The following is a 60,948-nucleotide window of genomic DNA, read 5'->3' on the forward strand; positions in this document are numbered from 1 at the left end:
CTCTGTTTCCAGCCGTTGCAGCGTCTTCTTCCCCTTCCTAGTGTTCCTCATTCATGACCGTGGAACACCAGGAAGGAGATGAAGACTGCAACGGATGCTTTGTATTTCAGAGAATGGGATGTGTTGAGGATATCCTGCAGTCCGTTTAGAATAAATACACTGATGAACACAGTCAGTAGTCCTAACCTTATGGAGCCAATCAGTAGTTGAAACAATAACAAAAGAGGCTCCCCACCTCTGTTTTGGTAAAAAAAAAACTGAGGGATGGGGCTGGACAAATGTAACCACTCTCGAATTCATAGACAATGCTACGGATGGACGGACTGACCATCCATGATATCAAAATTATCATTTTAACGAACTATTGTTTAGAAACAAAGGAGTAAAAAAAACATATATTATGGGTTCTGATGGGGTAGGACAGTTGAGCTAAGCTCATGTTATATTCTTCAAGAATCAATGGGCACATACCATTCATTTAAAAGTTTTTTTTAAAATGATGTAGCAATCGCAGATTGACGCTTTAATCATTTGATGTGTGTATCACACCTCTTGCAGAATGGGAAGAAGAATGACTGTCCTTTCGTCTACAGCAGCACTTGGGCATGAAAGGGGCGGTTGGAGGACTGGGGGCGATATAGGAGAACACAGCACCTTGTCGGGCAAGAGAGCAACAGACAGGAAAGTTGGCTAAAGCTGAAGGGGACTGGCAACCAGGCAAAGACAGCACAACTGGCTCATCAGTAACTAATGCAGCATCAGAAGAAAATATAAAACAGCACCACAGGAAAGATACAGTTGATTCCAGCCAACGTGCCTCCGAATTAGCCAGCTCCAATGCCTCTGTGTTATATGTTGTTTATAAAGCTAGTTGTAGAAACATTCTAGTTTCTTTAACATTTCAAGTTTCTAAAAATAACTATTTTTCATAATAATGTATTCCATCCACTGCAGTCTAAAAAGTAAATCCAAAAACCTATTCTAACATTCCTACATTGGGTTGCTGTTACATGTGCGGTGAAATCCTTCCCCAGACAGTGAGTTTCTGGTAGTCTGACAGCTCTCTCCACTCCAGGCGCTGAGAGGCCATTTTAATCTGAACGCTGGAATCTGGCAGCCGCTCCCAAGCACCTGCGTCCGTCCAGTCAGTCTGACCCGCTTTTGTTCGGGTCCGACCCCCTAACTTTTCCCCCTTAATTAACCCAACAGAAACTAATTAAACCCGGCTCTCCTGGACCAGGCGCCAAACAAAGGGAGCGAAGGAAGGAGGGATGGGAGTGGAGCGGAGCGGAGGGAGAGAAAGAGAGGGGTGCGAGCCAAACAGACAGTCAGGAGTGGAGAAACAGTAACAGTGGTCCCCATTAAGGCCCTTGTACCCCGGGCCCTGGCCCCTGAGACAGACTGAAGGAGGGAGAGAGAGAGAGGGGGGGGAGAAAGAAAGAGAGAGCGACAGAGAGAGAGGAGCGAGAGAAAAGGAGAGGAAAGAGAGAGGGAAAGAGAGAGATAGCTATAATGTATTGTTTTCTGGGGAAAGGTGCAGGCTGTTAGATGATTGTCCCTCGACTGAAATGAGTAATAGAGGGAGAGTAAGGGAGAGTGAGGGGAGGAAAAGTGAGAGAAGGGGAGTGGAAGAGAGGGAGAGAGAGAGATTGGTTTTTTGGGAGTTTGGGAGGAGACATTTTGTTTCCATTGGGGGAGGCGAGGTGAAGCAAGAGGAGGTGGGGGAGAGGGAAAGAGAGTAAAGAAGAGGGGAGGAGAGGAGTTAATGCACTTGGCAGTGGCTGGCGTCTCTAGGCAGAGGAGGCAGGCTCTCTCTGGAGGCTTTGTGTGAAACTCATTGTTTTTTTAGTTACTGTGTTCTGAACACACAGTTGCTCAAGGAGTGGTGTGCGGAGAGGCTAATTTTGGCCAGCCCATTCAGCATGCAGCCGTGCACAATTGGCCTCTTTAGAGCAGATGATTGTTTTATTTGAAAGGGGGAGGCATACTGCATTCAATCCACCAATCTAACCTCTACACTATACGGTCAGAACATCATGCAGCTTTTACTAGAGAGGAAGAGACGGAATGAGTGAGAGAGACAGGACGACATAGTGGGAAAGATGGAGGAGTGACACATGCAAATAGATAGAGACTGTGGTTAGTTGTGGCCCTGCTCTTTTAGCCCAATCCCAGTCTGCTAAGTGATAGAGAAGGTAATTAAGGGCAGGCTGTTGAAGTAGATAGGCCTGGAAAGGAGATTTAAAGAGGGGAACTGATTGTGCATGTCTGATTCCAGCTCTTCAGAGAGTTCTCAGCCCCAAGGCTTATAGCTTTCAAAGGGTGGGTTCTCTCTGTCTCCCTCTCTCTCCCTTGCTTTCTGTTTTCTGGTCCAAATCAAACACACTTTATTCATACTCGTTACAGTACAAGCATGACACACACACACACGGCCGCATGCACGTGCACACACACACCCTGAAACGTGAGGGTTGGCGAGATAGGAAATATGACCGCGGGCCACAGAGACACTTATGGTCCTCTTTAAAGCAATGGCCTCTTGTAATGAAATCAATTTACAGGGGCAAATATAAATCAAGTGTTGTTGAGAGAAAGATAAGGGGGCGGGGGGGGGGGGCATTCTTCAGACCGCATCTCCTAGTGACACATCACAGCTTCATCATGTCAACACTTTGAAACAAGTCCATCAGCTCCACAATTTCAAATCCAATCAGTGTTTATCTTCATCAATGGTTGATGGGAGATCTCTTCAACTGTGATGAGAAATGTGTTGAGCCTCACAATGAGCAGCGAGGAGAGTTTGTGGTATCACGGCTGTCCGTTGTGCCTGGGGATACGGACATATGCGTTGGTCATCATAGTGACGTCCATCATCTATCCCCACACACTGAGAGAAACTCTGAGCCTGAGAGCGCTTAAGATAGGAGAGCGCTACAGATAGGACTTGACAAAGTTATAGGGCAACACTGCCACCTGTCTTTAAGAGAGCATTACACAACCCAGTTAGTGTGTGTGTGTGTGCGCGCGCACGCGTTAGAGTCGGGATCAACTCTATCTAATTTCCAGTCAATTCTGGAGTTGAATTGCTTTCATGTGGAGAATTCCATGTCCAATTCACCTGACAGAGGAGTTCAACTGAATGGGGTGGGACTCTGGAGAGACAGAGTGTGTGTGTGTGTATTTACATCATAATCTGGTGAACCCTTATCCAGCCTCTCCAGTGCATCTAATCTCCTCCACCTGCTCAAACACCCAAACAGTCCTGGCCCCAACAACCCCAAACACACACACACACCCCTCTGGGTGGAGTCTCGCCTCCCAGCTTCCTCCTTATCACCCTCAACGGGGAGAGCTCCACCTCCCTCTGATGCCCAGTTGGGCACTGCTACCCCCTCACCGTGCTCCAGCTGGAGTGTGTACCCCCTGCCCTGTAACCTCCAGCATCGCTGCCCCCCACCCCCTACTCTTTACTACCTACCCTCTGTGCCCCGTCTGCTGCCTAGCATTGCCAAGGGTTTCCCCAGTATAGTATTAGGGGCCAGGCAGTGTGTGCATGCATATACAATCACTTTCTGTACATGTCTCTGTGAAAATAATATTGCAAGCAGTTGTTATACTGGTTAACGTATTTGCAGAGATATCGGTTTTATTTTTAATTTTTGTACCTTTATCAAATCCATGACGTCCCATTGAGGTAAAAATACGTATTTTTCAAGGGAGACCTGGCCAACGAGACCAGTCTCTCCATTACACACACACTTTACATTACTTCATCAATAGCACTGCATAATACTTTGCGAGAAACTAGACAATCGCACCATATTTCAACGCACGTAACAGTAGCACCCTCTGCTGGCAAGAGAGTATATGGGCTCTGGAAGTAGGCCTGCCTACGTTCATGAACTTGACTTGAGTAAAATACCTCGAAATTATTAGTTATTTATCTGGTCACTATTTCATTTGTTATTTTGTTATTTATTTGGAATAGCCAGTCCACCTAATAACTTCCAAAGATTTGCAGAGGTTTGAATTGTATTTTATGACGAAAATAGTGGGCTCCAGTTATTCCAGATAATGCATTGATGTAAAATAATGTGCGATCTTCGCTGATGCTTGAGAGAGCTGTGAAAACCTCACATTGATTTTGATCAAAGATGATCTATTAAATTGACAAGATAGTTAGGTGACCGCCCTAACAACGGAAATACATGTCCTCAAAGATGGAAGGCAAGCGGGAGTAGGCGAGATCAGGTCTACCATTGTAGCCAATGAGAGGGCGGATAATCGTGTGAACAACAGGCACAAGTTGTTTTTCTCAAAGTTGCCGGAATGCCACGTGCATCCACTTATGTTAGTACATTTGTAACAGCCTAAACATAAGCATCACGTAATTCGACACTATAATAGGCCTCCATACAAAAAACACTGCTTCTCTCACCCGCCCAGACTTTGGGCAGAATCCTCTCGCTTCACCTCTTCCTCTCCGTTATGAATTGGTCCAGGCAATCGTCCGGACGTCCCAACTATGACATTACCTTCCTCTTCGATGGGGTTTAACGGCGTTTGGCATCCAATGTTAACGGTGCATCACCGCCACCATCTGGACGGGGTATTGAATAAGAAACAACAAAAACATTGTGGGAAAGGGGGGAAACGACATCATGCAAAACGAAACACTTCAACTAACAAAACCCATCCCACTTCTTCAATCACAGTCCATTACACAATACATCCCTACACAGGCTCAGGGTCCTGTGATGGTGGAATGTCCACCAACAGGATTTCTTGCATGGCCTGAAATCCGACAATGATTCCAATTTTCGTATACACTTCTTCTCCGCTTGTGATGTACAGTTTACGACCATTGCAATAAATAATACAAAGTCCACCTTTTTAACATGTAGCATTTCACTATCCCTCAGTTGATGAGAAACCTTCACTGGTCGTGGTGGCTCTACTACCATTGTTTCTTCCCCACCACTCATTCCTTCCCATTTTCTCACCGCCTCCAGACAGGAGACAAGATGGACACCCCTTACTCTCATTCTCCTTCACCCTAACAGGTCACTAACAGATCTGGCATATGATAACAGATCTGGCATATGATTCCCTTCCCTTCTGCACACACGTGACACATGACCAAATATTTTACATTTATGACACTGAAGGGGCTTGCGCACAAAAGCTCTTAAAGCGTATCTGACGAATTCTAACTTTATATGAAAATGGGAGACTTCATCAAAGAACAGTAACATGGATGAAGTTAATTTATTTTTTTCCATCCACCAAACAGGTCCGTCGAGGTGCACCAACCACTCAATCAATGTCTTCAGTTATATCCTCTGCCTTTATTTCTTGCGCCACCCAATAAATAACCCATTTGACAGGCGCCTTGCTGTGAAAATCCACACAGGAAACATTTATACTCCGATATCTTTTTAAGTCTTAAAACACTCTTCTTCTGCTCCGTAGACACACAAAAAAAACACAATTAAATCATTTTTTGTGACTCTCACCGACTCCACACTGTAATGCGGTCTGTGTGTAGCTGGTGTAGAGGAGTCAGGCGCAGGACAGCAGATATGAGTAAATAAACATACTTTACTCAAAATATACAAATGCGATACAATAAAGAGAGCCCACATTAACGGACCGTACTACATACAAACAATTACTCACAAACAGAAATGGGGGGAACAGAGGGTTAAATAATGTAATTGGGGAATTGAAACCAGGTGTGTCAGACAAAGACAAAACAAATGGAAAATGAAAAGTGGATCGTGATGGCTAGAAGGCTGGTGACGTCGACCGCCGAACGCCGCCCGAGCAAGGAGAGGGACTGACTTCGGTGGAAGTCGTAGTAACACACACTTTCTTCCAACACATTCCAGATTTTCCTCGAGACCTTAAACGGATTTCCCAAGTAGCGTTAATCCGAAATTACTAAAAATGAGTCTAGTGGTTTCCTGTTTTCCGCCACAGCTTTTGCTTCTCTTGTTTCCCTTTTTATTCGCCACTGTAACCCACGTATTCTCACTTTCTGTACTATTAGCTTCAAATCAAATCCAATTCTATTTGTCACATGCACCGAATACAACAGGTGTAGACTTTACAGTGAATTGCTTACTTACAAGCCCTTAACCAACAATGCAGTTAAAAAAAGTGTTAAAAAAATAGATAAGTAAAAATACAAATTAAAAATAATTAAAGAGCAGCAGTAAAATAACAGTAGCGAGGCTATGTACAGGCGAGACCTGTACAGAGTCAATGTGCTGGGGCACAGGTTAGTCGAGGTAAATTCAGTAATATGTACATGTAGGTAGAGTTAAAGTGACTATGTATAGATAATAACCAGATCGTAGCAGCAGTGTAAAAGAGGGGGTGGGGGGACAATGCAAATAGTCTAGGTAGCCATTTGATTAGCTGTTCAGGAGTCTTATGGCTTGGGGGTAGAAGCTGTTAAAAACCTTTAAGTCCTAGACATGGCACTCAGGTACAGCTTGCCGTGTGGTAGCAGAGAGAACAGTCTATGACAAGGGTGGCTGGAGTCTTTGACAATTTTTAGGGCCTTCTGACACCACCTAGTATAGAGGTCCTGGATAGCAGGAAGCTTTGCTCCAGTGATGTACTGGGCCATACGCACTACACTCTGTAGTGCCTTGCAGTCGGAGCCCCGAGCAGTTGCCATACCAGGCAGTGATGCAACCGGTCAAGGATGCTCTCGATGGTGCAGCTGTAGAACTTTTTGAGGATCTGAGGACACATGCCAAATCTTTTCAGACTCTCTTGCAGTTTCAAACAAAACCTCAGTGTCAACCATCTTCTACCTGAGGCAGCACTGTCTTCTGACTTTACCCCATTAAAGTTGACATTTAAAATGGTTACGGTTAGGGTTACGTTCAGGGTTTAGGGCATGAACGTCCCAGGGATCCCAGATAGCACTATCAGTCATGATTCCCATGACTGTCGTAAAGTACCACCCTCTTTCAGCTGCAATGGCATTTGCTGCGACAGTACTTTCCGGCAGCGGTGAAACCGAGGAGAAAGCAACGATAGGCATCGGAAGTAAAACAGAAATTGTTTCTGAAACCCTCGGATTTGCACAATTACCGCATAAGGGAAGTGAGCTTCGTTTATAAACCCTTTCATCTTGTAGATGAAACTTTATTTAGCGTTTTTTTTAAACGTGTATCGCCCCCTTGATGAAGTGGGATGGCTGCAGTGCCGACTGGGCCTAGCAGCGCATTGCCAGCATCCCCGGCTGAAATTATTCCCTTCCCCGGGGATGGGAGTTTCGAACCTGGGCAAGGGGAGCAGTCTGGCTGCGGTCGGGAGGGCTCTGTAGCCTCTGGGGCAAGACAGGAGCAGCAGGTCAGCGAGGACAAACGGTCAAGTAAGAAAAAACAGAAAAACATGCTATCCCATGCTAACCCGGCTGCGCTACACCTCAAAACGCAAGCCCTGCAAGAACAGAAAATTAACGGCTTGGTCTGTCCGTCGGAAAATCGACCCAAAAATCTGAGAACGGCCACGGAGTACTGTGACAACCGCAGTTTTGGAGACGACCCGAGCGACAAAAACAATAGCGACCATTGCTGCCAACATGAGGACCACAGTCCGTGTTCGAAAGGCAGCCACCCTCACTTGAACAACAGTAGTATGAACGGTATGCTGACTATCACAAGAACTGAGGCTATCCAAAGCCACCCTGTAACGGGAGACAGCCCCTGTGGTAACGTTAGGAAAGGGGAATGCGACCCCACGGAAGCCCCTCGTCCACCGAGTCAGCAGTCCCCAGACTGCGAAGGCCCCGGTGAGCCCCGGGCTGGAGTAGAGAGTGAACCCGACGCCCCAAACCAGCCGCCGGTGTCAGAATTAGCGAGGCTGGATCTGAACTGTTCGCCTTGCCGAGGAGAGGAAGAGAGCCAGGGGATTCATTATGTCCGATACGAATCCGAGTTACAGATGCCAGGAATCATGAGGTTGATCACCAAGGACTTATCTGAGCCCTATTCCATTTATACCTATAGGTACTTCATCCACAACTGGCCGCAGCTCTGCTTTCTGGTGAGTATGACATAGTAATTGATTGGATTTATACAGCACTTTTGTAGCAACTGAGGTACTCAAAGCGCTTTATGTAGTAAGGGGGAAACTAATCTCATCCACCACCAATGTGCAGCAACCACCTGGGTAATGCACTGTGACCGCTTTTGTGTGCGTATGCTCACCATACATCAGCTATCAGGTGGAGAGGTGATAAATTGCAATTAGGAATGCGGCCAGGTTGGGAATTTAAACACGACACAGGGTGTTAAGAGCCCTACTCATAAGATAAGTGCCATGGGAATTTTTATTACCACAGAGAGTCACAACACCTGTTTAACGTCCCATCAGAAAGACCGCACCCTTTGCAGGGCAATGTCCCCATCACTGCCCGGTGGGCATTGGGATCTCCTTAGACCAGAGGGAAGAGTGCCCCATGCTGGCCCTCCAACACCACTTCCAGCAGCATCTTGTCTCCCATCCAGGGACCAACCCTGCTTAGCTTCAGAGGCAAGCCAGCAGTGGTATGCAGGATGGTATGCTGCTGCCATTACATTATTTATAGCCCTCAAACTCACCTCTGGACCACTGCATTTTGTTTCATTGTTCCCTTCTAATCAGGCACTGATTTAGACCTGCAACACCAGGTGTGTGCAAATCATGATCAGGTTGAATAGAAAACCAGCAGGCTCCGGACCTCGTAGGGTAAAACACCTTCATGACTTGACTTAGGTGGGATTGGGCAACATTAGCTAAATAAACAGACCAGTAGTGTCCCATAGCACAGTTCTGATGTAGGCCTATTGTTACTGCGTCTGCTTCTATTGTGTTATTATCCTGTCGGTCTGTAATCTAATCCTACTCATTCGACATTCCTAAAGTTCCAGGTAAGTTGTAGGCTTCTCTTTAGGTGGATCCAGACAAGTGTCATATAGGCTAACTGAGAAGAGTAGCCCTTCCACCCTCTTTCCTCCTTGTTGTTTTTATCTGACAGTGAAACTTGAGTTTGTTTTTAGGTTGGACTAAAAGGGCCGGTGGGTTAGGCCTAGGGTTGGTTCGGGTGTGACTTGTGTAAACGTGCACTATATTTAATCACCTCAAGGTGTGTCACACAGCTACAGTTGAACATGATGTGGCATGTATGTACACACACACACACACACACACAAATCCCATTTGACAGCCTTGGGACTCCTTATAAATAGTGTTGGAGCCTCCGATGCTTTCTGACTGTGAAACACTGGTTTCATGTCTCTTTCAAGTCATTCACTTTTTCTAGTCTTGTTTAATGTGTTTTAATTTGGTGTTTTGAGGTGAACTCTTGGATAATTCGAAAGCATTTTAGGTCGACAAATTCAGAAATGTGTTGTTGATCTGTCTCCCTCTCCCTAGAGGAATTAGCCATTATCATCATTGTAACCATGCTCGTTTATATTCAGCATGATTTCTGTCTACTGCCGTCAGTGAACTCTAGGAAGGAGGAAAGGCCATGTGCCGTCTAATCAAACCTAGAGGTCAGGGTAGATGTGTTCTGGATGCTTATAGGCTAGAAGCATAGGTTTTGTTGGGTCAAAAGAAAGCTTTAAAAACTTTAGGTTAGACACAGCACAAACATGTTTGTTAATTTCCAGGCCATGGTGGAGCAGGAGTGCGTGGGGGGCATTGTGTGCAAGCTGGACATGCACAAGAAGATGTTTCGTCGTGGCTACATCGCCATGCTGGCTGTGGACTCCAAACACCGGAGGAAAAGCATTGGTGAGAACAGGCGCACTCTTTGTCGTTTTCACATGATGACCTATGACATCTTAACAGTCAACTTCGCAATAATACTTTTTTAAACATTTTTTATTTTTTTTATCTCAGTGCTTTATCAATTCAATTTTCTCTCTGCAAACTTCTACATGTGCATTCCCACTGAAGTAATTGTCTGTTTTTTCAGGTACTAACCTAGTGAAGAAGGCCATCTATGCCATGGTAGAGGGGGACTGTGATGAGGTAAGAAGATTGCTCCTGGCTGTCTGACGGTGATGTGCCAAGGGCCCTGTTGTCCATCTGGGTCCTTCACTCAGTTAGTGGCCCTCACTGCATTGGTACTGATGGATTAAAGGCACAAACTTGGATTCAAACCACCACAAAGTAGTCACCTGCCACTTTTTTCGTGAACAGCTGAGGGATGGGGGAGTTTATCGAAGCTTATTAGGCATTTCTAAGTTCTTCTTCAATAATCATTGACTATAGCTATGCATTCATTTTAAAGTCCAAAAATGTATTTAGAAATACTAGATGACCCATTTAACCTGATATTGTATATCCAGACCAGATGGGACGCAAGTATAGAAAAAAACATTGCTCTAGTGAATACAATGTATAGAATTTAAAAAATGACTTGTGCATCTTATAAAATTCACACAAAATGACTCATCCCATTTTTTTATGGTTAATGTTGTTTCTCTTATGACAAAAACAAACAAAGCAAAATGATCCAAACACTGCTTGTATTGCTTCAGCTCTGACCAGCTCTATTTCCTTCTCTCTCCTCTCTCTCTCAGGTGGTTCTTGAAACTGAGATCACTAACAAGTCAGCTCTGAAGCTGTATGAGAACCTGGGTTTTGTCCGAGACAAGAGGCTCTTCAGATATTATCTGAATGGTGTGGACGCGCTGAGGCTCAAACTCTGGCTCCGCTAGAGAGAGGAGGATGACAGGTGCTGCCCTCTTGCTGAACCAACTCCACAGTCTCAGTCACACACATGCACCCTTATGCACATGCACGCATATTCACATACATATGCATACACATAGGCACACGCACACTACCCCCATCAGACATACACCCCTCCTTTTTTGATCCTCGACATCTTGGATAATGGCTCTTTGGTCAAGGCTGCACTGAAAGGACAGACAGAAATCCCACCAAATGTTTTTATGAAGAGACCCCTGCCGCCTTAGCTGTATGACCCTGTGAGAGGGGGGAGGGGATGTGTAATGTGGTCTTGTGACCTTTAGCCTCTAAACTTTGACCCCACCCCCCCCCAACGGAGCAGTGTGTGAGGCATGAGGTCAAGTCAGTACCCACAAACCCCCGGAGGGCAACTCATCACGTTGAGTCATCCACCAGAATGCAGGCAAGAAGAAGTGGAGAAAAAAAAGAATAAATGGAGGGTGAAAATAAGGAAGTGGGGGGGGGCAGACTCAAGAAATATTTGTCAAGGTTTTTTTTGCGTTTCTTTTTTAATCTCATGAGTCAACAGGGGGTTGGAAAAGCTATAGTGTGTGTGTTTGTTTTGCCTAGTGGATTTGGAAAAGTGAGTGTTCAGGCTATTTCTTGGATGCACGTGTAAGGGATGTGGTTGGTGTGACTGGGTGTGAGTGTTTGTGAAGTTGTGTAGTGCTTGATGGGAATCCTGAGTTATGCGTGTTGGTGTGCGTTTCTCCCCCCGTCTGTGTTTTTGTTGCCCCCTACGGTGTGAGATGATCACGCCGATTGCTTTGCTCGCTGTTCAGTTTTCACCCCCAGACAAAGAGCTGGAGCCTGTAAAGATATGCATGCATTCATTTTTAACACAAGTGGCGGGATGAGTGTGTGTTGATTAACACTGAGCGTTGCCCAGTTCCAAACAGAACCATAGTCCTAACTCCTAGGCACGTGTAGATCTGAAAGGACTGGACTGGTGTAAGCAGTATGGTGCAAATTCCTCCTGGCCTATCAGAGGGCAAGGTGGGGCTATAACCATTTTAATCATTCCTATTCAATCATTTTAGACATATGTGAAGTGCTTAGTGGAGGAGGGGCTATTTTGAGATTGGGCCTTTTTGCAGATCAAAGCAAATTTTCACCAAATGCACTTCCAGCCACTGGAACACTGCTGAATAACCTTTAGAAGGAGAGAATTCGGTTTTAATTCAAAATAGTTATTGAGAAAGGCGTCGTTGTAGGTGTGGGAGGGGAAACTATTCCATTATTGCAGTTTGTTCATTCAGATTTCTCCTAATTTGTAGACTCTCGTTCCCAAGTACCACTCTGTCTTTCAATTTATCTTCGTCACAGTTGTCTGTCTGAATGAACCCCATCCAGAGCACTCGAGTCCTGTTTCAGCATGGCAAAGTGTCTGGCTGGAATAGTAATATTAAAAATGCTGGACCCCTGTTGGCTTCGCTGTGTGTTTTGAGTACGCTCATCTTTGGTTCACCTCTGGTAAAAGAGGGCAGAAGTATTGTTATCAGTTTTCCTATCAGCAACTTGCTTTCTGAGTTTGTTTAGATTCCTTACTATACGCTCTTACACTCGCTCACTTTCCCTTTTTGTCCGAGCCTTGTGTGCACTTCCCAGGGACCCTACTCTGATGCAGATCACTCCCCAGTAACATTTTAGATCTCCACTGTCCTGGGAATGACTAACGCACCAGGTGTTTTCTATCCACTCTAATTATGGCGAAGAAAATATGCATTTGTGGCTGCTTTAAAAAATTGAAAAAAATAAATATATATACATTGTTTTTTTTCTTCCCAGAGTAAATGAACAAAGGTCAGATGCACTTTGTTTGGCTATTGCTGCAGTGAGCATGTGTGTGTGTGAAAGAGGTACGCGTGTTTTGACAGAGTGGTATGGAATCGGTTCTGTTCAGACTCCCACTTCGCCCATTCCCATTTAAGTCCTCTACAGTATAGTGAAGACATGGATCCCGGGAGCTATAGTACTGAGCAGCAGTAAGAACTGAAGAGCTGAATCACGTCCTAGCAGAGACACTACTGTTCTGTACCGCTGAGCTGTGATTGCTGTCACAAAGGCCAAGAGGGAGCAGCTATCTAGTATCTACCCATGATGTGTTCTATGGTATACATTGACATACACAAGTCATTTTGGGCCAGGTTTACTCAGTGTTTGCATCTGCTATTTTACATCTGGTATAAAAACATGCAAACAGTTAGGAACTGTTACCTGAGGTCTTTGTCGAAATAGGCCGTTCTGCTATTCAACTGGCTACGATTGCAGAATGGGAAGTAGGAGCGGATGTAAACCGACGGACTAACCACCCACACATCAGCTTGTGTGTGTTACAAAATACGGATCAGATTATTATTATTTTTTTTTCCATTGCAGATTTATATACGAGTGTTGGTTCTCTATTGATTTGACATTTGAGAGCAACTTTTTGTGAATTGTGTTTTTTGAGGGATTGATTGACCGGGTTTTCTGTTTCTTTTTCTCTGCTCATTTATTTTGACCGATCCAGCGGTGTATATTGAACAGCGATGACGTTATTAGAGATCCAGAAGCACAGATGGGGAGCCAGGTTAACCGTTCCCGAGCGAAACTGTTTCGAACTGTTCCCATGGCACTCTGTTCCATTCACTGGGAAGACTTCCATTTGGCTCCCTGTGTAGAATCTGGACTCTTTCTGACATCACTCTGATCCTGTATTATTCTAGAGGTGTGAGGCTCTCTCCTGTCCTATTTTCAAATGAAATGGGTCTTTTTAATTTGGTCCGACCCTCGCTCCTCATTCTCATGGAACGGGTCTTTTATTTACCCCCTACTTTTTTAACATTGTTAACCCCTGGCAGTGCCAGTAGGAACCGTGAGCATTCTAGTATTCCATGATAGACCAGACCGCTCCACTTTGACCATCAACACCAGAGGTCTGTTCAGGAGGGTGCCCTTTTTTACAGAAAGCTCATATATAAATGTTTTGTCTAGAACCAATCTGATTCTCGGTCTTGTAGAATTGGGAATTGTGTCAGCTCTATTCACTACATTTCTAGCTGCAATGTTCTGAATGTTGCACCTCATTGAATGAACTCCAGTTGAAGGGCTTCCTCAGCAGTCTGTCATTGGTCATTTCTATAGTCCTTCGTATATCTATTTAATGTACATCTAATGCTCTGGTCTGTTTCTACAAAGGAGTGGTCTAAAGAAGAAACAGCCGCTTCCAGATTAGCTGATAACTTCCCATCCCTTATGGCTTTATATGAAATCAATAAATGGTTTTCACTCCAGAGAAATCAAGTTGATTTCACAAAGGCCCCTTAACTGGTCCTGGAGGACCAGCGTCCCACCGGTTGCCAAGCTACCCTTCATCCCAGAGCCCACCCACTCCTCTCCCATCTCATTGGATGAGAGTTGTCAAGTTTTTTTTGTTTATTGGATGTTCCACTCTGTTTTTATCCGCAGCAACTGGCCTGTTGATAAGATAGGCCACGTAGGACTGGAGTTGAGCTGCTCCTTTTGCTAGAATTTCCCTTTAGGCACACCTATCTAGGATCAGCTTACCCTTTCCAAATCCTAACCTTCACCATTAGGGACGGGGGATGCAAACTGACCTTAGCTCAGTGGGCATATATTCTAGGCACCCCCACACACTGTGCCCCTGCAGGACCAGCTAAAGGGGGGCAACATTTGTTGTTTTGGGGTGACCAGCCCTGGCCCCCTCTGATCTGTAAGATGTGCTAAGGGACATTTTTTTTTTTGTTTTTTTTTTTGCATTTGAGTTCTGTTCCTTCTTCCCCTGTCACCTCTTTTTATTTCTGAAAGTGTCCGATATCTTTTTATTTAAATGTGGAAAAAGAAAACAGAAATAAATTATTTGATTTTTTTAATGCTGTAAGGTGGATTGTCATGGTTGACTTTTGGTTCTCTGGTGGTTCTCTTTCTTCCGTAGCATGCAAACAGAACATTTGTATTGTTTTACAACGTTTCAATGTTTTATGTATCATGTATCATTTCATGATGAGGCATTTGTCTTCCAACTGAATTTTCTGCGTTAGTGTTTAGCAATAGAAACAAAATAAGGAGCCCTTCCCAAACAGAGCTTTATTGGTAAATACTTCACATTTGATATCTATAGAAAGAAAGACAAATGTTGACAATTTTACAGAACCCATATGATACAGTATTATTGCATATTCACAGGCTTATCTCAAGCAACCTACCAGGAGACGGTCACACAAAATGACACATTTCACAGACTTGAAATGAGTGACTACTATAAATAACAATGCAAGATTACTTAAATACATGGAATTTGATTTTTGAAAACACCTTTGTGATATTTAGTGCTTAAAGGCAGACAGTTTAGATCAACCACAGAACTAAATAAAGAGATGAATTTAGATCCCAGTGGCATCAACGCTGTAGCAGAGAGCGTAAGAGGGGCTGATAGCCAAAACTCGAGGATGCTGAGCCTTTCACCTGACTTTTTTTTACCATCATGAATCTTGTTCTTGAGGCAGCTTTAGAGAGTAGTCACTAGCTGGCACAGCCACAAAGTCCTAAAATCAGATTTTTTTTAACCTAACCTTAACCACACTGCTAACCCTAATGTCTAACCTTAAATCTAAAGCTACATTTTGTTTTCATACATTTTTACAATAGCCAATTTTGACTTTGAAGCTGGCCCATCTAGCGGAAATGGCTCCATTCCACCTCAAGGGCAAGATTCATGACAAACGTCAACCTGCTGTCCTTTCAGGTACCAGTGCAAATTAAGAACATTCTATTGCTACACTGTTTGGAAAAACAACCATACAGTACAGGACAGAAGCTGAGTGAACAATACAAGTGGTCTCCCTTTACAAATCCGTCAGCGTGTCTGTAATGACTCCAAATGACTTGGGCTTTCTGTAGAGTAATGGACGATTAAATGGGAAATGATATAGAGATGATTAATTAAGTATTAGCCTTGTATATACAGTTATGAAAAAGGTTGTTGCCATGCACTGGAGGAAAAACCTAACGTTGTCAGGAGGAGCAACAAGAGGAAAAATATCAGTATACTGTACACACACACACAGTAGATACACAGAGCTGGTTCCTGCTGCATGCTTTCAAAGTAGGATGATGACATGCCTTTGGCCTTCAACAATTGACAAGGTTGAATCCAAGAACCGCTGTCAGTGTTTTCAATACATATTTACTTAATGCAACTGATGCCGAGAGCTTATGCTTTTTCTTCTTCCAGTGTCTATGATGTGCTATGAACAATATAGTATGTGGCAATATTACTCCAGTATGTGGATCTCTATAGTCTGAAGTGGCTTCCTTCCTAAAATGTAGGAAAGGAGACAAGGAGAGGAAGCCACTTTAGACTATTGAAATGTAACCCTGCTAAGCTTTATAAACTGAGAGCCTATTGTATGCGATGTAGGTGTCCCCTCTAGCGTTTTAATTACAGAGCCAGTCATTAGGAAAAAAAAGAGGCATCAACACACTGACATCGCTTTATGCAGTGTGTGTTTGAAAGGATCTCAAACTGGGTTGTGATCAACACATTGTTGATCATACAAGAATGTCAATAGCCTGGAGTCTCTTAAAATGTTCTATAATTTTCCCTCTGTGCACCTGTAACTACGTAGGTGTGCAAACATTCTACCATGTTTTACATTTCAAAAACCCACCCGTCTGGCAGTAGTACGCAAACTTCCCCCATTGTCTCATAGCCAGGCGGCCCATAGTGATTGGCGATGTGGTAGTCATGGAAATGTGGGAGGGATCAGAACTCGTCCTCGGAGCTGTCAGCCAATAGCATGGCTTGGTCCTGCCCGTTGCTGCTTGGCTCCCTGGGTTGCTGGAGATGAAACGGACAGATGGCAAAAGCCAAAAGTCAGGACATTCATTGCATGAAGGTAAAGGTTGTATACAGCTCAATAAGTCCATAGTCTCTTCCTCTCCATCTCCTGATGTTGTGAAAGAAACTCCAATCAGTGCAGATGAAGGTGAGGAGATGAGGTAAGGAAGCCACTTTAGACTGTTAATGCCAATTTCTACCGTAAGCTGATTTGTGGATCCTTATTTAATAGTGTAGCGCTAGTGTATTCTTATTAACCTCGGTGTGTCTGACCTTCCTCCTGCGCTGGTGTTTGAAGCTGTTCCTCTTACGGTGGATCATCCTGATGCTGTAGAGGGCCCCAACGATAAGCAGGGCCCCTGCGATGCCAATGCCCACCGGGACCAACATCCCAGACACATACCCTGCCTGGAGGGAGAGGGGACATGGTTGGGGCATGGGCGAAAGAGGGGCCACACACACAGGAGAGACAGACTAGACAAAGAGTAGTGTCCTAGAGACAAACTCTTTCAGGAGATGTTTTACATGTTTTTTTAAACTAAACTAAATAGCCAAACGGCCTGAAGGACCACACTTTCTGGCCTTTATTTTATAGTGGAGGACAGTATGGTTCCATCAGGGGAATTTAGCTGAATGCGGTGCAACTCCAAGGTTGCTACGTCCACATCAGAGGAACATAGCAGGAGTGACATTTACTGTACTGTAGGTGCAACTCCATACGATATGATATGTGGCTCTGTTCATGCCAGAGGAATTGAGCAGGAATGAATGAGCACATGATTATTGCGTTTTGGTTTTCGTGTGTTGCACTTGCGTTCAGAGGCATCTATGAATCACATGATGAGGCATAGTATTGATGTCAAATGGAAGAACCAAGGACACGGATGGTTCCTGATGTTGTGAAATTCTCTCTGGTGTTTACAGAACAACTAGTGCTCTGAGATTAGGATATCAGGATTCAAGGAAGTTGTGAGATTAGGATATCAGAACCTATTTAGACAAAGCACTTGTAACTGTTGAGCAAAGGATTGCAATAAATGGGAAAATGAATGGCTTCATTATTGCTGTTATGAGTGAATGATGCATGGAATGCTAAGGCATAAATGTATGAAGCAGACTATTCTTATTTTCAGTGTACAGTATTGTACTATAGTTCTGTGCTGTACTTGTCTATAAATGTTATGTATTATGTCGTTTTGTGTGGACCCCAGGAAGAGTAGCTGCTCCTTTAGCATTAGCTAATAGTGATCCTAATTTTAAAAATACCATTAGGGGGCAGTCTTACCTTTTCTCTGATCAGTTCCACCCATCTACGCACTGAAAAGAGAGAGTGGCTTTGAAGCACATTGAATCCACACAATGGATTTGTACCCACTATTTCAATTATACTTACACAATGGATTTGTACCCACTATTTCAATTACACTTACACAATGGATTTGTACCCACTATTTCAATTACACTTCTTTCCTAATTGAAAATATTTACCTCATATTTGATCGACCACAAAGTCGATCAAAGTCAGTTTTACATGTGTATGAATGCATGTGTGTGATTTTTGAGTATCCTCTCACTCAGGCCCTGGTTGCGCTGCACCCAGACAGGGGGTGGGGGGATGAGGCTGTAGGGAGGTCGGGTGGGGGCTGGGATGGGGGTCTCATTCAGGTCCTCTTCACTGTCCTCTTCCTCTGACTCCTCCGTGTTCTCATCCTCCTCATCCTCCTCTGGCTCCTCTACAGGAAGGAAGGAAAACAACCAATGCAACTTCCTGTAAATTTGAACTTTCATCCTTACACTGTGAAAACAATGTGTACATTTGTGTATTAGTGTGTATTATGTGTGTATTATTGTGACTCCTACCTTCAGACTCCAGTTCCTCCAGACCTGATTTGGCTGCAGGCAGTTTGGTTGTCTTGGTGACCATTGTCATGGTAATCTGCTGGGAGGTGGTGCTTATAGGATTGGTTTCGGATGTTGGCGGGGTTTCCTCTAGGTTCTGTATGGTCTCACCGCCATCTAAATATAACCATCACAGCGGGATCATTATAGTAGATATAGTGAAGTCTAACATCAACACCTATCCTTTTTGTAAAAATAAAAAATTTAAAAGAGACGTGATCATGTCTCAATGTAATGAAGTTGTGAAATTATTTTTATATTCAAATACAATCTATTTTTGGGCTTAATTGTGGTCAATTTGCTGTGTAAAATTATTATTCTTTTCTGCCCATTCACTCTAACTAAAATCGTCCCGCGGCTGAATCTAGTTGCCTACCCCTGCTTTAGACACTATTCTAGAAACTTCTAGATCTGAACAGATCGGGTGACTGTAAGCAATATGGTGAAAATATGAAGCGGACGAATGGAAGAGTGTGGAAGAATGAAGAATCACCTGTGTCAGACTGGTGTACTAGCTGTTCTGCCTCTGAAGGCGGCGGGTCTATCGGTGAACCAGAGGGGCTGATGGGCTCAGAGATCTCGGCCCCGGATGTCTGCCATGGCGACGTCCAATCTGGTAGCACTGGGGACGGAACACGGGATGGCCCTGTGTCATCTGTATCCGCAGTGACCGCCTGATCGAGATCCGCCTCTGACAGCAGCATCCCCGTGGTAACCATGGCGACAGACGGCTGTGAGTTGTCAGGCGAGAGAGTGGCCGCTGCTACCCCCGCCCCTTCGGGTGTGACATCAAAGGGCTCGAAGATGAGAGGGAGGTCCTCCGAGGACATCGTGCCCTCTGTGGCCGTGTCCTGCAAGGGAGGGGCACTGGCATCCATGGCTGTTAGTAAAATACACATACACCAAAAGATGTTGGGTCAGGACTGATTGTCCATAGGCAATTCCTACTGGTGTAGTGACTGCAAGAGATCAGCTTGGAATGTGTACTGGTGATAGTAGATCAGTTTTAAGCCCACAACTCTTCCAGTTCTCAGCTACATTCTAACTGCTCTGACAAATAAAATAAAAATGCATAAATCACATATCATAACCATGGATGGAATCCACCATGATCAGTGTTATTCTTACACAGGTTATTCTTACACAGTAACTTTTGATTTACTCACCTACTTTTCTATAGAGCTGATGAAGGTTCAATCTAAATGTTTCTTTCTGCATCTCTTTCCGGCATGCACAGTGCATTCGGAATGTATTCAGACCCCATGACTTTTTCCACATTCTGTTACGTTAGCCTTGTTCTAAATTTTTTTTTTTTTATAAAAAAAAAAATCTACACACAATACCCCATAATGACAAAGCAAAAGCTGCTTAAACTAAAAACTGATACCACATTTACATAAGTATTCAGATCCTATACTCAGTACTTTGTTGAGGCAACTTTGGCAGGGATGACAGCCTCAAGTCTACTTGGGTGTGACGCTGCAAGCTTGGCACACCTGTATTTGGTGTTTCTCCCAGATCCTCTCATGCTCTGTCAGGTTGGATGGGGAGCGTCGCTGCACAGCTATTTTCAGGTCTCTAGAGATGTTAGATCGTGTTCAAGTCCGAGCTCTGGCTGGGCCACTCAAGACTTGTCCCGAAGCCACTCCTGCATTGTCTTGGTTGTTTGCTTAGGGTCGTTGTCCTGTTGGAAGGTGAGCCTTCTTCCAAGTCTGAGGTCCTGAGCGCTCTGGAGCAGGTTTTCACCAAGGATCTCTTTGTACTTTGCCTTGTTTATCTTTCCCTCGATCCGGACTAGTCTCCCAGTCCCTGCCGCTGTAAAACATCCCCATATCATGATTCTGCCACCACAATGCTTCACCATAGGGATGGTGCCAGGTTTCCTCCAGACGTAACGCTTGGCATACAGGCCAAAGAGTTCAATCTTGGTTTCATCAGACCAGAGAATCTTGTTTCTCATGGTCTGAGAGTCCTTTAGGTGCCTTTTGGCAAACTCCACACGTGTGGTCATGTGCCTTAACTAAGGAGTGTCTTCCATCTGGCCTCATCTACCATGAAGGCCTGATTGACGGCGTGCTGCAGAGATGGTTGTCCTTCTGGAACTTTTCCCATCTCCACAGAGGAATTCTGGAGCTCTGTCAGAGTGACCATCGGGTTCTTGGTTACCTCCCTGACCAAGGCCCTTCTCCTTGGCCGGGCAGCCAGCTCTAGGAAGAGTCTTGGTGGTTCTAAACTTCTTCCATTTTAGAGTGATGGATGCCATTGTGTTCTTGGGGACCTTCAATACTGCAGAAATGTTTTCGTACTCTTACCCAGATCTGTGCCTTGACACAATCCTGTCTCGGAGCTCTATGGACAATTCCTTCGACCTCATGTCTTGGTTTTTGCTCTGACATGCACTGTCAACTGTGGGACCTTATATATAGACCGGTGTGTGCCTTTCCAAATCATGTCTAATCAATTGAATTGACCACAGGTGGACTCCAATCTAGTTGTAGAAACATCTCAAGGATGATCAATGGAAATTGGATGCACCTGAGCTCAATTTCGAGTCTCATAGCAAAGGGTCTGAATACTTTTGCAAACATTTGCAAACATTTCTTAAAACCTGTTTTCGCTTTGTCATTGTGGGGTATTGTGTATAGATTTTTTTATTTTATCCATTCTAGAATAAGGCTGTAACGTAACAAAATGTGGAAAAGGGGAGGGGTCTGAAATATTTCCAAATGCACTGTACATATTGGCTCAGGCAGACTCCTCTAATCCACTAGTCTACTGCATCACACAGTAATAACCTGCCTGGCTGACCCTGCCTAGGTATTTACTGTTCCGCTCAGAGGGAAGGAGGGATGGAGAGAGAGAGAGAAAGGGATAGAGCAAGAGGGTGAGGGAGGAGCACAAAGAGGGAAGGAAGAAATATGGATGTTGTGTGAGGAAGAGAGAGAGAGATGGAGGCTGAGTGAATCCCCCAGAGACTTGTATTACAGTCCCTGTCACTGCTGTCTGCTGGCAGTCATGTGGGTTTATTTCCACAGTCAGAAATAGAAAATAATTAGACTGCTTCCCTGGGTCCCTGCCTGCTATGCTTCAAAGTGAAGCGTGGAAAACCAAGGGGACGCCTCTCCCGTGTCACTCTGATCATCAAAGGAGATCTCTGCTGCTAGACGTGTCACTTTCATTTCCCCTTCTCTTTTGAATGAAACCTCATGAAACCTGGCGAAACGCAAAGAGGCAGAAAAATACGGTTCTCTGCCACTGAACCCATGTAATGGATTTCTATGGTGTGACACAATAACAGCCAGAGCAGCACCTTACCTTGTTGTGAGGCAGAGCAAGTCTGTTTGTGTGGGAATGTGCAAAAACTCAACAGAGAATATCAAGTGCAACTGTAGAGTAGATTAACTCCAGGTGGCCCCCAGTGGCTCTTTGAAATATCCAGTATGTACTAATTGGAACATAGCATACTGCATACTCACCCTCATTTCGCTGCAGTGGTTCAGTCCAGAGGCTGTCAGGGTCATCCTGTCTGGAGGATCCTGTCAGGGCCGGTCCAAGGTCGGCCAGGGAGGGGTTTGAGAGAGAAGGCGCTGTCTCTCCATCTTGGTGCCACGGAGTGGCAGGGCCGGTGGCCTCTAGACCACTAGGGGGCAGCAATGAAGCTTCTCCTCTGGATCCCCATACTGACGGAGGGATGGAGGTCAAAGGTGAGTGTTTAAGGATGCTTTGGGGAGATAAGGAGCTTGGTCTGGTCGTCTCTGTCTCCTGGCTCAGAAGAGGAGCTCCGACGTCGGTCAAGCTCTGTCTGACTTCCCCCTCCTCTCCTCCATGGAGGTCTGGCCTCTCTTCTAGGATGAGGTCTCTCCTCTCCCCAGCTGGGTGCGTCCCTGACTGGCTGTCTGGCTCTGGGGCTCTGGCTGCTGCGGAGGCATCATGTAAAGCAGCTCTAGATGTATTCACGGCCTCTGTCATCCCGTGCTTCTCTCCTATGGAAGCTAACATTGCCCCAGTGGTGGTAATAGGTACATTCTCCATGGTTTTCTCTTCGGGCCCTACTCTCATCTCTTTGTCTGTGTAGAGTTCTGGAGCTTCTGCAGGCTGTCTGTGAGTCTCCTTCCCCTCAAACAAGCTCTCAGAGGCAGCCCCCGTCTTAGCCTCCCTCCCCTGGCTCTCAGCCCCAGCCACTCCTCGTCCATGACTGTCCCTGTTTCCTACCTGCGTCACTGGCTCTATCCCCCCTAGTTCGCTTCCGTCCACATCTGGGCCAGTGCCTCCCCCTGCTCCTACATTCTCTGATAGGTCAGTCCAGCTGCCAGTCCTGTGTTCTGCCATCCCATAGGACAGTCTGCCAGGATCAGAGGGTCCAGATTGAACACTTGTTGATATGACACTGGCAGGTGTTGCTGGTGTTAAACAGGGCTCTCCCTCCATTGGCTCTCCAGCTTGTCCATCACAGCCACTGTCCTGTGTGGAGGGTGCGTAGTCGTGGAGGGGCGGAACTGGGGTGCTGTAGACGCAGAGACAAACCCCTGCCAGAAGGAGGTGATGGAGGGTCACAGAGAAGAGCATCTCTCCCATCTCTCACCACAAAGTAAACATGGAGAAGGAGAGAGGGGTCGCAGTGGCTAGAAGGGAGGGGTCAGGCGACAGGGGCAGGTCACACCCAAATGGTGTGGAGATTCAACTTAGGAAAGAGAAGGGGTAAAAAACAAAGGGATATATTCAGCTCCTGATAAATGCAATGACTTAGAACTGCTGTGAATATGTGGCGCAGTGGCGCAGCGCTATAAGGCACTGCATCTCACTGCTAGAGGCGTCACTACAGACCCTGGTTCGATTTCAGGCTGTATCACAACCGTCCGTGATTGGGAGTCCCATAGGGTGGCACACAATTGGCTCAGCATCGTCCGGGTTTGGCCGGGGTAGGCCGTCATTGTAAATAAGAATTTGTTCTTAACTTACTTGCCTAGTTAAATGAAGGTTCAATTAAACTGGAGCATGTAGATATTGAAGCCAGATAAGGTGTTCGAATGACGACTGTGAGGCACACTGCACTTATAGGAATAGAGAATTTGTTTGAGAATTTCACCACTCATTTATTGCTGAAGCCTAACCTAAGGTAATTGAGGCTGAGAATTATATGAGCTTTTCTGTCAGCCTTTCCTTTGATGCTGCAGACTGGCAGTTTCTTAAACAGCTTTGTGGAACATTTGGACTATCTCTCTACCCCTTGCTGTTTTCTATCCCGCTCTCTGGCTATTGTGCTTCTAGTCCATTCCTTTCCACACACACACACACACACACACACACACACACACACACACACACATTCAGTACAGCCTGACACAGCAAACCCTTGCACTTTTAAAATGACTATTAATAGCAGGTTTTCTCTCCAGAACTACTCAGTCTTGTTCAGTTGGACTCTGTCGAATACAGCAGGTTAATATGTTTAGATAGATAGGCCTAACCCTCACATAACAGTTTCAGTGAGTGCATTTTCATATCAAATGTACCACACAAATACAAATAGATACTGTTTGTTTATCGCTCTGGTGCTATTTTCACAAGTATGTGGTGAATGTTCAATACTCTTAGGTTCAAAACTCCAAAGTAGTAACACTCAAAAACTGTTTACTGTGCATTCATTTTGTTAGGAGACATCATTCACCACATAACCATTGATTCAAAATATGTTTACTTTGAAATACCATGATCACCAACACACAGCATAATGATATCTTCAGTTGCTTTAACAACCAGCTAATCCAATAGCAGAAAATGCAAGATATATTTTTCAAATGTAATATGCTACAGTACTGTACAGTTAGATGAAGTAATAGTCAAATGTATTTTTGTCTTGATGAATACAATCCTGATGTAACAGTATAGCTTCCGTCCCTCTCCTCACCCCTACCTGGGCTCGAACCAGGGACCCTCTGCACACATCTACAATAGCCATTTCGCTAGCCATTTTACATCGGTTACACTGACATAGATCTGGATTGATGTCATTGCATGCCTCATCCATGACCTGAAGTAGGGTGGCAAAACTCATGGGGATGGAAATCATTCATCTTCCATCTGTATTGTAATCATGCACTGTATTTTACCGTATTGTATTGCACTTACAGTGTCTTCAGAAAGAAAATCCCAGCAGCGTTGCAGTTCTTGACACAAACAGGTGCGCCTGGCACCTACTACCATACCCCGTTCAAAGGCACTTAAGTCTTGCCCATTCACCCTCTGAATGGCACACCCACACAATCCATGTCTCTATTGTCTCACGGCTTTAAAATCTTTTTTTAACCTGTCCCCTCTCCTTCATCTACACTGATTGAAGTGGATTTAACAAGTGACATTAATAATGGTACATAGCTCTCACCTGGATTCACCTGGTCAGTCTAAGTAATGGAATTGCAGGTGTTCCTAATGTACATTTTCATTATGAAGTTCTCAAAATCTGTTGTAGACAAACCAGTTCAAAATCTATAGGTCTAGCAAATGGTTAAGTGATCATCAATTTAGAAACATGTATTTTAACAAATGAGAAGACAATCATATGAAAAGTAATGTGAGTATTGCATTTTGAAAAGCAATTACTTTATATGACCATGTGTTACAATGTTTAACATGTATTTCCAGATGAAAACCCGATCAAAATGTGCTTAGAGGTTTAAACAACTATCTTTTTCGTTACATGTTTTGAGTGTGCAAAGGGTGGCTTCTTTGAAAAATATAAAATACTAAATTTTGGTTACTACATAATTCCATATGTGTAATTTCATAGTTTTGATGTCTTCACTATTATTCTACGTTGTAGAAAATAGTATAAAAAAAAAAAGAAAAACCCTTGAATGAGTAGGGGTGTCCATACTTTTGACTGGTACCATACTTGGGAAAATTGCACCAAAGCCATTGGGGGGAAAAAAACTATAATACCATTATAATAACAGAAAGAACACGTTCAAATGTGAAGTAATGAAGAGAATAGGACACCGCACTAAAACGTTTAAATGGTATCAGGAGCATTTTTCTAGATTTTAGTTCCCATTGGGTTGCCTGGGAGACACCCTGCTTACCTCAGCCTCCCTGTATTGCTGCGTGTGTCAGACAGGTATCTCACAGACATCAACATCAAATCCTGACACACAAACACACAAACAGACACACACCTAACTCTTGCCAAACACCACCGATCCCCCTGCTGTGTTGCGCACAAAGCTGTCCATCGCTAATCAATGGTAATTAATGCACTCAACAAGAGTCAAGAGAGCAGCCTGCTGCTTGACACCCAGAATACATGTTATGAGCTAATTATGAGGATTTGAATAGACCTCCGGTAAAACAAACATCATCATCCTGATCCACGCCACTGCGGCGCAGGCACAATCAGCTTTAGCGTACACATCCCATGCCGAGATTTTAGTAGTCTTCTCGTGCATTCAAATCCGCGTATTCATACGTACGTTTGAGACTATGCAACATAGGCTACAGTAGCGAGAGTGCTTCTCATCCTATCAACTGTTCTAGCAATAATGCAGATCATTTTTATATTTCAAATAGATCAATAAATAAAAACAGGTTAGGTAAGATGAAAAGTCTAAGGACAGGTTAGGATGCACGTAGTATAATAATGCATGGTCCTTACCTGCCAGAGTCAAAGAAGGGAATGATGTTTACCTCATTGCAAAGGGCGGTATGCCCCCCCCCCCCTCCCCTCCCCAGGCTTTCCTTTAAACAAAGGGTTGTATATTACAACAGCTTCAATATCATATCAATAAACTGCCAATATCGATCCGGAAGCAAGCTGAAGGAATAGCCTAGTCTTTATTATTGTACTGATCAGCATCAACCAATGTATGCTTCGGAGTGCGTGTGCATGCGCGCGACTGTGGTGCTGAACTGGCAGTGTCTCAATCTTGATCTGTGATTGAGTGCGTGGAGAGATATGATTTATGAAGAACGTTCAGTAATATTTCACGTTTAGTGGGTTGAATAACAGGTAATTGTTTTAGTGGTGGATTTTTTTTCTCTCCAAATTCTATTTGTAGAACCTCAAATGTCGTTTTTGTTCGAGGTGGTGCTAAATGGACAGCTCTTTGGAACCTGTGTTGTGCGTCTCTTAGAACGTAATACATTCATAAATGTGATAAATGTGAAATCTGAACAATAGCCAAATGTAAGGAAATTACCTAATAAAAAATTGTGTCAGACCAACTATCTCTCTACTCAAGGCATAACTTCATGGCAAATTTAAAAAACACAGAACGTCTCTCTTTTCATCCTTTCATTTCTAGATACTTTGGGCAGTATAGGGATAGGCTATGCCGTTAATTTCAAGTTCTTTATAGACAGTTCATATTCTCAGTGCATATATGGGCTGTACAATTGCCTTTTATACATGTTTGGATGTGACTATAGACCGGTAGATTTTGTAAAATGTATTTCAAATGTTTGTTTGATTTCATTTAAAACATAAAAGTATCATCCCATAAATTAATTTAAAGAGGGCCATCTATTTTTAAGCAGGCGAGTTCCACGGACGTCATTCCTCAAACTGAGAGGATACAGCCGAACCCAACAGGAATTCATGTCATTGCACTTGCATGTCGTATATTTAGTAAATACTCCATATTGGAAACGATTAAATACATATAAACGTTAAAATGCCCTTGTTTGAAGGGTTGGGGAGTGGAGGGGAGAAAACTGCAGTAGTCATTGATTTAGGAGCAGCCTACACAAAGTGAGTATTTAGTTAGCTAGCTATGTTGTTGGCTAGCATAGCTAACTTTGGCTAGCCGACTACGTTATCTACTGTTAGCAACATTGGCCACTTGCAGTTAAAACGGCTAAGTAATGAACATCAATCCGAGGTTTCATGGATTTAAGTAAATATAGACCGAGTGTCCACTGTTTAGACCACGTTATTTAGTCAGCCTAAATGTGTTAGTAATATGCTATTGCTGAAAAAGGGCTAGCAATGATGTTTAACGTTAGCAAGCTATCTGGCGAACAGCAGCAGTCTAGTGCCTGGGGCAGGTCATATGAGAAACAGATGAGACCCTCAACTCTGCTTCTGTACTGTATATTGACACACACTAAGGCCTTTTGTCAATGAATGTGGACTCAATGAGTATTGACACTGCCTGACAAGTGCCAATGATTTCACCCACCAAACTAAATGGTTTTGTATGATGATGCAGATGTGGCTTTGCTGGAGAGACAGGGCCCAGGTTCATAATTCCCAGCGAGATCCAGAAGCCTGGACAACAACAGGTGAGTTAGTTACTGAGCGAATGACTAGTGCTATTTAACTTATTGACAGACCCTGTTAAAATGGACAGCCTCGCCTATAACCATTACTGACGGTGTGTGTCTTCTGTCACAGTCTATCAAAGTAGTTCAGTACAACATCAACACAGAGGAGCTCTACTCCAACCTCAAGGAGTTCATCCACATGCTCTACTTCAGGTGAGGCTCTTTTGACGAAGTAGTGTGTTCAATGACTGACACATTAATAGAGAGAATCTGAAAGTAACCATGAGTGACTGTGTAGTCTAGAATAAATGTCTGTGTCTACTCCCCTCCTGCCCCGCACAGGCATCTGCTGGTCAACCCTCGTGACCGGAGAGTGGTGATCATCGAGTCAATCCTCTGCCCCTCTCATTTCAGAGAAACTCTCACCAAGGTCTTCTTCAAACAGTTTGAGGTACTGTCTGAGACCTCTGATCAACAGTTGCAGTCAGAAGTTTACATACACTTAGGTTGGAGTTTTTCAACCACTCCACAAATTTCTTGTTAAGTCGGTTAGGTCATCTGCTGTGTGCATGACACAAGTAATTTTTCCAACAATTGTTTACAGACAGATTATTTCACTTATAAATCACTGTATCACAATTCCAGTGGGTCAGAAGTTTACATACACTAAGTTAACTGTGCCTTTAAACAGCTTGTAAAATCCCAGAAAATGATGTCATCGCTTTAGAAGCTTCTGATAGGCTAATTGACATAATTTGAGTCAATTGGAGGTTTACCTGTGGATGTATTTCAAGGCCTACCTTCAAACTCAGTGCCTCTTTGCTTGACATCATGGGAAAATCAAAAGAAATCAGCCAAGACTTCCATGGGAAAAATTGTAGACCTCCACAAGTCTGGTTCATCCTTGGGAGCAATTTCCAAACGTCTTAAGATACCGCTTTCATCTGTACAAACAGTAGTACACAAGTATAAACTAGAGGTCGACTGATTAGGATTTTTACAAAAAAAAATGGCCGATGAATCGCTATCGGCTTTTTTTGGTCCTCCAATAATCGGTATCAGCGTTGAAAAATCATAATCAGTCGACCTCTAGTCGAGATATGTATGTATATATATATATATATTTGTTATAATGACAATTACAACAATACTGAATGAACATATTTTAACATTAACATTTGAACATATTATTTTAACTTAATATAATACATCAATAAAATCAATTTTGTCTCAAATAAATAATGAAACATGTTCAATTTGGTTTAAATAATGCAAAAACACAGTGTTGGAGAAGAAAGCAATATGTGCTATGTAAGAAAGCTAACGTTTAAGTTCCTTGCTCAGAACATGAGAACATATGAAAGCTGATGGTTCCTTTTAACACGAGTCTTCAATATTCCCAGGTAAGAACTTTTAGGTTGTAGTTATTATAGGACTGTTTCTCTCTCTACCATTTGTATTTCATATACCTTTCACTATTGGATGTTCTAATAGCTACTTTAGTATTGCCAGCCTAATCTCGGGAGTTGATAGTCTTGAAGTCATAAACAGCACAATGCTTGAAGCACAGCGAAGAGCTGCTGGCAAATGCAGGAAAGTGCTGTTTGAATGAATGCTTACAAGCCTGTGGTGCCTACCATCGCTCAGTCAGACTGCTCCATCAAATCATAGACTTAACTATAATATAATAACACACAGAAATACGAGCCTTAGGTCATTTAATATGGTCAAATCCGGAAACTGTCATTTTGAAAACAAAACATTTATTATTTCAGTGAAATATGGAACCGTTCTGTATTTTATCTAACAGGTGGCATCCATAAGTCTAAATATTGCTGTTACATTGCACAACCTTCAATGTTATGTCATAATTATGTGAAATTCTGGCAAATTAATTATGGTCTTTGTTAGGAAGAAATGGTCTTCACACAATTCGCAATGAGCCAGGCGGCCCAAACTGCTGCATATACCCTGACTCTGCTTGCACAGAACGCAAGAGAAGTCACACAATTATCCTAGTTAAAATAAATTAATGTTAGCAGGCAATATTAACTAAATATGCAGGTTTAAAAATATATACTTGTGTATTGATTTTAAGAAAGGCATTGATGTTTATGGTTAGGTACACATTGGTGCAACGACAGTGCTTTTTTCACGAATGCGCTTGTTAAATCATCCGTTTGGCGGAGTAGGCTGTGATTCAATGATAAATTAACAGGCACCACATCGATTATATGCAACGCAGAACAAGCTAGATAAACTATTAATATCATCAACCATGTGTAGTTAACTAGTGATTATGTTAAGATTGATTGCTTTTTTATAAGATAAGTTTAATGCTAGCTAGCACCTTACCTTGGTTCCTTGCTGCACTCGTGTAACATGTAGTCAGCCTGCCACGCAGTCTCCTCGTGGAGTGCAATGTAATCGGCCATAATCAGTGTCCAAAAATGCCGATTACCGATTGTTATGAAAACTTGAAATCGGCCCTAATTAATCAGCCATTCCGATTAATTGGTCGACCTCTAGTATAAACACCATGGGACCACACAGCCGTCATACCACTCAGGAAGGAGACGTGTTCTGTCTCCTAGAGCTGAACGTACTTTGGTGCGAAAAGTGTAAATCAATCCCAGAACAATAGCAAAGGACCTTGTGAAGATGCTGGAGGAAACTGATACAAAAGTATCTATATCCACAGCAAAACGAGTCCTATAGCGACATAACCTGAAAGGCCGCTCAGCAAGGAAGAAGCCACTGCTCCAAAACCGCCATAAAAAAGCCAGATTATGGTTTGCAACTGCACATGGGGACAAAGATAGTAATTTTTGGAGAAATGTCCTCTGGTCTGATAAAACAAAAATAGAACTGTTTGGCCATAATGACCATCCTTATGTTTGGAGGAAAAAGGGAGATGCTTGCAAGCCGAAGAACACCATCCCAACCGTGAAGTATGGGGGTGGCAGCATCATGTTGTGGGGGGTGTTTTGCTGCAGGAGGGACTGGTGCACTTCACAAAATAGATGGCATCATGAGGCAGGACAATTGTGTGGATATATTGAAGTAACATCACAAGGCATCAGTAAGGAAGTTAAAGCTTGGTTGCAAATGGGTCTTCCAAATGGACAATGACCCCAAGCATACTTCCAAAGTTGTGGCAAAATGGCTTAAGGACAACAAAGTCAAGGTATTGGAGTGGCCATCACAAAGCCCTGACCTCAATCCTATAGAAAAGTTGTGGGCAGAACTGAAAAAGTGTGTGCGAGCAAGGAGGCCAACAAACCTGACTCAGTTACACCAGCTCTGTCAGGAGGAATGGGCCAAAATTCACCCAACTTATTGTGGGAAGCTTGTGGAAGGCTACCCGAAATGTTTGACCCAAGTTAAACAATTTAAAGGCAATGCTACTAAATACTAATTGAGTGTATGTAAACTTCTGACCCACTGGGAATGTGATGAAAGAAATAAAAGCTGAAATAAATCATTCTCTCTACTATTATTCTGACATTTCACATTCTTAAAATAAAGTGGGGATCCTAACAGACCTATGACAAGTCACTTTTACTAGGATTAAATATCAGGAATTGTGAAAGACTGAGTTTAGATGTATTTGGCTAAGGTGTATGTAAACATCCGACTTCAACTGTATATGTCTAGAACCACTTTGCCGGAGGCAGGTGATTGCTGATGTAATGAACCTGGTACAAAAACCGAATCCACACTGACTAGATGGGTGTAAGCAAAATGGTGAATGCAATGCTCCCCTAAGCCAATTGGGAAGCTAGATGGAGCCATCTCCATATTGCCTACTCCTAACAGTAGGTGGAAGACAAAAGGGGCAAGGATTTTATATTTTCAGATCAGGCGAGGATGTTTTGGATTACCCTCTTACCCATGTTTCCAAGGTGCCCTCGGTGCTGTTTGCCCCCAGCCACCTTATGGCCATAATGTCTCTGGGCATCAACTCAGGCCTGGTGATGGACTGTGGCTACACGGAGACACTGGTGCTGCCTGTGTATGAGTGCATCCCCATCCTGCCAGCCTGGGAAGCTCTGCCTTTGGGTGGAAAGGCCATTCATAAGTAAGTAGTGTGCGTGTGTTTTAAAAATAAAAATACAATTGGATGGTGTAATCATGTGAAGTATGTTCGCGTATGTGTTACTTTGCTTGCCTCACATACTGAACTTCAGGGAAACAACCTGTTGTTCACCTCCTTGAGAACTGTGTGTTTCAAGCCGTAGTTTCTTGTTTTTCCCGGCCTTGACAGAATGAAGTGTATCAAGGTGTGTGCTTTCTGAGGTACTTGCCCCCCTTTGTTCTAAGTGGCTGTGTGTTTTCTACCCTTCAGGGAGTTGGATGGGCTCCTGGTGGAACAGTGTACAGTAGACTCAGACTCCAGTACTGGACAGAGTCTGCCTACAGTCATTGGTAACACCCCCACATCAGAAACCTACTTGTCAATAACACCAGCAACTTACCTCACAACTGAAGCAGTGCTTTGTCATTGTATAAACTGTGTTAGTTTGCTACCACCGTGGATTCTCTTGTTTTCTGTGGCTATATCATGCGTTGTGTATAGCTGTTGTTGACAATCTTGTTGATTCATTTTTCAAAAGGAGTTTCATAGTGATGCTGGTATTCCGTTGTTATAAGAAAGGAATGAAAGTTATAATCTCTCTCTGGGTGAATCAATCATGCGACACTGTATTCAGAAGTCCTTGTTATGGCGTGATGTGAAAGGAAGGCGAGACCCGCTCCTTCTCTCTTTTGAATTATGTATATACACATGGCCTTCTTTCTCTCCTTCTGTACTGCATCCTGGGGGTTCTGTTCTGTTCTGAGTGAATCATCATGAAGAGCAGCAGTAGCTCTCTAGCTAGCGGACGCAGGGCTAGGCAGTTTGGATAGGCATCAATAATTAAAACAGGCATAGCATAAACCACCTCTCTCTCTGCACTACTGAACCACACCACTGCAGAACCACGGCACGACTGAATGGAGTATTACAGTCAAATTAATAATGTAGACTATGCGTTGGTTCGACTGTTATGAATGCATACATTAAACTGTAGCAAACATATCTGGAGCAGGTAAAAGGTATATATCAAATTGGGACTTAGTGAACTGCACTCATCAAGAGTGGATATAATCCACTCTCTTCACGTTCTCCATAATTCCTAAACCCGTGAGTGCAACTCCGTAGTCGATTGTGGTTTCCTCTCCTTGTCTCAGATGCAACCCCCCCATGGCGTGCCCCGTTCGACTGCAACGAGACTCAGTCGTTTAGTACAGTAGCAGAAGCGTTGACGTGAAATGAAGGGCTCTGTGAGGTTTGTGTTTAAGGAAGGCTTAAGTGGGTCACAGAAAAATAAGTCACTTTCTTTTCATCCTGTCTTTCTTTCCCAGGCTCCATCCCAGAGGAGGTTGTGGAGGATATCAAGGGTATGTTCAAAAGAGACTGAAACCACTTTTCATTTATTTATTGCCTTCATACAGACAAAACAGACTGCTGGGACTCGATTCCTGTTTGGCAGTTAAATGGAATGGATTTTTTGCTACATTCATGTATGTTGGTGGTGTTTAGTATATTCACATTGACCCTCTAATGCTGTTTGTGTTGTCTTGTTGTCCAGTCAGGACCTGTTTCATCAGTGACCTACAGAGAGGCCTGAAGATCCAGGAGGCCAAGTTTAACCTGGGCGGCACGGCTGAGGTCAGTGACCTTTGACCCCCCTCAAAAAATGTCCAGTCAGTCATGTCTGTGTTTGGATTGTGTCCGGTATTTCAAAGAGTAGTTATTGCTGTGTTCTTCCAATAAATGCCCTTTCATTAAAGTTGGTATTATAGTCCAGTGCATTTGAGACCCTAACATCCATGTTCTTCTCCTTGTAGCGTCCAACACCACCCCCTGATGTTGATTACCCATTGGATGGGGAGAAGATTCTGCATATTAAGGGACCAATCAGGTAGCTGTTTGTCCTCTGGCCCCTCCACCCCCCTGAATAGCTGTTATACTTTACTAACACTAGCAATGTGGAAAACTATGGAAAATATCCTCAAATATGGAACATACCCTCAACTGAATGCAAGTAATGATACAATTACAAGACACGGCAAATGTGTTGTCCATTTCATTCATGTCCAGTACACTTCCAAACCTAGATATCTGGTTCTGTGTCTCCTCTTTAATATCTGGGTCACCTTCTATTATTGAATTTGGGCTGTCTCTGCAAGGTCATTCATGATGAGTGTCTGTCTGCTCTTCTCAACGGCGGCTAATGAGACGCTGCGATTTCCCCTTGGGGGTCGCAAAAATGTTTATTGAATTGAAATGAAGGTTGTGTTTTTTTTTTTTTTTTGCAAAGACTTTATTGCAGAGACTCTTTGAGTGACGGGATGGTTCTGTTTTGTAAGCAATCGTAATACAATTCAGATGTATTGCAGGGACTCTGTGATGGAGATGCTGTTCGAGCAGGACAACGAGGAGAAGAGTGTGGCCTCTCTGGTGCTTGACGCTCTGGTCAAGGTAACATTTGCATTGGTTTGTTTCTGTTCGAACAGCAAAGAGATGAGATGCTGCCGAAATATGTGGGTACTGAATTCATAAGTTGCAACACTGTCTTCATCAGTAATTACTGCACAATGTTGCGTCGGTCACAACGGCCTTTCATCAGACATCTGCGTCTTCTCATTAAAATCAGCCATTCTATAATTCCTTCCTTCCTTATTTTCCATTTTGTGATGACGAACGCTTCCCCCTGAAACGTACGAGAGACTTACTTTAACCCTGTTACCATAGCAACACTCCCAGACTCTGGTTCGCCGAGGTGAAATCGGCTTGGTTCCTTTTGAGAGGAGCCTGATCAGACCAACGACAGACCATTAATCTCAATAGGCAGTACAGCTTCCAGTACTCCTGCTGCTGGCCCAGTGCTTGTGCTGCACTCACACTGTAAGCACAGTACCATAAGCACTCGTTGGTCTCAGTGGACTAGTTTGACAGGCAGTCGCAGGAAGCTAGTTAACAGTCCACTCCACTTCTCTGCAGTTTACAATGTCAATGAGGTTTCTCTCCTGAGAGACCAGCACTTCTGTCCCGCTCAGGAGTAACAGGGCGGCAGGGAAGTCAGCAACCTGAACCTCGTTTATCATGCTCATGTCCAGGTGAGCCTATGTCAGATTTATACATTTGCGTGACCATTTTCCTCTCTAATTTCAGTACATACGTACATTACGGTCATACTGCATGGATGCTGATCTACTTCTACCTGGCTAGTCAGAGTCTTGTTCCTCTCTAGGTTTCTTCCCACCCAGGCCCTAAAGAGTTTTCCTTGCCACTGCTTCCTCTGCTTGGCACAGTTTGCTGTGAAGCACTTAGCAAGTACAACTGATTTAGTTGCGCGGAAATGAACACAATTTGAATGATTTGATTCATTGATACATTTTTTATCATATTTTAAAAAATACATATAATCTTATAAATCTCCATTTCTGTCCCATTGACTTTATTAACATTATTGGGAGTTTAATTTTGTGAACAGGACATTTGAGAAAATATGACTGATTTGATACATTTGTAACCACGTGTTTCCATCTGAATAAACCCCTTAGTGTCCCATCGACACTCGTAAGGCTCTGTCTGAGAACCTGGTGATCATCGGGGGCACGGCCATGCTGCCTGGCTTCCTGCACCGGCTCCTGGCTGAGATACGCCTCCTGGTGGAGAAACCCAAGTACCGCGACGCCCTGGCCACCAAGAGCTTCAGGCTGCACAGTCCTCCAGCCAAACCCAACTGCACCGCATGGCTTGGAGGTGAGACACAGATTAGTCTGATAACCAGCCTTGTCCTTAGACACTGTAGAGCTGTATGGATCCGATGGGTGTAGGAATACAATAATAGCTAAGCTGCGAGGTGATTGATACTACAGCTAATGGCCATGGGTTAGAGATCAACCTGCCCCCCCCCCCCCCCCCCCAGACTGATTAGGTCTAAACCAGCTGTGAATAACCCTGTGTCTCCTGCTTTACTCTCCCTGTTTAGGAGCAATCTTTGGAGCACTGCAGGACATCCTGGGTAGCCGCTCCGTGTCCCGTGACTACTACAACCAGACAGGCCGTATCCCTGACTGGTGCTGTCTCAGCTCCCCACCCCCAGAATCAGTATATGATGCAGGGAAGACCCCACCACCGCTCATGAAGAGAGCCTTCTCCACTGAGAAATAAACCGCCAGATCAGACAGTGTCTACTTCTAGTCTGCATCTGCTATCTATGTCATCCTATACCCTAAATAGTGCACTACTTTGGGCCCTGGTCCTGGGGAAAAAGGTGCCATTTCGGACGTAGTCCACACTAGACACAACAAACTCATCCCAGACAAAAAAAAAGTTTGACCTACCAGATGTTATAGGTACGTCTCAATAGTCTGTCGTGGCTTCCTCTCGTGCTCCAGAGTGACGCAGCGGTCTAAGACACTGCATCTCAGTGCTAGAGGCGTCAATACAGACCCTGGATCGATTCCAGGCTTTATCACAACCGTCCGTAATTGGGAGTCCCATAGGGCCGGGGTAGGCCGTCATTGTAAATAAGAATTTGTTCTTAACTGACTTGCCTAGTTAAATAAAGGTTGAAATAAAAATAAATAAAATGCCCTTACCCTCATCTGTACTGAACAGAATTGATGGTGGTGAGAGCAGTATGGAAAAATCCTTCGACAAAGGAGACAAGGCCATGAAGTCACGGTAGACTATGGAGATGCACCCAGCATCTCAACCCCCAGACGGCTGTGGATTATGGGGGTTGTAGTTTTAGTTCTGTCAGTCTTTATGTGCCTGTTTTTGTTCTGTAAGACTCCTCCTCCTGACCTATGCCACACTGCCATCCAGACTCTGCTCACTCTATTGCTAAACTACAGCTCACTGATACAGTAGTCAGCATTTTATATGAGAGAACTGTGCTATGGCCATGGATTCCGGGGTCAGGTAGATCACTTTCTGGACCAGATCTTTGTAAAGGCGGTCTTGATTTGTGGCCATGTGTTTGACCTCCCCTTTACGCAGAAGTGTTGGTTTGACTCTGCCGAACTGATGCGTTTCATGTTAAAACATGCCGTTGAGCTGCATTTGAAAACTGTCGGTAAGAAAATGTACTGTAGGTGAACCAGATAAATTGCAGTTCAGTATTCAAATGTTGCTTTGTCAAGTTGCTCTTTATGTCGTCATTGTGAATGCTACCCCAGGCATTGTTGTTCAGCAAATATGAAGTGTTTTATTAGCCATGTATTTATTGTTTCTTCTTTTGCCATGTAAAACATTGCAATATCAGTTTCAATCTCCCAAGAGCTCATATCTGTAATGCTTCAACTCAAATAGCGTTAAATAAACATTCCTGGAACGTTCCCACTGTTGCTCGTATCCTTTTCCTTAGTGTTGTCTTTCCTGTCTTGTCTGTTTATGTCGCTCTGCCCCCTCAGTCTTTCATGAGGCTTCTTTCTCACTCTCCAGAGCCTCCAAGTGATGTTTCACACTGATATTCCCACAGCTTGCTTCGCTGTTGAAACGCATACTGGAGAACATGAATAATGTTCACTCTTTAAGGATGTGAGGAGACAGCAGTCAGGGGTATGGTTTGAAGTTAGATTAGGGTTATTTCCTAGCCTCTTCCAAAGTAATGAACACCAGGCCAAGGAAATCATCATGAAGTGCCGGGTACTGCTAAAGTCTTGAGTCTGGCAAGCAAACACCAAGTGGCTTTGACTCTTTTTCTGTCAAAGACCGACTGATAAACATTTTAAGGTCTTCATCGTTTTCGGGTTGATTTGTTGCGCTGTAAAACAATGGGGCCATAATGCACCAAGTCACTGACACCATTGTGTCTATTCATTATTTCACGAGTTCATTTTTTTTTAACCTAGCACCTGCAAGTCATTGGATGTGCTTACACTACGTTTGAAACACGAATGATCTATTCCTGGCATGAAAAAAGGACGGCACCGTCATAGCGTAGGATTGTGTGCAATACATGCAATGTGACTGTTATTGATTACGAGGTTCTCTATCCTCCTGCATTCATATCAGCTTACACAGACACGTACACACACACTCCAGAGTTCCACAATGACATGCAATCATATAGCTGAGATCCCTTTGGTGTCCATGTGCCTGTGTTTGACTGTATCATTAAATCAACTCTGAATATACCTGTCTGATCAGGTTTGGTCATTCTAGTTGATTATAGATCCCATATGGGCATTGGGATCCATATACTGTCTGGGGAAAATGACCTTTTAACACCAAAATGTTCAAGTTTTGGGTAAGACATGTATCGCCCACAAGGAGGCGCCATAGTGAAACCAAAGTGTGTGTGTGTGGGTGTGTCTGTCTGAGGTTGTGGTTGTTTGCCCTCAGAGGTCACATGAACCATAAACTGTTTAGGTGGTTGCTACTGTGTCTGTCTGGGAACTGATGTGGCGTCATTACTCAAAAGATTGGCAGAGACTAAGGAATTCTGCTGCACCTCAGACTCCGAGACCAATCACCAGTTTGACTTAATCTGTTGCCGATATACACACATGCACATGCACACACCAATAGTGCACACACACACACACACACACAACATGTCTCTCTTTCTCTTTCGTCAGCCCCGGAGCTATCTCTGTGGGGGTCTCCCCTGTGGCCTATACTATACGTTAGTGACAGTGAACCCAACAGGACTTCCCTGACCCAGACCCCTTAAGGGTCACACTCCTGTTCGCCTGTTCTCCTGAGCTTCCGCTCCATGTTAGGAGAAATCTGACTAAGCACTTCTTGGCAAACTCTATTCTCGAGTTCAAGTTCAAGTTTGTTTATTCGTTATATACACATGATAGACACTGAGTATACCAAACATTAGGAACACCTTCCTAATAGTGATGTCCTTTGGGTGGTGGACCATTCTTGATACTCACAGGAAACTGTTGAGCTTGAAAATCCCAGCAGTGTTGCAGGTCTTGACACAAACCGGGCAGCCTGGCACCTACTACCATTCAAAGGTACTTAAATATTTTGTCTTGCCCGTTCACCCTTTAAATATGTCCCAGGAAAAAGATTGTGCACAATTCCCCGGCACATATCCGTCTTAATTTGTTGAGTGCCTTCCTACTCTCTCTCTCTCTCTTTAATGTCTCTGTCCACATCTGGGTATATGGAGATGGGTATCCCAAGGAGACACTCATATAGAACAGTCCCACCTAGGGTTACAAAACTTTACCAAAATTCCCTGCTTTTCCAGAAATCCTGGTTCCGGGTTTCCTGCTTATTCCCACCTGATTCCGGGTTTCCTGCTTATTCCCTCCTGATTCCAGATTTCCTGCTTATTCCCTCCTGATTCCGGGTTTCCTGCTTATTCCCTCCTGATTCCGGGTTTCCTGCTTATTCCTTCCTGATTCCAGTTTTCCTGCTTATTCCCTCCTGATTCCAGTTTTCCTGCTTATTCCCTCCTGATTCCAGATTTCCTGCTTATTCCCTCCTGATTCCAGATTTCCTGCTTATTCCCTCCTGATTCCAGGTTTCCTGCTTATTCCCTCCTGATTCCAGATTTCCTGCTTATTCCCTCCTGATTCCAGATTTCCTGCTTATTCCCTCCTGATTCCAGATTTCCTGCTTATTCCCTCCTGATTCCAGGTTTCCTGCTTATTCCCTCCTGATTCCAGATTTCCTGCTTATTCCCTCCTGATTCCAGATTTCCTGCTTATTCCCTCCTGATTCCAGATTTCCTGCTTCTTCCCTCCTGATTCCAGGTTTCCTGCTTAGTCCCTCCTGATTCCAGATTTCCTGCTTATTCCCTTCTGATTCCAGATTTCCTGATTATTCCCTCCTGATTCCAGGTTTCCTGCTTATTCACTCCTGATTCCAGGTTTCCTGCTTATTCCCTCCTGATTCCAGATTTCCTGCTTATTCCCTCCTGATTCCAGGTTTCCTGCTTATTCCCTCCTGATTCCAGGTTTCCTGCTTATTCCCTCCTGATTCCAGGTTTCCTGCTTATTCCCTCCTGATTCCAGGTTTCCTGCTTATTCACTCCTGATTCCAGGTTTCCTGCTTATTCCCTCCTGATTCCAGATTTCCTGCTTATTCCCTCCTGATTCCAGGCATCCAACTGGGATTTCGGGGAAAACCAGGGAGTTTATTGAAAGTTCCCAGACTTTTGCAACGCTAGTCCCACCTGCTGTTGCTCTATCCTGGGAAACTCCACCAAGCCTGGTCTCCATTTCCCGGTTTCCCTCCTCTGAGACTGGGGAATCACAAGTCACTCAGGCTGGGCTGGGAGTGGGACTTGGGCGTCAACTCAGTTCCCAGGGACAGAAAGTCACAGCTGTTAACTTTGACCCCTGCTATAGGGCCCTCCCTGAGTAAAAAGCTGACCGACTGACTGCTATACTGTTCTTTCATTCATATTGTGGATTTCTCCCAATTTAATGAATTATAGGGCTGTGGTGAAAGAGTCAAACCATTGTATACAGTATACATCACTCAGAAGGATAACAGTGTCTACCACTCTTGTATACACACCAAACACCCCAGAGTATGTGATAAGTGAGATGTGTAAGATGGAGGGATCATCTATCCTGGTTATCTCTCGTCATTCAAAACAAAACAACCTATTTATCTGGTTGTCTATCACTCTGGTTTTAACAGCAGAAATGTATGATGATTCCACAGTTCCACTACAAGTTACTGCCCACTGGGCAAAAACCGGTTGAATCAATGTTGTCTCCACATCATTTCAAGCAAAAATGTCAATGTGATGACATTGAATCAATGTGGAAAACTGATCAACATAAGGGAATTTTTTTTTTTTCACCCAACTTTTAACCAAAATCCAATGTGATGGTGAATTTGTTTGTTGATTTCACATTGAACTCACATTAGTTGACAACTCAACCGAATGTAAGCAAAAAATAACTGACGTCTGACGCCTGTGCCCAGTAGTTATATTCATCATCATCGGGTGTGAGAGTTGTTCTTTGAACTAATAACAGAGCTGTACCATTATCATGGACAGAGATGGAAGGTCATCTTTCCCTCTAGGTGTGAGTAGCATGGCCTATGAGTTGCACATGCACAGTGAATTGTGTATGTACACTGGCCCCTCAGAGTGTGGTCCCTGTCTGGTCTTACCCCAGACATGATGAGGTTATCATGGCACCACTCCAAATATGAGCAGAATGTCCGAAAGGGATCCTCCTCCTTCATTCCTGCAGTCGTGTAAACGCACCATCACCATCACACGTCTAGACAGATAAGGTGTGTTTGTGTCTACTGGCAGACGAGGGTTCTAATCTACTCCCCTTTACCCACTGTAAAGACTCGCCGCTGCGATGGGTCAAAAGCACCAACTCACTCGAACTTGGGTGGTAAAAATGAGCTCTGAGAATACTGCGTAGATTGGAAATCGATGACGTGCTTTCCTTCCGTATGAAGTGTTTTGAGCACTTGAAAGAGCAAAATATCTGGTTCATTATCGTAATTCATTCATTATCTCGGAAAATAAATGGATGATGAGAATTTGTAGAGGCTGAAGGTAAACAATCAGACTTTAGTGCGAGGGAGGACTGGCATGCTGTCATATCTCTCTTGCACGTGTCTCAATAATGAACTATCATGTTCATTCCTTCATCAAAAATCACTAAGTATCATACCCTATCACTTATAATTACACATCTGCTGTATTAATTATTCTTCATGCAAAGGGATTCGGAGTGAATGAGTCATTTCCAAGAGCGTGCAAAGCTGTCATCAAGGCAAAGGGTGGATTTTTTTTAAGAATCAAATATTTATAAATATATATAATAGATTTTGATTTGTTTAACACTTTTTTGGTTACTACATGACTAAAAGGGTAATTTCATAGTTTTGATGTCTTCACTATTGTTCTACAATGTAGAAAATAGTTGTTTTTTAAAATAAAATAAAAACCTGTAATGAGTAGGTGTGTCCAAACTTTTGACTGGTACTGTAAGTGGGGAGAAAGTGTTCGTGTGAGAGAGGGGAGAGGGGGGGGGGGGGGGGGGGCTGGGGCAAGACATAACATTATGGGACACTGGAACGCTTTGATAAGCACCTTAGTAAAAGTAACCTAATTGAATTTCACTAATCACCTTCAGATTAGGCTATGTCCAAGCGCTGCATTATAGTATTTCACAAAAAGTCAGTCCTACTCTGACTGCTCTTCACGGACAGCGATAGTCATCCAAGGTTCGCTCAATCTGTTCTCAATCGCGTCATTTCTACAGTGGTCGATAATACGCGCATCTCTTTACCTTGACTCAAGACTGTCAATGCCGACAGCTACTCAGATTCAGTGAAATTGTTTTGTAAAAATTTGTCTGCAAAAAAAATGAACACTTTTTCCTTCAAGATGCACGTTCTCGTCGGCGTCTCGCAGATTTTGGCAACTCTTATGTTCCACTTGGCACCTACTCAGGTAAAGTAGTATGCCTGTTTTATAGCCTGTCACTATCAAGGGACAATAGCGAACATGTGTTGTGTAAATGGTCAATAGATTTTGTCATGTTGTGGTGATATCATTCGGCTTTAGTTCTTGATAGACAATGGTTCAGCCTCCTTGAAAACCTCTGTACTCAGAAACAAATAATGATAGACTATATATATATTCCTATTAGTTTTCAGATATGGCAAGTAACACCTTATTAATGTTGTACTTTATTGTATGCAATGTTCCAAACTGGACTCTCTGTAAAAGGTGAGTTCGTAACTGCTTCACATGTCTGTATCTCCAATTTCTTCTCTGGCCCCAAAATGTGACTCTCATTACGACTTCACGTGAAAAAGTCATTAGAGTCACATTTAGAGCTATTATTTTCTAGTACTGTAACTCACTTTTACAACATTAGGGAGATAGTGAAATATAATGAATCCTCTCCTAGCGTATATTGACCCCCTAACACTGAAGTGGCATCAAGGTAAATAATGGATAATTCTCAGGGTATAACAGTAGTGAGTCTACAAACGCACTAGCAACACATTCAACAGACACTGAGTGGCGACCACCTGCATTGGGCTGTTGAGGTTTTCTGGGAAATGTAGTTTCAAGTTTATACCGACGAAATAGTTTATACAGGGACGCTTTGTGCTGTTTATCGTGACAGCGTGTTGCTAATTAGTCATGCGAGCAGATATTTACAGCAGCAGAAGTCACAGAAACAGACATCTCATCTGCAGCTGCTGGCTAGCCCACCTGGGACGGAGCAGATATGTCAACAACAACAAAAAGATGGATGATATTTACATTTCTAAACGCTACAGTCTGAAAGCGAGAACAGCTCACAATTTGGTGCAATAACTTTGTGGACAGGGCGCACCAAATAATGCAGTAATGATGAGTTAATGGTGCATCTGGGAATGTAAGACACAATGAGTGTGTTGGGGATCGATAGTGAAAGCAAATCATGACATTGTCGGTGGAGGGAGCTGGGATCAGAGGAGAGATAGAGACCCGTCGATCACACGGTGGAATAGGAGGACGTCCTAAGTAAGAGGGTAAAAATACATAAAATGTGTTCTTTATTACATGTAAAGTATAACTTTCATACACAATGAAAGCACTGTGGTGTTGCAGGCAGGGAGAGATGGAGGGACATGGGTTGGTCCTCAGGGACCTAATGGTAAGCGTCTCATTACGCAGGTGCTTCCTTTTCCTGTAGCAACGCCTGACCCTTATTGAGACTTGGGATGTATCTCAACAATCAAAAGTGGCATCCTCTCCTCCTCTCCTTGTGGAACAGCAGGACTGGTGATACTTTCAGCTGACCAGTGTTTTCAGATCAGTACAGATAAAAGAGAGGAAATGTTGAACCCACATTATTGCGATGCACTCAGCAGGGTGTGCAGTGTCATTGTCACACTACTGCTCAAGCGAGGAACTGTACCACTGTACCAATGTACCCCACTGATCTTGTTTCGGGACAATACAATTATCCTAGCAGCCTACAACCCCACAATGCAATGAATAATTGCATTATTGTTTTCAAGTGAGTACACAATTCTACTCTAGGCTGCAGTGAAAATGTATTTTGAAAATAAGCGCAATAGCCCTGTGATTTGATTGTTTCATTCCATTTGGATCAGTGGGTGGGTCTACTCTCAACAGTTTATACGATCTAGAAAGGCACAATAGCTGGCCAGCCTGGCTGTATTTTTTACTGAGATACGCTGTCTGTTGCAGATCATCATTCTCCCAAGTCGTCCTATAATAACGTGGCCACATATGCTTCTGACAGGCCCAGTTATTCAGGAAAGCTTCAAGCCCCCTCTGCCTCCTCTCCATTCCGAGCAGCTATACCTCAAGCACCTAGAACCTAACGCTTCATTATAGCCTAACTATTTATCATTTCACTTTTTTAAACGCAACCAGTCACAATGTTTTAGTTTGCTTAGGCTACATCAAATGTACCCTGTAGACATGCGCACATTCATCCAAAACATAATTCCAGCATCCTCAAAATGGCTTGACATCCAGTTTTGATGCGAGTAAAGTCGTACCATATAAAATAATCATGACAGCTGTGATGGAAACAATTACAATTATATGAATGCCAACATATAATTTGATCGCTAGACATGGTGGGATCTTTTTGCGTCGATAAATGCTGTTATGCGAGAAATGGCGTTTGGAGAACGCCTTTATGCGAACATATCGATATCACAACTAGAGGTTGTCGATTAATTGGAATGGCCGATTTTTGGGCGCCGATTTCCGATTTTTTTTTAATATATATATTTTTTAAATATATTTTTATACCTTTTATTTAACTAGGCAAGTCAGTTAAGAACACATTCTTATTTTCAATTTTCAATAACTGCCTGTTCAGGGGCAGAACGACAGATTTTCACCTTGTCAGCTCAGGGGTTCCAATCTTGCAACCGCACAGTTAACTAGTCCAACGCTCTAACCATTGCACTCCACGAGTAGCCTGCCTGTTACGCGAATGTAGTAGAAGCCAAGGTAAATTGCTAGCTAGCATTAAACTTATAAAAAACAATAAATCATAATCACTAGATACAGTGCCTTGCGAAAGTATTCGGCCCCCTTGAACTTTGCGACCTTTTGCCACATTTCAGGCTTCAAACATAAATATATAAAACTGTATTTTTTTGTGAAGAATCAACAACAAGTGGGACACAATCATGAAGTGGAAAAACATTTATTGGATATTTCAAACTTTTTTAACAAATCAAAAACTGAAATTGGGCGTGCAAAATGATTCAGCCCCCTTTAGTTAATACTTTGTAGCGCCACCTTTTGCTGCGATTACAGCTGTAAGACGCTTGGGTTTTGTCTCTATCAGTTTTGCACATCGAGAGACTGAACATTTTTCCCATTCCTCCTTGCAAAACAGCTCAAGCTCAGTGAGGTTGGATGGAGAGCATTTGTGAACAGCAGTTTTCAGTTCTTTCCACAGATTCTCGATTGGATTCAGGTCTGGACTTTGACTTGGCCATTCTAACACCTGGATATGTTTATTTTTGAACCATTCCATTGTAGATTTTGCTTTATGTTTTGGATCATTGTCTTGTTGGAAGCCAAATCTCCGTCCCAGTCTCAGGTCTTTTGCAGACTCCATCAGGTTTTCTTCCAGAATGGTCCTGTATTTGGCTCCATCCATCTTCCCATCAATTTTAACCATCTTCCCTGTCCCTGCTGAAGAAAAGCAGGCCCAAACCATGATGCTGCCACCACCATGTTTGACAGTGGGGATGGTGTGTTCAGCTGTGTTGCTTTTACGCCAAACATAACGTTTTGCATTGTTGCCAAAAAGTTCAATTTTGGTTTCATCTGACCAGAGCACCTTCTTCCACATGTTTGGTGTGTCTCCCAAGTGGCTTGTGGCAAACTTTAAACGACACTTTTTATGGATATCTTTAAGAAATGGCTTTCTTCTTGCCACTCTTCCATAAAGGCCAGTGATTGTTGTCCTATGGACAGAGTCTCCCACCTCAGCTGTAGATCTCTGCAGTTCATCCAGAGTGATCATGGGCCTCTTGGCTGCATCTCTGATCAGTCTTCTCCTTGTATGAGCTGAAAGTTTAGAGGGACGGCCAGGTCTTGGTAGATTTGCAGTGGTCTGATACTCCTTCCATTTCAATATCATCACTTGCACAGTGCTCCTTGGGATGTTTAAAGCTTGGGAAATCTTTTTGTATCCAAATCCGGCTTTAAACTTCTTCACAACAGTATCTCGGACCTGCCTGGTGTGTTCCTTGTTCTTCATGATGCTCTCTGCACTTTTAACGGACCTCTGAGACTATCACAGTGCAGGTGCATTTATACGGAGACTTGATTACACACAGGTGGATTGTATTTATCATCAGTAGTCATTTAGGTCAACATTGGATTATTCAGAGATCCTCACTGAACTTCTGGAGAGAGTTTGCTGCACTGAAAGTAAAGGGGCTGAATAATTTTGCACGCCCAATTTTTCAGTTTTTGATTTGTTAAAAAAGTTTGAAATATCCAATAAATGTCGTTCCACTTCATGATTGTGTCCCACTTGTTGTTGATTCTTCACAAAAAAATACAGTTTTATATCTTTATGTTTGAAGCCTGAAATGTGGCAAAAGGTCGCAAAGTTCAAGGGGGCCGAATACTTTCGCAAGGCACTGTATAACTACTAATCCAGTTTAGCAGGCAATATTAACCAGGTGAAATTGTGTCATTTCTCTTGCGTTCATTGCACGCAGAGTCAGGGTATATGCAACAGTTTGGGCTGCCTGGCTCATTGCGAACTAATTTGCCAGACTTTTACGTAATTATGACATACATTGAAGGTTGTGCAATGTAACAAGAATATTTAGATTTAGGGATGCCACCCGTTAGATAAAATACAGAACGCTTCCATATTTCACTGAAATAATAAACGTTTTGTTTTCGAAATGATAGTTTCCGGATTCGATCATATTAATGACCAAAGGCTCGTATTTCTGTGTGTTATTATGTTATAATTAAGTCTGATTTGATAGAGCAGTCTGACTGAGCAGCAGCAGGCCCGTAATCATTCATTCAAACAGCACTTTTGTGCATTTTGCCAGCAGCTCTTCACAAGCACAGCGCTGTTTATGACTTCAAGCCTATCAGCCTAATGGCTGGTGTAACCAATGTGAAATGGCTAGCTAGTTAGCTGGGTGTGCGCTAATACTGTTTCAAACGTCACTCGCTTTTAGATTTGGAGTAGTTATTCCCCTTGCGCTGCAAGGGCCGCGGCTTTTGTGGAGCGATGGGTAACGATGCTTCGAGTGTGGCTGTTGTCTATGTGTTCCTGGTTCGAGCCCAGGTAGGGGCGAGGAGGGGACGGAAGCTATACTGTTACACTGGTAATATTATAGTGCCTATAAGAACATCCAATAGTCAAAGGTATATGAAATACAAATGGTATAGAAAAAAATAGTCCTATAAATACTATATTAACTACAAGCTAAAACCTCTTACCTTGGAATATTGAAGTCTCATGTTAAAAGGGACCACCAACTTTCATATGTTCTCATGTTCTGAACAAGGAACTTAAACGTTAGCTTTTTTACATGGCACATATTTTACATGGCACATATTACGTTGTTCTCCAACACTTTGTTTTTGCATTATTTAAACCAAATTGAACATGTTTCATTATTTATTTGAGGCTAAATTGATTTTATTGATGTTTTATATTAAGTTAAAATAAGTGTTAGTTCAGTATTGTTGTAATTGTCATTATTACAAATAAAACATTTTAAAAAATAGTCAAATTAATCGGTATCGGCTTTTTTGGTCGTTGAAAAATCATAATCGGTCGACCTCTAATCACAACCAACCTATTGAATTAAACTTGGAGTCACGCGTGATGACATGGTGAGTGTTCCTCCCACTTTGGAAACCATGCATTTTATTAGGCTACAGATGAAATACATTACGATGAACTTCACGGGGTGGTGAAAGTGCAAGGTGATGAGCGTCATGCTCCTTTCAATAAATATTGAGGGTCTTATTCTGGTGACCAGATGATCAAGGCTTGGATGCTATTTGACAAATAAAAAATAATATCACACCTTTGACCATACTAATCTGATGATGTAGTAAACTAAACCTGCACTGTATCTGCAAGCTGTTGGCTAGAGCACACGTGCCAATACCAGAGTGGGCACATATGCAACATGTTTAGTGACAAAACCATTGAACTTGTATTTTTTATTTGGTGCATGGAAATGAACCTTAAAAGTATTGTTTTTTTTTGTACACTACGTATTTACGCACAGACTTTTATCCGCAACAAGTCAATTTGATGGAAACACAACTCTGAGGGGAAAATGTGCATAGTGTTTTTATGCAGATTTTAGAATATTCGCATGAAAATCTGTCGCAATTTTAATGGAAACCTGGCTATAGACATCCTAAAGCAGGGGTGTCAAACCTATTTTTCCTGTGGTTCACATTTGGTCGAGGTCCGGAGGGCTGCGCTGAAAATTGGTTGTATTTCCTTGCAGTCAAAATGTGCAAAATTATTTAGTCTATCCAGAGTTTTTTCCATTTTAGATTATCCCTGACTGTCTAGTGATTATTAGCGAGCTGGACTGTCAAGAATAAAAGTCCATTATCATTTCTACACAGTTTCATTTTAAAGTATATTGGGTTCACCCCCCCCCCCCCCCCCCCAAAAAGTTTTTGTTTCAGTTGTATTTTATTTTATAGCCTATTTTTTTTTAAATACTCAAACTACCCACCAGCTGGTCAATCAATCCAATTTATTTATAAAGCCCTTCTTACATCAGCTGATGTCACAAAGTGCTGTACAGAAACCCAGCTAAAACCCCAAACATCAAGCAATGCAGGTGTAGAAGCACGGTGGCTAGGAAAAACTCCCTAGAAAGGCCAAAACCTAGGAAGAAACCTAGAGAGGAACCAGGCTATGAGGGGTGGCCAGTCCTCTTCTGGCTGTGCCGGGTGGGGATTATAACAGAACATGGCCAAGATGTTCAAATGTTCATAGATGACCAGCATGGTCAAATAATAATAATCACAGTGGTTGTCGAGGGTGCAACAGGTCAGCACCTCAGGAGTAAATGTCAGTTGTCTTTTCATAGCCGATCATTCAGAGTATCTCTATCGCTCCTGCTGTCTCTAGAGAGTTGAAAACAGCAGATCTGGGACAGGTAGCACGTCCAGTGAACAGGTCAGGGTTCCATAGCCGCAGGCAGAACAGTTGAAACTGGAGCAGCAGCACGGCCAGGTGGACTGGGGACAGCAAAGAGTCATCATGCCAGGACCAGTCCTGAGGCATGGTCCTAGGGCTCAGGTCCTCCGAGAGAGAGAGAGAGAGAGAGAGAGAGAGAAAGAAAGAAAGAAAGAAAGAGAGAATTAGAGAGAGCATACTTAAATTCACACAGGACACCAGATAAGACAGGAGAAATAATCCAGATATAACAGACTGACCCTAGCCTCCGACACATAAACAGCTGCAGCATAAATACTGGAGGCTGAGACAGGAGGGGTCAGGAGACACTGTTAAGGCAACATGCAACAATTTCAAAGATTTTACAGTTCATATAAGGAAATCAGTCAATTTAAATAAATTAATTTCACATGTCTAGGCAGGGGCGCAGCCATGGGTGGGCAAAGGCCCACTCATTTGGGAGCCAGGTCCAGCCAACCTGAATGAGTTTTTCCCCCACAAAAGGAATTTATTACAGACAGAAATACTCCTCAGCATCCCCCCTCCACAGACGATCCTGCAGGTGAAGAAGCTGGATGTGGAGGTTCTGGGCAGGCGTGATTACACATACTATGTGGTTGTGCAGCCGGTTGGATGTACTGCCAAATTCTATAAAAACCTTGTTGGAGGCGGCTTATGGTAGAAAAATGAACATGAAATTATCTGGAAACAGCTCTGTTGGACATTCCTGCAGTCAGCATGCCATTATGGCATTATGTTGTGTGACAAAACTGCACAATTTAGAGTGGCCTTTTACTGTCCCCTGTCTAAGGATCATGCTGTTTATCAGCTTCTTGATATGCCACACCTGTCAGGTGGATGGATTATCTTGGTAAAGGAGAAATGCTCCCTAACAGGGATGTAAGCACATTTGTGCAAAACATTTGAGAGAAATAATATGTTTGTGCGTATGGAACATTTCTGGGATCTTTTATTTCAGCTCTTGAAAAATGGGACCAACACTTTACATGTTGCATTTAAATTTTTGTTCAGTATATGTATGACACATATAAAATCAATAATTAAATCAATCCAAACTGTGCAGCAGCCATTTGATGAATGGGAAGAGACATCTGTTACTAAACCATGTAGGGAGGGATGTATTTTCTGTTTGTCGAGATTGACAAAGTCTACTTTTTGTGGTGTTGAAAACGCAAAACGTGATATTGAAGAGCCCAAAGTCAGTATGCTCTGTTTATTGGTTATATTTTTATTGGTTATATTTTATACAATTGTAAATATGGCATCGAAATGTTAAAAATCTGATTTCCCCCTAACTAATCATCGTCTGCATCCGGCTCTGATCGCATTGTCACGAAACAGGCAGGGAGAGTGAGCTCGTTAGTGGTGGTTGGCAAACCCTTAAACCTCTGGCCCGTAGCCCTTACGTGGCATCGACTGTGCCACAAAAGCATGCTGAAGTGGCAAAGTCGAAATCCACGTTTATAAGCACAGGGTCACTACAGTTATAGTTATTTGTGGTCGTAAAAATGATTCTGAGTTCATTCTATGGTGCGCAATTTATTTTGAATTTAGATTGTAATGGAGAAAGCTGAGAGCAGTTCTCCCTCTCTGTCACACTTAGAGACCGTTCTCTCAGCATGGTGTTTTGGGAAACGCATGTTACATCACTCGTAAACCGGGCCCGGGACTTTCCACTCTTCTACCGAAATCACTACAAAACCTGAACACCGCCTCCGTCTCACTTCGGGGGGTTGTGTGTGATAAAATAACCAGCTGAAACCTGTAGAGAGAAACTAACTCTTAGTGTCAACAGGATACATGTAATGGAGGTCAGTTAAAAAGGAGCTAATGGTGAGATTTATTAGAGCCATTGAAACCAGCCCAGATGGGACCACTGGATCCAGAGATACAAACTGACATTTATAAAATACAACTTATGAGAGAGAGAGAGAGAGAGAGAGAGAGATGAGAAAAGAGCGAGAGAGAAAGGACAGGAAGAAATTGAGTGAGGAGGAGGAGAGAGAGGGAAAGAGAGACCACGTGAGGTCAAGGATGGCTAGCAGACTACTGTGAGAACTCCAAAACTGTGTCTCTCCCATTGTCTCTGTGAGCTGCCTGTACACTGTCTGGGCTTGTATTTGTGTTTGTTTGTGTTCATAGTTCCTGACCGGAGACATGTCTCTCACTGTGTCCAAACAAAGACTTACAGTAGAGACATCCTGGGATGCCTTTTTGTACTTGTGCTTTAGTGGTCAGTGGGAAGAGACTAATGGTCATGTATCGTTGGCTATGGTTGGTTATGCGGCGTCACTATGGCGACAGAGATGGATGGCTGCAGTTTTGCCACATCACTGCTCCTTGTTGCTGCTCAGCAGCACTGTAACATCGAGGAAAACGTGTCTCCTATAGACAGACATTCTCATTGCATGGCCAAAGGTCTGTTGAAACCCCGGCTGACGCAAGCAACGTGAGCTTGTGTCAGCAAGACTATCCTTTCCATGGCTTCAAGTTCACAAAACAGCTTGGTGATTAACATAATGTAACAGTTTATTAAAACAGCATGGGGTATCATTCTGCATTGGAACTGTGGGTTTATCCAAACCATGGCTTCACCGGAACTGTCAACTCTCATTGGAACTCAAAAAGCCCCAGAGTGGGTGAAATCAGTAAGTGAAAATAAGGAGAGAAAATCTTTGGTCCTGAGGAGAAAGATCTCTCTCTCTCTCTCTCTCACTGGAGATGATCCTGGTATCCTACAGTATCCCACTGCACTGCTTTAGTCTGGATATAAGTCTATGGTCTGGAGTCTGAGGCCCTGTAAGATTATTATGTCTGACCCCTCTGCCTTGGTTGAGCTGAAAATAGGCTGTAACAGAACTCTTGCTTGCTCACAGCTGTAGCATTCTCTTTCTACCACAAGAGTACGCTCATCAGCTGCCCAACAAATATGTTCAGAGTCAAAGTTTCTGTGACTGACTGAGTGGGCGTCAACTGTCGCTATGTATTGGCTATGTTGTTCACAGTGATGTCTACCTGTGATAATTTCCTTCTATCTGAAATAAAACATAGCATTTTTCCCCCTTCTTTTTATTCCAGACTTCTCACTCCCCAGTGGAACCACACTCTAGAGGTAAGTGCCTCTCTTGTTCCTTAAGTTAAGTAACTGTCTTATTAATATTTCTTAGAGACAGTGAAGACATTGGTCCGCTGTCAATCAACCTGGGTCTGAGTGATAGTTCATTGGTCAACTCTTGTTGCAGTGATGCTGTTCCGGGAGGTTTTGGGGCGGAGTTTGTGTCGTTCGATGGAGCGATTGGTGGAGGTGGAGCAGGAGTACCCTGGAGGGGTGGAATATATTTTTAGCCCTGCCTGCGTGCCCCTGTGGCGATGCGCTGGTTGCTGTGGAGACGAGAACCTGGAGTGTCACCCCACCCTCACACGTAACGTCACCATGCAGGTGGGGGTCACTTTGTGTCAGGAGGCCACACATTGCCTTGGGCTACCCTCTTCCAACCTTAAAGAGATATATGTTCCGGTAAAACACCCAATGTCAGTCCACATCTTTGAGCGCATGGACACCTCAATGCATGTGTTTGTGTTTTCCTCTGTGTGTTTGTATGTGTGTCAGTTGATGAGGATAACTCCGACTGAGAGGACAGGGCAGTACGTGGAGCTGACGTTTGTGGAGCATCAGACCTGTGAGTGCAGGTAATAAAGCCTAATATCATCTGGCATGTAATGCTATCTAAGTAATTCATAATATGAACAGCCCTTTCACCCTGGCACATTCTCTTAAAAACTGGGTTGTAATTCCCTGGGAACGAAAATGAAGCAATCAGGCCAAAACGGGAAGGGACTACCCTGACCATATTGAATAAGAAATGCTTGTTTTCATTTTCCGTTGCCAAATGTTTTGCTATTGCGCGCACTAATGAATATGAATGACCTTGATGAGACTCATAACACAGGTCCTCTTGTTTTTAGACACAGGAAGATGCATTTGAATGAGAGGTGAGTAAATGAATGATTGCTTCTATGGTCACAGGTCTGATATTGGGTAGCACTTTATTTTACAGTACAGTAATAGTGAAATGGTAATCACATAGGAATTACGTGTTTGTTTCTGTAGATTTGTTAACTCAAGCCCCACTCCTTTCTCTCCTTTTCAGCAGTCCCAGAGTCAGGATCCATCCCAGGAGGAGGAAGCACAGAAAAAGATCCAAAGACTGTGGCAAGTAAGTGTCACTAGACTGCCCTCAGCTGGTGATGGGAAGTCTTACACACACACACAGAGAGATATACACACCAGAGAGAGACAGGGAGAAAGAAGAGAGAGAGGACAGAGAGAGATAAACTTAATTGCCTACCCATGATACTGACACTCACGCCGCGGTGGTGGGTTCGAGAGTCAGAGCTGAACTACGCAGCGACCCAGACCTCCCACTGTCGAAGACAACACACACTCCCATTCATATATATATATATATATATATATATATTTTTTTTTTGTTTTTGTTTTTTGTTTGTTGTTGTTGTTGTAATGTACGTCATCTGTAATGTACGTCTTGTATTGTAAATGTTTTGTATGCTTTGGCCATACATACTGCCTGAACTTCATGCCAATAAAGCAACCTTGAATTGAGAGAGTCGGACAGAGAAAAAGAGAAGAGAGAGAGAGAAAAGAGGAAAAGAGAAGAGGAACAGAGAAGTGCTTTTGACAGTGTGAGCATAGCATCAGATGGAGCATTTACTCTACCTGTTTCTTTGCAGGTGTCAGCATCCACACAGTTAGTAGGATACTTGGATCCCCGTCCTTCCAGTCCGCTGTCCAATCACCACTCAGCTGTGGAATGAAGACAGCATAGGGGGAAGCCACACACCTACTTGTTTACCCCCCAGATACACAAATGCCTCAACTCATTGTCCATGAAAATACACTAACCCCAAACTGCAATTTATACCAGAGTAATAACAACTTTAGTTTTCTGATACTGGATACCCAATATCAGCCTTGAGAATACTTTTACGCGGATGATTTCCCACTGTAATAGCAGATACAGTAGCTCCACCTCGTGGACAGAGGGGTGGCAGGACAGGAGATAAGCAATCGCCAAGGGACAAAGGGATTAAGCCGCACCTTACAGGCAGTGTTCTTGAAAAGCAGTAGGCCAATAAATGGATTTAGCTTCAATCGAGTATGGAACAACAACAAAGAAGGCTAAAACAGATGCAGAATGGGTGTGGACTGAACTCGGGAGAGAACGGACACCTTCACAGTATACCTCTCCCCTTGTTGATCGCATTGCAGTAGAGAATGGTCTGAACTGAAGTGCATGATCAAAGGGAGGGATGAACATACTGTAGGTTATATCGAGACCTGTAATGTTTATATCTCTTAACTTTCATCAGACAGAGAAGAATAACAAATCCACATGGATTCCGCTGTATTATATATGAAAATGAAATATATTCAAATGTAAATAAGTTTATAGCGATCACTGTATCAGAAACGGCATCTGGGAATTACATTTTGAGTTGTTCATGTTAGAATTACATCTTTGTCTTGGGAGTGTGCTGTGTTCATTTACTGAGTGTCATGATGTGTCTGACTGACTCTCTTGAAAAGGAGTAAATATAAGATTTTCTTCAGGTGGGTCGTTTCGATTGTGTGTGTGTGTCCTGATGCCGCCCCTTGAAAACGAATATGTCATGTAACAGCACACTATGGTCTCACATCACGGATTCCCCATACAGGCGAAATGCCAGGTTTCCAATCGTTACCACAAACACAAAGTCAAAATTAGCTATATCGTGAAAATTAATGAAAACAAAAATTTTCTTTATGGTCAGGGTTAGTCCTAAGGTTAGGGTTAGGCATAAGGTTAGCAGTGCGGTTAGGTTTATGGTTACATTTCTAACAAATTGTAGAAATGGGCGGGGTTTTTCCTTTGTAGCTGTGGTAACTAGTGACGGCCGAAATGCCGGTACTGTGCAACCTAAGATGTTTATAACTAAACAGACCACAGCCTGTCGTTTCAAACGGGAACAAATTGGACATAGTGGGAAGAACAAGCAAGGATGTGGCCAGAGCCGAGCACAATGATATTGGCTCGTTCTAGAACATATCTGCATATTTCCGTTAGGGGACGCCTCCTTTGTAAATTCTCCTTTGCACTCCTTTTAAACAACGCAATTTGTATCATAAACTGTTTTTTTTTTTTTTAAATAAAGGCTAAATAAAGTCTACTAAACTTAGTCCACTCTGTTCATAACAGATTTTAGTTTTGAAAACAGAAAACTGTATTGGGATCAAATGTTTAATCGATGAGAACATTTGCAAAGGTCGGCCAAAATCCATCTCGTTCCATCTTCTCCCACTGCCAGCCAGAGGGCTTCCTCTCACTACCGTATTTGGAAAGGCCAAGCGGATGCTTCACATTTATACATCCGGTGAAATACATGTGTCATTGTTCTATCTGTGGTACAACTCCCATAGTTCACTGTTGAACACAATTTCGTCAGATGGCATACGGGTGAAATATAGTAGTGGGTGGGCTAGACAGCACAAAACATGCTTAGAACACGACGATACAGCCACAAACTTCCAAATATGGATAGGTGAGGTACACAGACTTTAGACGAGAAGATCGTGTCCCATCCGTTTTCTCACTGCCGGGAGAACATTGTTGATCATTCGGAACATTAGCTACTCACTCACTCCCTGTGGTGTTGCTGCACCGTCTCGATCAAGAAAATCGCATCACATCGGATTCTCCTGGAATTCCTCGCTGCATGTGCGCTAGCTGGCAGGAGTGCACCAGAAGCCTAGCCCCGTGTATATGTGTACTACCTTGCCGACTAACGTTACACACTCACACCAGACCGACAGACTGTGGCGGAGAGACTGTGAGCGGACGATAGACCACAAGTTAGGATTGAGCAAGGACACGAAGTTGGGTACATTTGTATCGTTTCAATCATGTCTATGCATTGTTCTGTATTGTAATCGTTGCTAGCTAATACGTCCAAAGGAAAGATGTAACTAGATACGTTGCATTCAGACATGCTAACGTAGTTGGTATAGCTAGCTAGTGGTCTTATGACAATCAAGTAGCCAACGTTAGTTAGCTAACTTCAAAATCCAGAAATTGGAGTAGCTAGCAGTTATGCTAAAACTGCAGCTAGCTACTGAACTATAATCCTAGCAGGAGGGACACAGAAACGTCTAGATTCTAACAGAATAGAAAGCGTAGTTCACCCCTAGAACAGTGTTGCACCCCTACAACACGGAAGGAGTTGCAATATATATGTAGTAACGAACCATATAATAATGCAGATTTTTTTTTTTGGGGGGGGGGGGGGGTGCATCCCAGGTTTCCTATCCATTCTACTACACTGATGTGGGTGTAGTAGTCTGAGTGACTGACAAGACCATTGAAAATAAACTAGATGAGTAGTACCAAGAGGAAAGCAGAAGGGCAATCTAGGACCAGGAAGTCTGGAAGCTCCAGAACAGACTCGGAGAGAGACTCTGGCTTCTCAGGTTAGTCCCTCACTGAGTCCCTTCGTTCTGATGTCTTTACTACCATCTTCATCATCTTTAGCTTCGAAGGGTGTTTTCTACTATACTTCCCTTTGTTGATTCCCAACTGTGTTCCCCCACCATATCATTGAAGTTGTCTTTATCTTTCTGGTCCCGAAAACACTGAATCGATCTTCTCCTTCCCTCCACAGATGCCAGCACCATAGACCTGACAGATTCTGAGGACTCATCTCGCACTGTGTCCAAGAGAGAGGCCCAGCGCACTCCATCCGGGTCAGGGTCTCATCCCTCACAGCTAGCTGTGTTGGGGGGGTCCTACTCCAACATGTCCCCCATGATCATGAAAAATGTCCTCCTAAAACAGGTATGTTAGAAATGTTACACTAAACCATCAGTGAAGTTGTAGCTATTCATGATTTATTAGAGTGTCTGATTTTATTTGTTATTACTTTGATGGTTAATTATTATTTTATTTTTTTCAAATCATCCGTCATTGAAAATAAGAATTTGTTCTTAACTGACTTGCCTAGTAAAATAAAGGTAAAATAAATAAAAAAATCCAGGGTGTAAGAACATTCTGTCTTTGCATTTTCCACCTTCTTTTATCCTAATCATGGATTATTAATCTGTGTATTGGGACTGATTTCTATGTAGCCTTCTATAATATTTATAGTATTGTTCATGGGCTAGTCTGTATTGTGGTTGACTGTGTCCTCTGTCTTGAGCCTTTTAGTACTCTCTTATAGTATTGTTCATGAGCTAATCTTTCTGTTTTGTGTCTGTGTCCTCTCTCTCTCCAGCCTGGGAACAACCCTCCCTCTCAGAAGCCATGGGGGTTCAGCCCAGCTGTGGAGATGGTCCAGCAGCCTCAGGTGGACTTCGTCCAGCCCGTTGTCTCCCCTGTGGTCTCCCACTGCACCACATCCAACCCTAAGGAGGCCACTTCCAAACGCCGGCGCCCCAAGAAGTATCTTCCCATCCTCAGGTCCTACCCGAAGATCGCCCCTCACCCTGGAGACAGTTCGAGTTCCTCCGGGGGAGTAAGCTCTTGTTATTTCCCCGCTTCATCCCCCTCTGCCTCTAGCCACCGGGAACACCATCACAACCACAGAAACAAACAGCACAGGCACCAGTCTAGAGGTTCTAGCTGTGGTTCTTCTGGTTCCAACACCCCCAGTCTCCCTCCTCCCTCTAGCTCCCTGTCCCCCTCTTCCCAGCATAGGCTCACCCCCTCCCTCACAGACTCCAGTGCTTGCAGCAGCCCTGCAAGATCCTCTCTCGTCAGTAGATCAGAGTTCTCCCCAGCCCCGTCCCCTGCCTTAACCGTAACGCCTTCAGACACCCTCACCTCTGAGGTCCCTGAGAAAACCAAGACCCTCTCCCTCCCACAACCCACCATCGCCACAACCAACGACAACAGCTGCCACGATGACAGCAACCACGACCACAATAGCGATGACCATGACATAAAGCGCAAGCGTTTCTGCAACACGTACAACATCCTGTCCAAGTCTGGCCTGCTGGAGATCACCCTGAGTACCAAGGACCTGATTCGTCAGAACCGCAGGACCCAGGTAGACCTGGACCGGCTCAAGGAGCACACCAACCTCTTCCTGCAGGCCCTGCAGACCGGAGATACCAGCATCTGGAGCAAGCTGCAGACCAGCCTCCAGGAAGAGAAGGGCAGTGGGCAGCAGAGCAGCTTAAAGGCAGATACAGATTAGATCTGAACTAAGTAAAAGCAGGGTTTCATCTGTTAGACTGGGCAGAGACTGAGTTGAAGTGGGGGAGGCTGAGGCAGCTAGACTGGCATTACTATGCCCACAATTATCACACAGACATACAGTGCCTTGCGAAAGTAATCGGCCCCCTTGAACTTTGCGACCTTTTGCCACATTTCAGGCTTCAAATATAAAGATATAAAACTGTATTTTTTTGTGAAGAATCAACAACAAGTGGGACACAATCATGAAGTGGAACAACATTTATTGGATATTTCAAACTTTTTTAACAAATCAAAAACTGAAAAATTGGGCGTGCAAAATTATTCAGCCCCCTTAAGTTAATACTTTGTAGCGACACCTTTTGCTGCGATTACAGCTGTAAGTCGCTTGGGGTATGTCTCTATCAGTTTTGCACATCGAGAGACTTGTGTCCCACTTGTTGTTGATTCTTCACACAAAAATACAGTTTTATATCTTTATGTTTGAAGCCTGAAATGTGGCAAAAGGTCGCAAAGTTCAAGGGGGCCGAATACTTTCGCAAGGCACTGTATACTGCTAGTAGAGACTACTGCTAGTATGTAGGTCAGATTATACAGTGCCTTGCGAAAGTATTCGGCCCCCTTGAACTTTGCGACCTTTTGCCACATTTCAGGCTTCAAACATAAAGATATAAAACTGTATTTTTGTGTGAAGAATCAACAACAAGTGGGACACAATCATGAAGTGGAACGACATTTATTGGATATTTCAAACTTTTTTAACAAATCAAAAACTGAAAAATTGGGCGTGCAAAATTATTCAGCCCCTTTACTTTCAGTGCAGCAAACTCTCTCCAGAAGTTCAGTGAGGATCTCTGAATGATCCAATGTTGACCTAAATGACTAATGATGATAAATACAATCCACCTGTGTGTAATCAAGTCTCTGTATAAATGCACCTGCACTGTGATAGTCTCAGAGGTCCGTTAAAAGCGCAGAGAGCATCATGAAGAACAAGGAACACACCAGGCAGGTCCGAGATACTGTTGTGAAGAAGTTTAAAGCCGGATTTGGATACAAAAAGATTTCCCAAGCTTTAAACATCCCAAGGAGCACTGTGCAAGCGATGATATTGAAATGGAAGGAGTATCAGACCACTGCAAATCTACCAAGACCTGGCCGTCCCTCTAAACTTTCAGCTCATACAAGGAGAAGACTGATCAGAGATGCAGCCAAGAGGCCCATGATCACTCTGGATGAACTGCAGAGATCTACAGCTGAGGTGGGAGACTCTGTCCATAGGACAACAATCAGTCGTATATTGCACAAATCTGGCCTTTATGGAAGAGTGGCAAGAAGAAAGCCATTTCTTAAAGATATCCATGAAAAGTGTTGTTTAAAGTTTGCCACAAGCCACCTGGGAGACACACCAAACATGTGGAAGAAGGTGCTCTGGTCAGATGAAACCAAAGTTGAACTTTTTGGCAACAATGCAAAACGTTATGTTTGGCGTAAAAGCAACACAGCTGAACACACCATCCCCACTGTCAAACATGGTGGTGGCAGCATCATGGTTTGGACCTGCTTTTCTTCAGCAGGGACAGGGAAGATGGTTAAAATTGATGGGAAGATGGATGGAGCCAAATACAGGACCATTCTGGAAGAAAACCTGATGGAGTCTGCAAAAGACCTGAGACTGGGACAGAGATTTGTCTTCCAACAAGACAATGATCCAAAACATAAAGCAAAATCTACAATGGAATGGTTCAAAAATAAACATATCCAGGTGTTAGAATGGCCAAGTCAAAGTCCAGACCTGAATCCAATCGAGAATCTGTGGAAAGAACTGAAAACTGCTGTTCACAAATGCTCTCCATCCAACCTCACTGAGCTCGAGCTGTTTTGCAAGGAGGAATGGGAAAAAATGTCAGTCTCTCGATGTGCAAAACTGATAGAGACATACCCCAAGCGACTTACAGCTGTAATCGCAGCAAAAGGTGGCGCTACAAAGTATTAACTTAAGGGGGCTGAATAATTTTGCACGCCCAATTTTTCAGTTTTAGATTTGTTAAAAAAGTTTGAAATATCCAATAAATGTCGTTCCACTTCATGATTGTGTCCCACTTGTTGATTCTTCACAAAAAAATACAGTTTTATATCTTTGTTTGAAGCCTGAAATGTGGCAAAAGGTCACAAAGTTCAAGGGGGCCGAATACTTTCGCAAGGCACTGTATATATATTTATATACTAATACCTGCCTGCCTTACCCCAGGCCCGGTTGGATGGGAGGTTCCATTACATTATGAAATCGCTCTATTCCCCATAAACTGCACTACTGTGACTCTAGTGCATTACTTTTATTCTAGTGAGTCCACACACCCTTTGCACAGTCTTCACATTTTGCTGCCTTAAAATTAAATCAATTTTCTTTCCCTACCGATCTACTCCACATTTTCATATTGAAAGAAAATGTATAGAACATTTTCCAAATGAATAAGAAATAGAAAAACAAAGATGTCTTGATTGCGTATGTCTTCACACCCCAGAGTTAATACTTGGTGGAAGCACCTTTGGCAGCCATTACAGCTGTGAATAATTTTGAATAAGTTTCCTCTTAACTTTACAAAACAGAGTGCAATATATATCCATTGTTTTTGTCAAAATACTCTACATTTGGTTGGGAATCATTGATGGACACCAATATTCAAGCATTGTCTCTGGTTTTCAAGCCAA

At 43.4% G+C, this 60,948-nt stretch overlaps 5 protein-coding genes across 7 annotated transcripts; 4 read left to right on the plus strand and 1 right to left on the minus strand.

Moving 5' to 3' along the window:
- Positions 1–5,716: 5,716 nt before the first annotated feature.
- On the plus strand, positions 5,717–14,647 carry LOC110529856 (uncharacterized). Its single transcript, XM_021612463.3, has 4 exons — positions 5,717–8,067; positions 9,678–9,801; positions 9,986–10,041; positions 10,596–14,647. Exons 1-4 carry the CDS (start codon positions 7,213–7,215, stop codon positions 10,731–10,733), a joined length of 1,173 nt encoding a protein of 390 aa, XP_021468138.2. The 5' UTR covers positions 5,717–7,212; the 3' UTR covers positions 10,734–14,647.
- A 192-nt stretch (positions 14,648–14,839) lies between these two features.
- Positions 14,840–26,458, minus strand: LOC110529855 (uncharacterized). 2 transcript variants are annotated; one of them, XM_021612462.3, is made up of 8 exons: positions 26,157–26,458; positions 21,985–23,189; positions 19,002–19,388; positions 18,470–18,625; positions 18,184–18,342; positions 17,895–17,926; positions 16,883–17,017; positions 14,840–16,609 (listed from the first exon to the last, which is right to left on the minus strand). In XM_021612462.3, exons 2-8 carry the CDS (start codon positions 23,081–23,083, stop codon positions 16,535–16,537), a joined length of 2,043 nt encoding a protein of 680 aa, XP_021468137.2. In that variant the 5' UTR covers positions 23,084–23,189; positions 26,157–26,458; the 3' UTR covers positions 14,840–16,534. The 2 variants fall into 2 exon arrangements, with proteins under 2 accessions (XP_021468137.2, XP_021468135.2); XM_021612460.3 differs by having other exon boundaries at positions 16,868–17,017.
- Positions 26,459–26,803: 345 nt separating this feature from the next.
- Positions 26,804–37,162, plus strand: LOC110529857 (actin-related protein 10). Its single transcript, XM_021612464.3, has 12 exons — positions 26,804–27,251; positions 27,712–27,784; positions 27,897–27,979; positions 28,109–28,217; positions 31,672–31,847; positions 32,115–32,194; positions 33,173–33,208; positions 33,400–33,479; positions 33,659–33,732; positions 34,211–34,292; positions 35,378–35,579; positions 35,809–37,162. The coding sequence occupies exons 1-12, from the start codon at positions 27,175–27,177 to the stop codon at positions 35,988–35,990; spliced, it is 1,254 nt and encodes a 417-aa protein (XP_021468139.1). The 5' UTR covers positions 26,804–27,174; the 3' UTR covers positions 35,991–37,162.
- Positions 37,163–41,749: 4,587 nt separating this feature from the next.
- Positions 41,750–55,216, plus strand: LOC110529858 (placenta growth factor). 2 transcript variants are annotated; one of them, XM_021612465.3, is made up of 7 exons: positions 41,750–42,228; positions 52,067–52,100; positions 52,231–52,427; positions 52,599–52,678; positions 52,955–52,981; positions 53,140–53,205; positions 53,741–55,216. In XM_021612465.3, the coding sequence occupies exons 1-7, from the start codon at positions 42,142–42,144 to the stop codon at positions 53,760–53,762; spliced, it is 513 nt and encodes a 170-aa protein (XP_021468140.1). In that variant the 5' UTR covers positions 41,750–42,141; the 3' UTR covers positions 53,763–55,216. The 2 variants fall into 2 exon arrangements, with proteins under 2 accessions (XP_021468140.1, XP_090099442.1); XM_090243316.1 differs by lacking the exon at positions 41,750–42,228 and adding an exon at positions 42,952–43,304.
- Positions 55,217–55,410: 194 nt separating this feature from the next.
- cipcb (CLOCK interacting pacemaker b) lies at positions 55,411–58,960 on the plus strand. The gene is made up of 4 exons (XM_021612469.3): positions 55,411–55,927; positions 56,344–56,513; positions 56,705–56,877; positions 57,314–58,960. The coding sequence occupies exons 2-4, from the start codon at positions 56,420–56,422 to the stop codon at positions 58,235–58,237; spliced, it is 1,191 nt and encodes a 396-aa protein (XP_021468144.2). The 5' UTR covers positions 55,411–55,927; positions 56,344–56,419; the 3' UTR covers positions 58,238–58,960.
- Positions 58,961–60,948: the final 1,988 nt, after the last annotated feature.

Source organism: Oncorhynchus mykiss, chromosome 8 (genome assembly GCF_057628025.1).
Source record: "Oncorhynchus mykiss isolate SJ-2025 chromosome 8, ASM5762802v1, whole genome shotgun sequence".
In the NCBI taxonomy this organism is placed as follows: Eukaryota; Metazoa; Chordata; class Actinopteri; order Salmoniformes; family Salmonidae; genus Oncorhynchus; species Oncorhynchus mykiss.

Coding starts and splice junctions, on each gene's coding strand:
- LOC110529856 (XM_021612463.3), top strand. CDS start 7,213: ATGGCTGCAGTGCCGACTGGGCCTAGCAGCGCATTGCCAGCATCCCCG. Junction 9,802..9,985: donor ACACCGGAGGAAAAGCATTG/GTGAGAACAGGC, acceptor CTGTTTTTTCAG/GTACTAACCTAGTGAAGAAG. Junction 10,042..10,595: donor TAGAGGGGGACTGTGATGAG/GTAAGAAGATTG, acceptor TCTCTCTCTCAG/GTGGTTCTTGAAACTGAGAT.
- LOC110529855 (XM_021612460.3), bottom strand. CDS start 23,083: ATGGGAGAGATGCTCTTCTCTGTGACCCTCCATCACCTCCTTCTGGCA. Junction 17,018..17,894: donor TGGAACTGATCAGAGAAAAG/GTAAGACTGCCC, acceptor CTCTCCCTCCAG/GCAGGGTATGTGTCTGGGAT. Junction 16,610..16,867: donor GGAAGGTCAGACACACCGAG/GTTAATAAGAAT, acceptor TTTCATCTCCAG/CAACCCAGGGAGCCAAGCAG.
- LOC110529857 (XM_021612464.3), top strand. CDS start 27,175: ATGCCCTTGTTTGAAGGGTTGGGGAGTGGAGGGGAGAAAACTGCAGTA. Junction 32,195..33,172: donor GAGTCTGCCTACAGTCATTG/GTAACACCCCCA, acceptor TTTCTTTCCCAG/GCTCCATCCCAGAGGAGGTT. Junction 35,580..35,808: donor CTGCACCGCATGGCTTGGAG/GTGAGACACAGA, acceptor CTCCCTGTTTAG/GAGCAATCTTTGGAGCACTG.
- LOC110529858 (XM_021612465.3), top strand. CDS start 42,142: ATGAACACTTTTTCCTTCAAGATGCACGTTCTCGTCGGCGTCTCGCAG. Junction 42,229..52,066: donor TCCACTTGGCACCTACTCAG/GTAAAGTAGTAT, acceptor TTTTTATTCCAG/ACTTCTCACTCCCCAGTGGA. Junction 53,206..53,740: donor AGATCCAAAGACTGTGGCAA/GTAAGTGTCACT, acceptor GTTTCTTTGCAG/GTGTCAGCATCCACACAGTT.
- cipcb (XM_021612469.3), top strand. CDS start 56,420: ATGAGTAGTACCAAGAGGAAAGCAGAAGGGCAATCTAGGACCAGGAAG. Junction 56,514..56,704: donor GAGAGACTCTGGCTTCTCAG/GTTAGTCCCTCA, acceptor TTCCCTCCACAG/ATGCCAGCACCATAGACCTG. Junction 56,878..57,313: donor AAAATGTCCTCCTAAAACAG/GTATGTTAGAAA, acceptor CTCTCTCTCCAG/CCTGGGAACAACCCTCCCTC.